This window comes from Triticum aestivum, chromosome 3B (genome assembly GCF_018294505.1).
Source record: "Triticum aestivum cultivar Chinese Spring chromosome 3B, IWGSC CS RefSeq v2.1, whole genome shotgun sequence".
In the NCBI taxonomy this organism is placed as follows: domain Eukaryota; kingdom Viridiplantae; phylum Streptophyta; class Magnoliopsida; order Poales; family Poaceae; genus Triticum; species Triticum aestivum.
In genome coordinates, this window is record NC_057801.1 from 23,171,440 (window position 1) to 23,243,528 (window position 72,089).

Below are 72,089 nucleotides of genomic sequence, written 5' to 3' on the forward strand. Positions count from 1 at the left end.
CCCTGTCTCCTGGACAGGGTGTGGGCCCCCTGGTGTATTTCTTTTGCTCAGAAATTCTTAATAATGCCAAAACGTTGTTTCGTGGAGTTTCAGGACTTTTCGGGTTTTGCAGAATAGGTTTCCAATGTTTGCTCCATTTCCAGCCAGAATTCCAGCTGTCGGCATTCCCCCTCTTCATGGTAAACCTTGTAAAATAAGAGAGAATAGCCGTAAGTATTGAGATATAACATGTAATAACAGCCCATAATGCAATAAATATTGATATAAAAGCATGATGCAAAATGGACGTATCACTTTGTTACAAAACATGATCATCTCATACAAGAATTTATATCACATCATGCCTTGACCATATCACATCACAGCAAGCCCTGCAAAAACAAGTTAGACGTCCTCTACTTTGTTGTTGCAAGTTTTACGTGGCTGCTACGGGCAGCTAGCAAGAACCGTTCTTACCTACGCATCACAACCACAACGATTTTTCGTCAAGTGTGCTGTTTTAACCTTCAACAAGGACCGGGCGTAGCCACACTCGATTCAACTAAAGTTGGAGAAACAGACACTCACCAGCCACCTATATGCAAAGCACGTCAGTAGAACCAGTCTCGCATAAGTGTACGCGTAATGTCGGTCCGAGCCGCTTCATCCAACAATACCATCGAATCAAAGCATGACATGCTAGTAAGCAGTATTACTATTATTGCCCACAACTCTTTGTGTTCTACTCGTGCATATAACATCTACGCATAGACCTGGCTTGGATGCCACTATTGGGGAACACGGTAATTTCAAAAAAATCAACGATCACGCAAGATCTGTCACTAGGTGATGCATAGCAACGAGAGGGGAGAGTGTTGTCTACGTACCCTCGTAGACCGAAAGCGGAAGCGTTATGACAACGCGGTTGATGTAGTCGTACATCTTCATGATCCGACTGATCCTAGGACGAAGGTACGGCACCTCCGCGATCTGCACACGTTCAGCTCGGTGACGTCCCGCGAACTCTAGATCTAGCTGAGGTTGAGGGAGAGTTTCTTCAGCACGACGCCGTGGTAAAGGTGATGATGAAGTTACCTGCACAGGGCTTCGCCTATGCACTACGACGATGTGACCGAGGTGTGTAACTGTGGAGGGGGGCACCGCACACGGCTAAAACAATTCTCAACTTGTGTGTCTTTGGGGTGCCCCCTTCCTCCGTATATAAAGGAGTGGAGGAGGGGGAGGGCCGGCCCTCTATGGCGCGCCCAAGGGGGGAGACCTACTCCGGGTAGGAGTAGGATTCCCCCTTCCCTAGTTGGAGAAGGAGAGGAAGGAAGGGGGAGAGAGAGGGCAGGAAAAGGGGGCCCCGCCCCCCACCCAATTCAGATTGGGCTTGGGGGGGGGTGCGCTCTCCACCTGGCTGCCTCCTCCTCTCTCCCACTAAGGCCCAATAAGGCCCAAACACTCCCCGGGGGGTTCTGGTAACCCCTAGTACTCCGGTAAATGCCCGAACTCACCCGAAACCATTCTGATGTCCAAACATAGTCTTCCAATATATCGATCTTTATGTCTTGACCATTTCGAGACTCCTCGTCATGTCTGTGATCATATCCGGGACTCCGAACTACCTTCGGTACATCAAAACACATAAACTCATAATATCGATTGTCATCGAATGATAAGCGTGCGGACCCTACGGGTTCGAGAACTATGTAGACATGACCGAGACACGTCTCCAGTCAATAACCAATAGCGGAACCTGGATGCTCATATTGGTTCCTACATATTCTACGAAGATCTTTATCGGTCAAACCGCATAAAAACGTAGGTTGTTCCCTTTGTCATCGGTATGTTACTTGCCCGAGATTCGATCGTCGGTATCTCAATACCTAGTTCAATCTCGTTACCGTCAAGTCTCTTTACTCGTTCCATAATGCATCATCCTGTAACTAACTCATTAATCACATTGCTTGCAAGGCTTATAGTGATGTGCATTACCGAGAGGGCCCAGAGATACCTCTCCGAAACATGGAGTGACAAATCCTAATCTCGATCTATGCCAACCCAACAAACACCTTCGGAGACACCAGTAGAGCACCTTTATAATCACCCATTTACGTTGTGACGTTTGGTAGCACACAAAGTGTTCCTTCGGTATTCGGGAGTTGCATAATCTCATAGCCTCAGGAACATGTATAAGTCATGAAGAAAGCAGTAGCAATGAAACCGTAACGATCATGATGCTAAGCTAACTAATGGGTCTTGTCCATCACATCATTCTCCTAATGATGTGATCTCGTTCGTCAAATGACAACACATGTCTATGGTTAGGAAACATAACCATCTTTGATTAATGAGCTAGTCAAGTAGAGGCATACTAGGGACTATATGTTTTGTCTATGTATTCACACATGTACTAAGTTTCTGGTTAATAGAATTCTAGCATGAATAATAAACATTTATCATGAATTAAGGAAATAAATAATAACTTTATTATTGCCTCTATGGCATATTTCCTTCACTCCCTTCCCTGGCATTTTGTTGTGACGAATTTGTTAATCTTTCTTCATGTGCAATGGTTTCTTTCGTAGGCACGAGATCCAAAATGTGCTACCTCATTTTTTCCCAGTGGAATGATTTTTTTCCCAAGCTACCAAATGGCACATTATCACATAAAAATCGCGAGGCACACAACTAATCCAAAGAAAATATTTTTTTGATCTCGAACCACGACGCGGATAGGTGAAAGTCACAAGATGCAATAGGAGTTTTTGTCAAGCATTTTGGTTATCATAGGGATATTCAATCAAGGGGTCACAAATTTCATAATAGTCTTTTCCCTTCCAACCTAGCCACTCACATACTAGCAGACAACACAAATATACCGTTTGATACACAAGCGGTTCAAGTTCTTGGCACATACTTAGGATCCCTGCAATACCAGATAATAAGCGGTAATGTCGGCAGCACTTGCTTGCAGAAGGCCAGCAAGAACCAACACATACTTAGGTTTTCCTTATAGTACCGAATATTATAGTTGGGGCGGGGTGTAAAGTCGCATAGCTGCAATGAAAACAAATCATCCACCGTTGATGACCCACTCCTTCCCCGGTGTTTTTTTCTAGCGAATTTTTGCATTGTTTTTGAAACACAAATGGTTCCTTTTTTGATGCAAAATTCAATATGTGCTACATCATTTTATCCCAGTGGAACGACCGTTTTCCCAAGCTACCAAAAGGCAATTTCTCACATAAAATTAATGACGTCACACAAATAATCCAAAAAAAATCTTTTCATGTGCCCGAATCCTGACGTGCATAGAGGAAATTCACAAGTTGCACTAGGAGTTTTCGACAAGCATTTTCGTTATCATAGGGGATATTTGATCATGGAGTCCCAAATTACATACCAGTTTTTTTCTGCCAACCATGCCACTCACATGCTAGCAGGTAGCACAAATATATCATTTGCTACGCAAGCGGTTCATGGGATTTGCAAAACTGCCGGCACCGCCTACCTAAGCCAAGGGCTTTTGCATCCCTTGGAAGCGCAGTCAAATATCATGTACTAAATGTGCCATCATTTTAGAATTATGTGAATCCTATCCCCCCCCCCCCCCGTGCCATTTATCTTGATGGAAAAAAAAATATTCGCCCACCGATCAATTATTTGTCACCAAAATTTTGTCATAACACCAACGATTGTTAGATGATCTCCCCACGGTGTTTTCTTGGGATGAATTTAGTTAATCTTTCTTGAAGTGCAATGTTTTCTTTTCTTAGCCTAGATAATCCAAAATGTGCTTCCTAATTTTCTCCTAGTGAAATGATTGTTTTCTCAAGATAACAAATGCCATATTGTAACATTAAAATCACGAGGCCATACAAATAATCCAAAGATTTTTTTTCATGATCTCGAACCGCGACGGAGATAGACGCATGTCACAAGTTGCAATAGGAGTTTTTGTCAAGCATTTTGTTATCATAGGGGATATTCAATCAAGGCGTCCCAAATTTCATAATATTACTTTTCCTTCCAACCAAGCCAGTCACATACTAGCAGATAACACAAATACACCGCTTGCTACACAAGCGGTTCAACTTCTTGACACATACTTAGGATCATTACAATACCAAATAATAAGGGGTAACGTCAGTAGTGCTTGATTGCAGAAGGCCAGCAACCACCAACACATACTTAGGTTTTCCTTACACTGCCGAATATTTTAGGGGGGGTAAAGCCGCATAGCTGCAATGAAAACAAATCAGCCACCGTTGACGACCCACTCTTTGCAGCCAAGGGAGTCTCAATTTCGGGCGGCTGATATGCAAATTACGTCGACCAAAATGCTTCTTACGACCATGGGCACTCTTCACCAAAACATGCTCGATGCGCCCACCTCATCGAGCACCATCACTTTTGCAGCTGGCTTGTGTGTTTAGTCATCCTTCTCCATGAAACCAGGGATCTCCCCAGTATTGCCCTTCATGGCCATGACTTCATAGAATAACTTCTTCCGGAGCATGACGAGTCCATCCTGAGTTGCATCAACAACAATACACAAGCGCGTTGCGCAATCAGTCATCAAGACCCATGATAGACATTTCTTTTTTTACAAAAGGCATGAGTGCATCAAACCATACCTCATCAATATCATCTGCGAGGTTGGCTCCAGTGAAGAACCTTGCATAGTGGAAGATGAATACACCAGAATCATTGCTGGCAAGATTTATAAAGGTGGCTTCCTATGTTAGTCACATGCCAACCACAACTAGAATTTTGGTGAGTGATCAAAACAAAGAGAAGGCAAGCTTACACAGAGCAAGGGTTGCTGATGCCCACGTTATACTCAATGTTCCACTCGTCCCTATTGATAGTCCACCATTCAGCTAGGGCAAGTCCAACCTCCCCCAAACCAGCAAGGAGGAGCTCTGCATGAGTAGCATGCAGCCCATCAAGCACTTCCTCATCCTGAAGTGTACTGACAGGGTCCAGTACGTTCAGCATCTTGGCGTGCATGTCAAATACATAGAGGCACCAAACCCTGGAGTCGTTGAGCTTGACAGAAGCCATGATCTGTTGTTTTGTTTTTTCAAAGTTAACACACAACTCGTCAGACACGAAGCAAACAAGTTTTTTCTTTCTTTTTGCGGGGAAATAAAAGTGCGCTGGACTAGATTTAAATCTCACCATTCGGCACTTTGATGGGGGAGAAACCAAGCCTATCTGGCAGGAACATGTTGATAACAGCGTCGAGATCACGCTCTCCAGGTTCTGAGATGAACTGAACCTGGCACACAAAGATCAGCACAATGAACAGAGGACACATTACATTATTTCTAACAAGGATGTGCAATGGATAGCAATCATCCTTACCGCAAAGTTAGCAAGCACCATGCAACGCCACAGATTGTATACAGTGTCGTGCATCGTGTCCATCTCCTTCTCATTGAACATGCAAACACCAGCGTCAACAGTGTAGTAGGCCATCTCACCATCTTCACGAAAACTATCCACCATCCTTGTTCTAGTGATAATTAGCTCCCAAGGCATGCCATGGATAAACCAGTCCCTGTTTAACAAACAAGGGAAAACAACAAGTCATCATTTTTTTGCGGCGCCATACAATGTTTTCTATCCCGTTCCTAGCAGAAATTTAACATGCATGTAAAGCTCGTCGTTCCAGCACTGCACCGCATTTTCGGAGAAAGGGATCCAATGAATTGGCACTGGAGCATGCGAAACACCAAGATGGAATGGCGACAAGCCAAACTTTCCATTGCCAATCACAAATGGTGCAAGATGTGTTGGAACAGCAGGAGCTGCAACAACTGGAGCAACAACAAAACATAAGAACAGCATCAACAACAGTTCTTCAATGCAACAAATGCCTTTTAAAATTCCCACCATTAGTTGAATCACCTGCACCATTCTCATGCGAAGTTGAACTGTCATAGAGTGGTTGTTGAGTGGATATGTTGTGGCGCGGAGTGTTGAAAGTTTGGCATCTTATCTGCCTAGGCGGCTCGTCATCAGTATAGCTAATTTCATAGTGTTCACCATCGCCTAAGAAGTCACTGCTTGGGGCATCACTGCCACTTGAAGGCTCATCTAAGCTTGAGTCCGATTTTGATTCTACACAAATCAAAAGGAAATAATGTCAACCCATTACTCTTTACCAAAAAGTGATGTTCACAAGCCATGATCATGTTGAAGTTTTTTTACCAGATGAGATGTCATTACTATCATTTCCACCAGCATGTGAGGGAGGCATACAAGCAAGTGGTGTTGCCACTTCCACTAGACGACCTGCATGCTCTGTACCTTCAGATTGTGTCGCACCATCAGATTGAACTAGTATGGCAGCAAGCGAACGCACAGCTGCAGGCACACGAAAGAAAAAATGTCAGTTCTACTGTCTAAACCATGTCATCGGAGGCGCAACTCGAACTGAGCACCTAAGGGAAACCAGGGAGGGGGATCATCATTAATGTTTCTCACCATTCATAGTTTCAGGGATGGAGGTGTCTACATCAACATCCATTGGTGTGCTAGATCCACCAGCATCCGCAGCTGATTAAGAAAAAAATATCACACAGCGCTAATGCATTAGGCATTTAATTGTAAAAATCATCATGAGCGAAGAAGCTGAAATATAGTTGTGGACTAACTCCAGAATTTGTAGTTGAACAACTAGATCATGATATAAATGTTGACACACATAGAAGCCAGAAACATGGTAAACGGATTTTCTGCGGCATTTTTTCTTTACCTGACTGATCATTGACACGAACGATGGCGGTCTTCTGAATTGCAGATGCAGTCCTCCTAGCTAGTGCAACCAAGGCTTCTCGACCTAAAAGCACAAACATATTTTTTCATGAGAAGCAAACATGGACACACCTAAAGTTGTGTTACACTTCACAATTCTTCTTTTTACACAACATATACATGTACTTTTTTCTGTTGATTTTTCAATCTCTAAATTAACTAGCATACAGGAAGCTAGGAGAAATCAGTCAACATTACATCATAAGTAATCAAATTAATCAATTAATGGTACCAGGCAGCAAAAGAAATGAAAGCAAGTGTAGAGTAACAGGTGAGCGCACCACGGTCGCCTTTAGGAAGCGAGTTGAAACAATCAGTAGCATTCTTCCACCAGTCAGAGCCAGCAGTATCAGGTTCATATGACAGGAGCTGCATCACCTCAGCAACAAACTTGTCCAACATGTCCTTCATCTCCTTTTGCTTCCTCTCACACCCAAGATTCATAATCTGCATGGTTTTGTTTTCTTTATCCAACTCAATGATTCTCATAGATTCTTGCCAGCACTCAAGATTCTTAGTGTCACCCAGCTTAGTCCTCTCTAGGCTGAGAGCCCGCACGGCAACCGCAGCTCTCTGTATCTGAAATACATTTTCAGTAGACATTGTCAGCAATGTGATTTACAAACTAAAAGGTTATACTGACTCGGTACTATGATCAGGCAAAACATTCTTTGTGCAGGGTATCAAACTAAAATTGTACTTCTTCTGACATTTTGTCTATACCTTTGCCTGGATGCTCTCAGGTGGGCCACTGTCATCACCTGAAGGAGCTTCATGAACTACAGATGGCCCAGCACCTCTGGTTCCGGTACTAGCAGCTTCAGGAATCACCGACGGCCCAACAGTGCTTCTGGTAGCACCAGCAGGACCCATTGGCATCCCAGCGGTACTTGCAGCTGGTGTGTCAAAGTTAGCAGCGGTTCCAGGATCGACGCTGCCGGGGGTTGCAGCAGTTGCATCACCGTCCAAAAACTGTAAGAAAGAGTCGCATATTAAATCAAAACCCTATCCCCTCGCTGAGCAACAATGACAGATGCATTTTTCTATCTTACATTGATCGAGCTGTCGATGAAAAGCTTGTGTGGGAAGTGGTCTTTCATCATATTTTGCATATGTGACTTGTTGTAGTCAGTGATGTGGGGAGACGGCAATCCATCCAAGGCATCAACTCCATATTCCTTAGCATCCAGAAAGAGTATCTGTACCAGCCACAAAAACAAGGACAACACAGGTTATGAATCAAATAAGAAATGAAAATCGCAAATGACAAACAAATAGGCTATCAATCTCGTACCAGCGGCACTAGCAGGAATCCCGGCAGTATCTTCTTGTTTGGCTAAAGCGGCAGCAAATCCCTTGCAGCAAGCGCTCCGTTACGCAATACATCCACTACTAGGCGGCAAATGTCGAACTCTGGTATGCGATCTGGATCTCGAATGACAGGAAGAAGCTCATCTTGTGCCTAGAAGTGCATGAACCCTAGACAAGATAGCTGCCTTGCCAGCCGGCCTACCCAAAGGGATGTGTATCCCACCTTCTTCCAACCCCAGTATCCTGGCGACAGCGCGAATGTCTACAGGAAAAGACACACCATTCCCTAGATCTAGGATCATAGTTTCAGGATCGATGCGCGTGAACAGCCATAGCGCACGCTGCCTATCAAACTGTCCTAGGTGCCTAAGATGCAGCAGTCCACCTAAACCAGTTCTAGTAAGGAGATTCATGCACTCAATGCTCCAGTTACCGGTTGCGCCGATGAGTGCAGTCGACGCGAAGGTGCTCTGAACGTGTGTCCGCGGCTGGTCATTCTTCACGTCGCACACCAGCAGAGCTTGCGGAGCGCCATCACTAGCAACAACAGGCGCATCAGTAGGGGGGTTCCCGCCACCACCATGGCCGCAGCTTCTCTGCGTGCCAGCACCCAAGCCCTTCGCGCACGCCTTCTTGGGCTAGCCATTGCAAACTGCGAGCGAAGAGTACTAAGAATCAATAAAGATCAAAAAGAAAGAGACTGCTCCATAATAGCAAATGGCATCTTGGAGAAGAGACGTAGATGACGTGTGCAAGAAGCAGAGCAATATGGAAGCTTACATGCTTGGCTCCTCGATCTTTCCCCACACCAGTGTTCCAATGGAGATGTAGTACTAGTTTGCAGAGGAGAGAGCCAGGAGGAGGAGGGGAAGGTGGGACGAGAACTGAATGCTCGTCTGCCCGACGCGCTGGCATTTTATGCAACCCAGGCGAAGCCCTCTGGAGAGCCACGTGATGTTGGTCCATTTGTTCAGTCTCACATTTTGCATCCACTCAAAACCCAGCCAGTGGTAGCGGTAATGTTTCTACCACAAATGAGGCAGTAAAAAAATGTTTGACCCTTGTTGTTGGTCTAGCAACCACGAGCACACTTAGCGCGGGGGGGGGGGGGGGGGGTAAATATATTGTAGCAGCAAAACGAGTGGAAAACAGAAGACCATTCATGCTAAAACAAAAGGATTATCCCGAAAACCACTGATGACAGTTATATTACGAAGATGGAAATATTATGTATTTTTAAGCTAGTAGCACATGTAATTATATGTCAGCCATTCTTGGGGGGAGGTGGCATCTAAGTTTACTCATGCCATCCAAGTGAAATAGGTTTGCAAAATTCTCAAGAACACACGCTCAAATACATATAGAGAGAGCTAGTGAGCCATTCACGTCGATCAACTGGTGTTTTTGCATGGGCATGCAGTTATAACAGCAGAATACATGGTTTTGGAGGCCGATAGAGTTGAGGAGACGATGCAAATTCATAACAGTAAAATGGATAATCTCGCTTTACACACGACATATGGTCCTTTGGATTGATAGATATGAACTCCAAACAGAGCGATTACTAACATCATACTTTGGCAGCACTAGAATATTACATCACCCTACACACAAGCTCGCGGTTCACAAGATGTGAAGAAAATACAGACAAGATAAGGGTATTCTTAAATTAATGACACGGGGGGCTCATCAGGCGGTTAAACAATTCTGGCCTTCTTGGTAGGTGGGCTAGTGACTTCTCCGTCTTCACACAGTGCAACATCAACCATAGCAGGGTGGTTGCTTATCCTCAAGCATGCATCAACCGTCTCGCAGCTAGCTTCATTGTTGTGCGTGGCCACTGCCACGCTTGGATCGAAATCACCATAACCTTCTTCAGCCTAACCACCCTACATGCAGAACAAAAGATGGATTAAGAGAAGCACACGCATATGGATTATGGGAATGGTCAAACCACCAATCTCTGATTACCATATCTATCAGGCCATCGTCGAGCTCGTCACCCGCAATGATATGTGCTGCATCCACATTGCCAACACCGTCTTCATCTGGCCCGACGCCTAGGTCAATGGACCCACGAGAGTCAATGGACCCTGCATTCGGCAACACAGTTTGTATAATTCAGATATAAAGCAGTGGGATCTCTGGTAGATTAAGAAGAAAATTGTTTCAAGTACTAACCGCTGGAGCACACAGGCTAACAAGAGAAACCACAGTCAAGCAAGTCGACTCAGATTGGTCTGCAGGCGGTGCCATCTCCTTATTTCCTTTGAAGAGGAAGATCAGCTTGGAAGAGAAGGAGGTTGTTTTCGAATGGGTCTGCAGCCCACGGTTAGCCATGGAAAGCTTTATGTAGGGAGATTTTTGAACGACAGTCAGTAATTATTTTCCCTCCAACCAATTTTGAACTTTTAAACAACGAGGAGTGTCCATGGTCTTTCAAATTTTGAAAAAAATTCTAGTTGTGCAGTTAATGCATTTTTAACAACCACGCCCAACCATCTATGCCCACGCATTTACATGTTGCTTGTGGATTAACACGCCTGCATCACATTAGTGCAAGAATTTTTTTTAACCACACATGTCCAGCAGGTGATGCACGTCATGCGCGGAGCTGCGTCGCCCATGTTCACGTGCTAGAGGGTCAAGCACCATGCCTTGTCAAATAAGCCTCCCAGCTAGTCACTTCGCAACACCAGGCTAAATTTCGTGTTTTGACCCTTTTGGAGAAGTTTACCGAGGTTTGACCCTCGTCTTAAAATATTTCAAAATTTGACCCTTTTCCTACCGCCAAGGTGGATGGAGGTAGGGTATAACTGCCTACCGCGACATACCTTGGCGGTAGGACCTGACTGTGCCGTTACACCTGTTTGAAATTTTAAAAACCCTACTGCCAAAGCCCTTGACGGTAGGTTGTGCAACCCTACGGCCAAAGAGCATGGCGGTAGGGCATGCAACATGCATCAAACCTGCAAGGTTTGCTCTTGTAATTTAGCAGGTGGTAGTACTGGTGCTCTAGTACTATATGCATGCATGCACTAGAGCCCGTCCTAGCTGTTGTTGCCAGTGTGCACGGTGCAGCCTTATGCCTCTTGGGGTTGGTAAAAAAAGAATAGCAAGAGGGCTAGAGCCTGCTACCTCACGCCCAACATGCATGCATGCATGCATGCATTGATATATATCTATGTACTAGATGCAGTACCACTACTACTACCTCCTAATACTTCACAGTGTAATTGTGGACGATTGGAGACTTGTGGCATGCCTACCACCGGGGGCTTTGGCGGTAGGGTTGCATAGCCTACCGCCAAAGGCCCTAGCGGTAGGGTATTTTTCACATTAAATAGCCCTAGCGGCGCAGTTAAGCCTTACCGCCAAGGTACATGGCGGTAGGCAGTTAGGGTATAACTGCCTACCGCCATGTACCTTGGCGGTAGGGAAAAAGGTTAGATCCTGAAATTTTTTGAGACCAGGGTCAAATCTCGATTAACTTCTGTAAAAGGGTCAAAACAAGAAATTTAGCCGCAGCACCGTAGCTAGTGCTCGAGTACAGCTGGGTACACCAAATGGAGATGTTCACATGGCAAGCACGGTGGCAGCATAGATACGCCCACTTGACAGGATCTCTCTGCCCAGAAATGAATTGATACAGACATGGTGGAATAATTATGCATTATTTTCTTCAAAACTTTCAACCACGGTAGTTATATGCTTGGATGGTTTTAATCCATTAGAGGAACTCAAAGGCAGCGAAGCAATTTGTCCGCGCGTGTCCATTTTTGTCAGGGTCGATAAACAAATACGGCACAACACATATTCCACTTTACAATTTTTTTCCGTTCATTTGCGAGCAATTCTAAATCGTATGTCCGGATAAAGCAAATTGTCTCGCCCCACTTGTGAGGTGGCACTGAACACGGGCGACTAGTAGTAACCTGGCACGCCCAGAATAATGTGCTTTTTGCGGTGCCCCATCATGTATTCTATTCTTTGTCCCGGCAAAATGCAACAAACTTGAGCGCGACTGAATCGGTGTCGCCGCAGTCCCGCGCCACGGGCGGTCTCCCTCGATGCAGCTCGGGTCAACCCTCGAATCAGCCTTCCATTATTATTTTACCCTAATGTTTTCAACATGGTGGTTATATGGTTGGATGGTTTTAATCCATTAGAGCAGCTCAAAGTAAGCGAAGCAATTTGTCCATGCGTGTCAGATTTAGTCGGGGTGGACAAATAAACACAACCCAGCACACAGCCCCGTTTCCATCTTATGTCTGATAATTTTCCATCTCAAATCTAAGACGAATGTTGAGATAAAGCAGACATATTTCGTGCCCCTCGGTAGTGGCACCGAACATGGCCCATCGGTACCTGCTGAGCGCCCCTAGAGTACTTTGCTGATGACCGCTGCCGGTGTGCGACTAGCTTTTTTGCGGCACACCACCATGTTATCGTATATCTGTTAGGCTAATTTAGCGCTTATCTCTCGTGCCTGATTTGGTGCCACCGGAGTCATTCATTCCCGTCGTGGCGCGCCGGGGCGATCTGCCTTGATGTTGCTCAGGGCAGCTCCTTGATCCGTCATTTTGTTGGAGGGGCACGACAGCATTATGCATTTTTTCTTAGCAGCGTTGGTTAACCCCGCCTGTTTGTTCATTTTTGGACATTTCTAGTAACCATTTTCTTGGGTCGTGACTTATGTTCGGTCGTTTCGAACCAAACGGATTTAGTCGGAAAGAACATAGAATCATTATTACTTCCTAATTTTCTCAATGATAGTGGTTCTATGGTTGGATGGTTTTAATCCATTAGAGCAGCTCAAAGTAAGCGAAGCAATTTGTCTGCGCTTGTCAGATTTAGCCAGGGTGGACAAACAAACATAGCCGAGCTCAGATCCCCCTTTCCATCTTTTGTCCGATCATTTTCCATCCCAAATCTAAGACGGATGTCAAGATAAAGTAGACCTTTTCCGTGTCACTCGCTAGTGCCACCGAACATGGACGACTGGTAGTAGCTGGGCACGCCTGGAGTCCTTTCCTGGTTAACGCTCCTGTGGTGAGACGACATTTTTTGCGGCGCACCACCATCCCTTCATATATCTCTTCGGCCAATGCAGCGCCACTCGCAAACGCCTGATTTGGCGCCACTGCAGTCCTCCATACCCGTTGTGGCACGCATCGGTCGATATGCCTAGATGCGGCTCAGGCACCCCCCTAATCCGTTATCTTTTGTTTGAGATGAATGTCTGTGTTGTGCATGTTTTTTGTTTGATTGGTAAAACCCGTTTGTTAGTTCATTCTTGTTTTTTTCTAGTTACCTGTTATCAACGGCGGGAATTATGTTTCGTCGTTTCGGTCCAAACGGTATAGGGCCGAACTAACTTACATATTGGTGGACATCGGTGTATCACTGGGAAATTCGTAGTTCAAAGCAAAATTACCAACTTATACCAAACATCACAAATCAAACCAATTTTTCTCACATGTTTCTTGCTTTTGTGAGATGTAAAAATAAGAGCGCCTCCCTCCGTTTTTTGTATTTATTTATTTTCTTCACCATTCTTCTTACCATTCATTTTAGTAATATTTTTTTACCTCACAAGCATCTAGATGTGCAGGCAGCAAAGACCTTTTTGCATGCATGTTCTCGGACTGGAGAGCATTTCCCCTCGCTGTCGCATCCGGCATTGAACTCATGCATCAGCTCCGACACACGCCGCACTTCATAGGCACCCCTCGCCCAGATGCATGCATTGTGCTGTCAACTGCGGCAGGTCGTCTGCAGCGAAGCCACATCAATGTGGTCTTTGTACGATTTCCATTCCAAAAGTTCAAGCTAGCCACAGTCCTTGTAAATTTCTCTGGATCGGCTACTAGGCTCGCATCGGGAAAGAGCTGCCTAACCGACCAGGAGATCTCACCGGTGCAGACCAAAGCACTCCATTTTTGACGAAACAGCCACCACCCGGATGCGCCATTCCTTTTTGCCTTGCCAAATAATAGAAATCTCCCAACTAGCACCAATCATTTTTTTGTCCTCTTTATCTACCCATTTTAATTTTTTTTGATATTCCATCCCCATGTTTTTATTTAGTAAGTATATTTATAGCGTCATCATCATCATTCATTTTTTCTATTAAGATGAGTCATGCTGTAAAATTAATAATATACAATAAGGTAAAAATCTTCATGTGCGCACCAGTTTTCATTGTTTGTTGTTATGTAGTTGGTTTTTTTTCTCCTCATCATAGCAAGCGGATCACAAACGGCTATGAAGATGGCAACCCAACCCCCCATCCTCACCACCTTCCCGACACATGAACAACATACATGTTAGACTCATTATGTTTCTGTTGTTGCCCCCCCCCCCCCCCCCCCCCCCGCCCCTGCGACGCCGATAATGTCCAAAAATACTTATCCTACACGGTAGGATCATCCTGTTTCTGTTGGTACCTTCTCGGCTATGCCAATGATGTTCGTCTGGGGAAGTGGCGCATCCATGACTGTTATACGGAATCAATCTTATCCACCATATTACTCCCCTGGCGATGCCAGTAATGTCCACACAGGGGGGGAGTGCCACATCCATGCATCTGACATATATACATAACATCATCCACTCGGTGCACCGACATCTCTGACATATATACATAACATCATCCACTCGGTGCACCGACATCATCCATAGAACAAGAGTAAGAAGACGCGTCAAGTACTTATCGTTAAGACCCCTTGTGACTGACATTTTTTTCTAGGTGGTGTTATTGCACAAACTAAACAGCACAAATGTCCATGTGAGGGTCCAACCCCCACATGTTTGCTACCAAAGGCTCATCCTGATTCTGTCGATAGTCTCCTACCGATGTCGATGATGTACACATAGGAGCTTATGGGGTGTAGGCCGGCCGGGGGCCGTATGGGCGGTAGATACGTCACTGCAGGACCCACACATGACCGCTCACACACAACTTTTCAGGTGTGGTTCCATTTGAAGAGGCAAGACCCACACGATCGCTCTAACCCAAAGATCATTATGTTTGTTTGTTGATACTCCACCAGTTATGCCCGTACTGTAAGTCTACTACGTGGTGTGATCGCACAATATAAACGGGACAAACGCCCATGTGAGGACCAACACCCAGATGTTCGATACTAGGAGCTCATTCTGATTCTATTGATACTGCCCTACCGCCGTCGATGATGTCCATACAGGAGCGCTAGGCACAAGTCATGGCTTCAGAAGAACGCGAATGGCTAGTGATGCCACGCCCTGCCATGTAAGTTGGAATCATCATTGGCCAAGTATGTCATATCAGTAGACAACATCATTGCCTCTTAAGTCAATAGATCAAAAAATGATGCTTGCAATTCGAAAGTTGGTACCTTATCTTCCTGGATGAGCCCATTCGGTTGATACTCTCTCAACGATGCTAACGGTGTCCAAAATCGATGCCAAATCATCTGTGATGAATACTTACCCTCTTTGAAGGAACACTCGAATGAGCCTAGATGGCAGCCTCATTGTGTTTCCGTCGATACTATCTCATCGATGGCAATGATGTACGACAGGGGGTAGTGGAACATCGATGGCTCTTCTACAGAATCACAGATTTTCACCCTTAAATTGTCATGCCGATGCCCCGTAAAGTCCACGCGGGGGAGCGCCACATCCATGTCTCATATATTTTAACTCTTGGCGATGCCAATGATCTCCGACAGGGGGAAGTGGCACATCCGTGACTCTTATATTGAATCGCGGCTGTTTGCCCTAATACTCTACAGGCGATGCCCGTGATGTCCACACAGCACGGGAGTGCCACACACACACACACTATATATATATATATATATATATATATATATATATATATATATATATATATATATATATATATATATGTATATGTATATATATATATATATATCCAATCGGTACATCGATATCATATATAGAACACGAACCAGTAGATGCGACAAGTACTGGTTGAAGGACCCCTCGTTATCGACAGTTCTACTAGGTTGTTTGATCGGATAAACTAAACGACACAAATGGACATGAGATGGACAAACAGCCACATGTTCGCTACAAAAACATCATTCTGCTCCGTCGATACTCTCTTACCGATGTCCACGATGTCCACAAAGGAGTTATTGGGGCTGGTCCGGCTGGGGCCGTATGGGGTGTAGATACGTCACTGAAGGACCCCACGGGACCCATTGCACCTACCTTTTAAGGCGTGGCAGCGTGTTAACACGCAACACATAGACGGTTGCTACGAGACGAAGATCATTATCTTTGTTCTTTATACCCCCGTCGATGTTCGCGAACGCATTTCGAGGGACGAGCTAGCTCTGGGTTCAAGTGTCATTTCAACCCTAAAGTCAACTCATCTGATGACTCTCTCAACATCAGTATGCTCAGACCTCTGATTAGTTTCATCCAAGATTCATCCTGGCCATGCATAGATCACAAAGGCTCGTGTCCATAAGCAGTGACAATCGCCCTATAAAGACTCCATTTCACTGTGGCTCCGGTGGGTTTCGTTCACTTAACTACCCCCCAGGAGTCATAGGCACTTATCTGCCTATGAGTCGCCGGCTCTTCAACAGGCACACGATCATAGATCGCTTCCCCCTCCCACTGCTTGGGAACTCAGCATGGTTTCACGTTCTATTTCGCTGCCCTCTGGGGGTATTTTCACCTTTCCCTAACGGTACTACTTTTCTATCGCTCACCCAGGAATTTTTAGACCTTTGCAAGGTGGTCCTTGCTGATTCACCCCCCCCCCCTCACTGACAGCCTACTAGGATGGTGTGATCGCACAATATATACGGCGCAAACGGCCATGTGAGGGGCCAACGACCACATGTTCGCTAATACGAGCACATTCTAATTGTGTTGATACTCTCTTACCGACGTTGGCGATGTCCACAGAGGACCGATAGGCACAAGTTATCTCTTCAGAACAAGCCAAAATGCTAGTGATGTTGCGGTTTATAAAGTATACTTGAATCATCATTGACCGAGTAAGGAGTATCAGTAGACAACATCAACGCCTCTGAAGTCACCAGGATGCACAGTGATGTCCAAAAGTTGGTACCTTACCTTCTGGGATGAGCCTACATGGTAGGCTCATTGTTTTTCTGTTGATACTCTCTCAACGATGGAATTGAGGCCAAAATTGTTACCATATTTTCTCATACAAATACTTACGCTCTTCGAACGGACTCTCATGTGAATCTACATGGTAGGCTCACTTGGTTTCTGTCGGTACTATCTCGGCGATGCCAATAATGCCTGTCAAGGGGTAGTGGCGCATGCATGGATCTTATACAAAATCACAGCTAATCACCGGGATACTCCCTAGCCGATCCCAATATACGAAACAAGTACATATCGAAAAGACACCTCGTCACCGCCAGTCTATTAGTGGGTGTGATCGCACAAGCTAACCGGCACAATTGGCCGCGTGAGGGACCAACACCCTCAAGATCACTATCAGAAGGTCATTATGATCATGTTGATACCGTCCTACGGATGCGATATGCACTGATTATCCAATCCAAAAAAGGCAAACGGCTAGTGATGCCATGGCCTATCAAGTACAAACGAAAAAATCGTTGACAGATTAAGGCTTATCAGTAGACAATATCATTACTAGGTATCCTTGGAAAAAAATTTGTCCTCATCGAAGGAAACAATCTAATGAGCACACATGGAAGTCTCATTTGCGTTTATGTTGGTACTCTGTCGGCGGTGCGAATGATGTCCCCCCCTCCCCCCCCCCCCCCCCCCCGAGAAAGGCCTATCATCACCGACCAAGAAGGGCCTATCATTATTTCATAACATACGATTGGTGATTTGAATTCGGTACTTTATATTATGGGACATACACTTACCCTCCTTGAAGACCCACTCGACGAGCCTACGTGACTTAATTGGTGTGGCATCACACTTCTGATTAATTGCCTTTTTCGATAATGACGATAGGTTTTTATTTTGAGGGTCCTAGAGAAACCTTTTTCCCGAGTGTGGATTTTATGCATTTTTTCCCTCAAAAGAAAAATGGTCCAGGAAATAGCGAGAGAGGTTTCAATTTTTTCTCACAAACATTATTTCTCAAATGTGCTCACCTGGCTCTATCGACCGCGATCCAGCAGCCCGGCTAGTCCGTCCCCGCCCCTCGCACCACGCACTGCAGTAAATGTCCGATCGCAGGGGATAGCTGCTCTCGTTCTAGCATGAGACAAAACATGTTTTACTAGCACAAAGGGAATAACCTGGATGACAGCGCTGCCCACACTGCTTCCAAACGCTGGCCCACAACCACCACCACCTCTCCTCTACGTGCGGTGGGCTATAGCCGTAATTATTCTGCCCCTTTTTTTCTTCTTCACCACATTGATTCTTTTTTCTTTACTTGCACTGCACGAACCAGGCGTCCCACTCGAGTGCAAAGCGAACACAACCCCGGCCCATCTTCGCGCCTGGGCGAGGCGCACTCTACGCAGCCCACAAAAACCCCTCAACTCCAGGATAGCCCACGCACCATCTTTCTTTCATGTTTTATCAAAATTATCAAAATGCTCCAGCCTTTGCCGTTTTTCTTTCCTGCAGTTATGCTACTCCATTTTTTTTGCGCACTTTGTTTCGGCGAAAAAAAATACACATTGATTGGCTTTTAGTAAGAAATCAATGTTATTTTCGATGTGTGTACAATTTTGGCTGAAAACAGAAAAGTATCACAAATTAGTTGAATCTTACTAAAAAATGGAAGCTACACATTTGTGGATGCAAGTTGTACATCAACCAAAGCAACACGTTCTTGGGCACTGACAGATTGAAAAGGGTCCAAGAAAGCGATTATCCACACTGAAAAACACATCATCCGCAAACAATTATCCGACAGCAAACAAAACTACAGACATAGAGGTCTCGATAGAGGTCCCGTAATATGTGGAGTGGTCACTAGCAGTCTGACATCAAGACATTCAAGGTTACACGAAACTTTCATACTTCAATCATAGAAAAACAGATAAAAATCAACCATAGAAATCTGCCTTGGGAGCGTTGGTGCAGGTGTTCCTTCTGTGGCCTGTCAGGCTGCACCTGGAGCAGCGAGGTGACTTCATTGATGCCTTTGGAAGATCACCCCGCTGCGAACATGTTGTGCTCTTGTGTCCTTGACCCCGGCAGATTGAACAGAACCTACTCCTCTTAGCTGGTGCTTTGTCACGGCTAGTCGTGGGGCGCCCCGCTGGTCTCTTCTTTGATGGCGTCGCAAAGCTATCTGAACAATGTGAGGCTCTTTGCACCTGATTTGTTGGGCCAAAGTGCTGCTTCTGTGATGTGGCTGAACCTGCAGAATCCCCTGCCACCTCTCTGTCTGATAACCCCATGCCATCACGTATAGCAGCCACCGGCTCCAGCAATGTTTTGACATTTCTTTGTTGCTCCATCGCAAGAGTATATGCATCCACATTGATGTCACCTAGCCTAACGATTTCAAGGCACAGCAGATGCAGATTATTATGTCGCCGCGAAGATTACTTGAGAGGACCCTGGTCCTTTTTGTAACGCAGAAACTCTGGAGGGAGTATATCCCTTGCATCCCTTGTCCAACGCTTCAATATGTGCCGCGCTGGAACCTCCTGCAGTCCAAGTTGTATCATTACCCGAGAACAAGAGAAAACGATCAGTGTCGAAACATATGCTTTTCGTGAGATCTCGGACATAATTTGTCTTGTATGTAGAACAGAGGAATCATGAGAGAAAAAAAGCACCTTCAGTGCATGACTGCATACCATGCCAAAATGCTCAAAAATTTCACATTCACACTTGAATTCGTCAGCATGCTCGTTGACCTGGATGCAGAATTCATTTTTACACCATTTGTCCCTCGAGTCCTTCTTTACATGCCTCCCTATATATTCACGGCAAGGCACAACTTCGACCAGAACATATGACTCACATTCATGTAGCACCTCGCCAAAACTTTCAAACATGGCCCTCGTATAAATTTTTGATGCATGTACCTCAATAGGTAGGTTCTGAGCCAGCACGACGCCACCCTGCATGTGGAGACATATCATTTTTCATGTGTTTTATTTTTTCGATACTTTGTCAAACAACAGGACATGATTCATGTCAACGTAACCTGATTGACAAAGGACATCTCACAAAACTTCGATTTCTTACCAGTTTGGTTTTGTTCTCTTGATAGCTCTCCTCTGAATCTCGGTCAAATTGCATCTTCTCATATTGCCTAACGAACAGGTGCATCGGGGATCCCGGTGGCACATATCCTTTCAGCAAATGGTTTGCACTTTCACTCCGTTGCGTGCTGGTCATTTGGCACAAAAAACATCCATGAAGTAAGGCTTAGCCCATTTCTTCCGGGTCTCATATATTTGTGTGATAAATACATTATTCTGTAGACCATGCTTCTCAACCATACATGCCCAACCATCCTCAAACTATTTCTCACTAACTATGTGATGCACCATCTTGTTGAACTCGTTCTTGAACTCACTACCCTTGCCGAGCAGAGGCCCAAGGCACTCTTTTGCTTTCTTCAACACATGGCATTTGCACCATCGATGTGTTGTATGTGGCATGCCATCTTCTATGGCAACCTCCATTGCATGAGCTTGGTCTGGAAACAACATTTTCCTGTCAGTATTTTCAAGGACGAAAACATTTTCCACAGATTGACTAAAATGAAAATATGAACATTCCTAAATAGTTGCGAACATTTTTTTCTTACCCGTGAGGATTGCGCGTGGCTGTGGTGCCCCTATCATCTGAAAGAACTCTGTGAATGTCTACTTGAAAGTGTCGATTTTCTCATCGCTCATCAGCACCCCTCCAAAAATAATGCTTTGGAAGTGATTGTTGACACCAACGAAGAGGCCAAATGGTATGTCGTATAGATTAGTTTTGTATGTCGTATCAAATGTGACAGCATCGCCAAAACACTTGAACTGCTCAACTATTTAGGCCAAATGGTTGTGTTCTGCTTTGTGTTCACATCTGTACCAACCTTTATCATCCAATCTAAGCACCCGCATCAACGCGGGGCAACCACACCTCGTTGAGAGGCTGTTTGATTGCAATGGCTTGCCCTGCATAGTTTTTTCATGAGGAACGAGAGCATAAAAATTCAACAAAGTAGATCCGGGAAAACATTGTTGCATTCTTTGAATTAATGAATCATCCTCACCGCACATGCGCACACAAACTCCTGCATGCATTTTTTCCGATGGACGTTCAGTTCAGCCTGCTTTTGGCATACCTAACGCCGAATCCCGTCTCCCATGAGTATAGGTTGTAAAACTCATATGCTTCTTCAACTGTGTCAAAGCTACTTCCGAGCGTTGGGTTCACAACCATGCAAACCTTGTTGTCTGCATAAGCCCTCATTAAAGCCTCGAGGGCAGGGACCTGCTTTGTACCGACGCACATAAACAGGGGATTATCTGGAAGCATTAATGTTGATCGTTTGATAAAGAATCAATAAAAAATGACATTCTGAACGAATACTGCATGTAACAATTATGGTTCCAAGCTAGCAAGGATGCTTATAAGAGGTAAAAAAATGGAATTGGTACTACATGGGGCTGAACTCCGTATATTCGTTTTTTCTTGTTATAGGCAAGTACATGGAGATTCAATATCTGCTCTTGCAGCAAAGGTCATTTCATGGATGTACAATCTTTGGTGTGGCAGCAACGGGACGACAGATGAGTGTGTATTTTCTTATCGTCGAGTCCAACAGGAGGCCTTCGATTTGTTGACGACTACCCCCTCTGCATCTCCCTCCTCTCCCATAGATGCAGTGGAAGTTCTCTGAGCCACCATATCGTTGGAGTCACCAACGACCTCACTGCCACCGTTGTTGTATGAGCCAAGATTCGCGTCCACCGCCCCGAACTGATCTTTGCCGCTGCTGTCGACCATCGGCCCCGAAGAAATCACATTAGGGGAGCGCCCGCGACGTTCATGGATGGAAGCAACCACAGACACGACAATATCAATTCCGCCACCCAAAATATCACCCGCATCAGCCTTAGGAACCAATCTGCAACACATACACAGTTTCATCTAGTCAGATCCAACCAAAATACGGTAGAAGAATAACTGAATAACGAACGGGGGCGAAATGAAAGTATGACAACACCGAAAAGAAAGAAAAATTCCCTTCTCGGGGGCAAGCAACAGCAGGAGGAGTAGGGTCGCGAGATTGGGTCTTACCCTGATTCTGCATCATCAAAGAAGAACTCGAGGCCGTCCATGGCGAAACGCTGCTCCGCACAGCCGCGAGCTGGAAGGGGATGAATGCACCGACGATGGCAAAAAGAAGCACCACTTCGGGCATTAAGGGTGTGTTTGTTTACGGTCATGGGTCAGAATGTCACGGGTCCAACCCATTCCTAGGCCTCGTTCAGTCTCACATTTTGCATCCACTAAAAACCCAGCCGGTGGTAGCGGTAATGTTTTTACCACAAATGAGGCAGTAAAAAAAATGTTTGACCCTTGTTGTTGGTCTGGCAACCACGAGCACGCTTAGCGCGGGGGGTGGGGTGGGGGTAAATATATTGTAGCAGCAAAACGAGTGGAAAACAGAAGACCATTCATGCTAAAACAAAAGGATTATCCCGAAAACCACTGATGACAGTTATATTACGAAGATGGAAATATTATGTATTTTTTAAGCTAGTAGCACATGTAATTATATGTCATCCATTCTTGGGGGAGGTGGCATCTAAGTTTACTCATGCCATCCAAGTGAAATAGGTTTGCAAAATTCTCAAGAACACACGCTCAAATACATATAGAGAGAGCTAGTGAGCCATTCACGTCGATCAACTGGTGTTTTTGCATGGGCATGCAGTTATAACAGCAGAATACATGGTTTTGGAGGCCGATAGAGTTGAGGAGACGATGCAAATTCATAACAGTAAAATGAATAATCTCGCTTTACACACGACACATGGTCCTTTGGATTGATAGATATGAACTCCAAACAGAGCGATTACTAACATCATACTTTGGCAGCACTAGAATATTACATCACCCTACACACAAGCTCGCGGTTCTCAAGATATGAAGAAAATACAGACAAGATAAGGGTATTCTTAAACTAATGACATGGTGGGCCCATCAGGCGGTTAAACAATTCTGGCCTTCTTGGTAGGTGCGCTAGTGACTTCACCGTCTTCACACAGTGCAACATCAACCATAGCAGGGTGGTTGCTTATCCTCAAGCATGCATCAACCGTCTTGCAGCTAGCTTCATTGTTGTGCGTGGCCACTGCCACGCTTGGATCGAAATCACCATAACCTTCTTCAGCCTAACCACCATGCATGCAAAACAAAAGATGGATTAAGAGAAGCACACGCCTATGGATTATGGGAATGGTCAAACCACCAATCTCTGATTACCACATCTGCCAGGCCATCGTCGAGCTCGTCACCCGCAACGATATGTGCTGCATCCACATTGCCAACGCCGTCTTCATCTGGCCCGACGCCTAGGTCAATGGACCCACGAGAGTCAACGGACCCTGCATTCGGCAACACAGTTTGTATAATTCAGATATAAAGCAGTGGGATCTCCGGTAGATTAAGAAGAAAATTGTTTCAAGTACTAACCGCTGGAGCACACATGCTAACAAGAGAAACCACAGTCAAGCAAGTCGACTCGGATTGGTCTGCAGGCGGTGCCATCTCCTTCTTTCGTTTGAAGAGGAAGATCAGCTTGGAAGAGAAGGAGGTTGTTTTCGAATGGGTCTGCAGCCCATAGTTAGCCATGGAAAGCTTTATGTAGGGAGATTTTTGAACGACAGTCAGTAATTATTTTCCCTCCAACCAATTTTGAACTTTTAAACAACGAGGAGTGTCCATGGTCTTTTCAAATTTTGAAAAAAAATTCTAGTTGTGCAGTTAATGCATTTTTAACAACCACGCCCAACCATCTATGCCCAGGCATTTACATGTTGCTTGTGGATTAACACGCCTGCATCACATTAGTGCAAGAATTTTTTTTAACCACACATGTCCAGCAGGTGATGCACGTCACGCGCGGAACTGCGTCGCCCATGTTCGCGTGCTAGAGGGTCAAGCACCATGCCTTGTCAAATCAGCCTCCCAACTAGTCACTGCGCAACACCAGGCTAAATTTCGTGTTTTGACCCTTTTGGAGAAGTTTACCGAGGTTTGACCCTCGTCTCAAAATATTTCAGAATTTGACCCTTTTCCTACCGCCAAGGTGGATGGCGGTAGGGTATAATTGCCTACCGCCACATACCTTGGCGGTAGGACCTGACTGTGTCGTTACACCTGTTTGAAATTTTAAAAACCCTACTGCCAAAGCCCTTGACGGTAGGTTGTGTAACCCTACGGCCAAAGAGCATGGCGGTAGGGCATGCAACATGCATCAAACCTGCAAGGTTTGCTCTATGTAATTTAGCAGGTGGTAGTACTGGTGCTCTAGTACTATATGCATGCATGCACTAGAGCCCGTCCTAGCTGTTGTTGCCACTGTGCACGGTGCAGCCTTATGCTTCTTGGGGTTGGTAAAAAAAAGAATAGCAAGAGGGCTAGAGCCTGCTACCTCACGCCCAACATGCATGCATGCATGCATGCATTGATATATATCTATGTACTAGATGCAGTACCACTACTACTACCTCCTAATACTTCACAGTGTAATTGTAGACGATTGGAGACTTGTGGCATGCCTACCGCCAGGGGCTTTGGCGGTAGGGTTGCATAGCCTACCGCCAAAGGCCCTAGCGGTAGGGTATTTTTCACATTAAATAGCCCTAGCGGCGCAGTTAAGCCCTACCGCCAAGGTACATGGCGGTAGGCAGTTATACCCTAACTGCCTACCGCCACGTACCTTGGCGGTAGGGAAGAGGGTTAGATCCCGAATTTTTTTGAGACCAGGGTCAAATCTCGATTAACTTCTGTAAAAGGGTCAAAGCAAGAAATTTAGCCGCAGCACCGTAGGATACGCATCACGTAGGTGCGCTCGCGAGATCTGGGGTGTTCCACTGGCCAAGCCGGTACTTCACACGATGCTTGGTAATCTATGCATGCATCATATTCCCCTTTCGTCTCACATCCCAAAATTTCGGTGCCATCTGTGACGGTGGCAATACTTAACAAGTTGGTAACAAAATGCATTATAAATTTTCTGATTGTTTTTTGCCATGACCACAAGTACAAACATGACATATTGAGTGCCACATATTTGGCAAAACAGATATTAATCAAAGTTTTATCAAAACATGGCACTCAGTTTGAATACCTAAATTTTTATTGTAGATGTACTAGACGAAAAACCACAATCTACAATCTATAAACCACAAACTAAAATCTATACTACACTTAACTAAAAATTACAAACTACACAAAATCTACAATCTACAAATTAAAAACTACAATCTAGAAACTAAAACTACACTAAATATAAAATGTACAAACTACAAAGTAAGAAGAAACTACAATCCAAAAACTACAAACTAAATTAAAAATATAATCTACAACCTAACGTTTTTATCTACAAACTAAAACTATACTACACTAGCTACACTAAAATTGCCAATAAAAAAATGACAACGACGGACAGGGCTCACCATTGGTGGATAGTGAGGCGATGGGCGCCTACCTTGGAGGACGTGAGTGGGGCACTCGACTTTGGGAATAAATCCTTGCAGCACCTGGCCAACCTCGATGTCGAGCTGCAAGAGGACTTGGCACGACACGTTGAGGAAACATCGATGACCACATCCAAAAGTGCAATTTCTAACGCCTTTTTTCGCAGAAAAAAAATCTACCGCCTTTCAATAGCACACGATTTCCCCCTCTGTTTTAGGGCCCCTTTCATTCGTTTTTTAGTACCTACTATATGTAATGGGATCCCTTAATAAAAAATTCTACAAAAATTTAGGGATCCCTTTGATTAAGTAGCTATATGTTAAAAACTACTTGATCAACTAAGCTGAAACATTCCTATTGCATGCAATATGTCTATGTAGAAATACCAGAATTTGTTAAATTTTAAGAGAAACTTCAGTTTTTTGACAATTTTACAAAATGATGTGATATGTAGGCCAGAGGGGGCCATTACTAAGTAAGTGGGGTTTTCAACTTCCACAAAATCCTGCGAGATTTCTATGACAAAGTAAAGTACAATATTAAGACCGCGTGCAAAGTTTGATTTTTTTTTTAGAATGTTTAGATATTATACAAATCTTTTCTAGTTAAATAGCTGTAAAAATGCTAAATATCAAACTTTTTCTAGTTAACTTTTTCTATTTAAATAGAATGTTAACATTTCTAAGTAAATAGAATGTTAACTTTTTCTAGTTAAATAGAATGCTTCGAATGATAAAGAATGATGTACGAAAATGGTGCTTTTAATTCGCATTGTTTATGGGAAACAAGCTTAAATGGTTACAACAAAAGGGTTGTGAGTATATTTGTATGGTAAATGATTTACTAGCTAATCAGTCATTTTCCCCTTCTGTGTATTTTTTCTCATAGCCTTTCATGCCAATACTAATACATCGTTTCAATTTTTGGTTAGTTTTACAATGTTTAGATATTCTAACATTTTCCCTCTTATATAGTAGCTGTAGAAAACCCTATATAAAAATTATTACAAAAATATGGTGATTTTAATTCATATTGGTTCTTAAAAGTGTTCAATAAATGTGTGATAAAAATATAAGTGAAACTAGCTGAAATGGTCAGACCTAAAGGGTTATACCCAAGTATCTATGTGATGTGGAAGATAGTACACTAGGTGTTGAATCATTATTTCTCTTATGTGTATTCTTCTCAGATTTTGGTCGTAGTATGTTGCACCAATAGATGGACTCACTGCCAAAATTTAGTTATTTTGGACAATGGTTAGATATCTTACCCTTTTTTACTCTTAAATAGTTGTTGAAAATGATTAGTTAATATTATTACATAAAACAGGTGGTTTTAATTTATATTCATTTTTACAAGTGTTTGGTATAGGCGTGGTAAAAAATCGAATTGAAAACGAGCTCAAATGGTCACATCAAAATGGGTGTGTTCTTATTTGTATGTCATGTTATAGGTGATGAATCACTATTTCTGTTATGTGTATTCTTCTGAGATTTTGGTTATAGTTTGGCCCGTCAATATTTGAACTCCCTGCCAAAATTTAGTTATTTTTACAATCTTTAGATACTTTACCTTTTCTCCTCTTAAATAGTGGTAGAAAATTGCAAATAAATATTATGACATAAAATATGGTGATTTTAATCCACATTCCTTCTCAGAAGTGTTTAATAAAGGTGTAGTAAAAATTTGAAGTAAACACGAGCTCAAATGGTCACAACAAAAGGGTCATGCATATTTGTATGTGATGTCATGGGAGATAGTTCACTAGGTTATGAATCAGTATTTCTTTTAGAGTAAGTGCATTTTTCGTCCTTCAACTAATTGTGAAGTGTGCTTTTCGTGCCTGAACTTTTTTTGGGTGTAAACTTCGTCCCTCAACACTTAATACCAGGTACAGTTAGTCCCTCGTAGTGGCATTCCTTGGTTAAACCTAGTTTTGAATTGATGTGTCATTGTTTTGACCAAATCTTGGTGCAACCTTTGTCCCTCAAATCTTAATATCATTCAGAACTATTCTAACATGAGTATTCCTCGGAAAAATCTAGTTTTGACTTCTCATGGCACGATTTTGATCACATCATCACTATAAGGGGAATGCCCCAAGGGTTTGGGATTGGTCCCTGGCGAATTGTGCTCCTTTCTCTCCTTCTTTCCCGTTTAGATCCGATCGGCCACCTGTTGTTCTATTCTCATCCCAACTATCATGTTGACTATCTAAAGTGATAGGAGTTGCTCCCATCCGAGCCTCCCTGAGTAGCATCGTATCCTTTCTATCTACATCGCAGTGGATATTTAAAGCGGGTGGAGATGCTCTTGTCACTGGAGCAGCGCCAACGGATCGGTGACATGAGAGAGAGAGAGAGAGAGAGAGAGTTTTCGCTCAGTGGCATGCGCCTCTATGCCACCTTACAGTCACGATGTGGCCAAAACCATAACACAAGGTCAAAACCTAGGTTTTACTGTTGAATACCACTGCGAGGGACTAACTATATCTGGTATTAAGAGCTGAGGGATGAAAGTGGCACCAAAAAAACTTCAGGGACCAAATCCACACTTCGCGATAAGTTGAGGGACGAAAAATGCACTTATCTCTTTCTTTTATGTGTATCCTACTCATATTTTTGTTATAGTATGTTGTTGTGCCAATATTTGGACTCGTTCATTCATAGTGTTCTTGAGAGTCTGATTTGTAGGGCAGACTTGTATGTTTTCTGCAACGTTTCCTAACAATAGCAATATAGGATCTAGTTTTGAAGAGCTTGTTAGGAGAACCTTGGTGATCATGGATCAAAATTTTGATTCCCCATTGAAATGTTATGGATTTTTAAATATTTAAGAATTAAAAATAAATTCATGGACAACACTTTTACTTGTCTTTCACATGCATTCATTTGCATGCGAGGTGAAATGAACCGGGGATTTTAGTATTGAGGGAACTTTTTTTTCTTGGCATGTGTGGGGATGTTTCCTTTTATGGATGTTCGCTATGAATTCTTATCAAGACAACATTTTCTCACTAGACATGTCCATAATGAAGATAAGAAGAGAACTCTTATAAAAAATCTAGTAGGAGTACACTCCTTTTAGCTATATTTACTAGTAAAGGGTAGATATCGGAACGAAGTGATAGGGTTGGCTCACCATGCAGTTCTAGCACTCTATCATTAAATTCTAGGAGAGAGCTAAGAACTTGTGTGATCACTCTACTTTGGAGTTTTTCCACAGTGGCTATTGATGTCTTGCTGACCACCGCTACCTTTGAAATCCGTCCCATCCATTTGCCTCTAGCCTCTCTCAGTTCCCCCTCCTTAGCTGAATGGTATCGTTTTTATGGTTTCCGAATAAACCATACTTATTCCACCTCCCCTTCTTCTTGTGATCTCAGCCCGACCATGGTGGTTGGAGCGACAATCACTAAAGGTGAACATTGGACAATTATGAGGCCCTTCTCATGGGCTCCCCCCTATGTGTGTGTCTCTAAGAAGGGGCTGTAGTGTGCTTTGTGTGGTTGCTTTTACGGGATTTCCCTTATCTCTTCGTTGCAATGTTTAGGTGTGAAGAAAGGCTTGGGAGGAAAATGAGTTCTACTAGATCTATTGGAGATATGGTTTTCCTACTATCGATCTTTAGCAAATGATGCCTCTCCTATACGAGGTCATCAACAAGAACGTACGTGTAAGGACTACAAAACCCATAGATGCCTTTTTCTTCTCTGGGAGGATTTGTTCTTAGTAGTGAAACATCGGTCTTTATCGCCCTGCTAAATCTTCTAACCGAAGAGTGGCTATCTGGGTCTCCTTTAGACATGTACATCTATCAGTCTTGGTGATGGTACACTACTTTGACACTCCTATCCTTTGCATCTCTAGCAAAGGATGAAGTGATCAACGTGAGAGCAAAGCTTGGAAGCGAAGGAAGATCAAGTTATGCTAAAGATGTATGTAAATGCATCACCGCCTTCAAGATTGAAGCTTACGGAAACAATGAAGGTAACTTGAAGCTCTTAACGACAATTTCATCAGAGAACAGTCCAATGATGTTGGCCTCAATCCTGGTACTATCGGCCACAATCGCAGTGCTACACACGATTCTGAAGAACTAGCAAGACCGAGCCTCAATGTTCTAGAGAGAAACCCTAGTGCTGCCGGCTTCAATCCCATTACTATCAGGATCAATCCTAGTGCTAGGCAGGATTATGAATCATCAACACACTAAAGAAACATCATGTTGAAACATCTGCATGCGTGTAGACTGAAGTTAGCACACGAGGTAGCTCCTAAGTGAGTTTGGCCCATCTAAACCTAGAGTTATGTATAGAACTATACCATTTCTTCACCTCTCATTAGTGTTACACATGAAAAACTAAAAATAGGATAATTGAGCATAGTCTCCTTCCCCACTCCAAGGCCTTCATATGTGGAGATGTATCCAAGGCCTCCCCTTGTCGACATGCATAATGCCTTCGAGGAGTTGAATAAACCACTATGTTCTTTCTTTCTTGTTGTGTGATTATTAGAATCCATGTACCTAGTGGAGTGGGAAACAATTTCAAGTTGATACTTGTTGAACGAACTAAACATAGCTCAATTGTTACATTACATGTGGTGGAATCTATCTATCCGGGTTCAAGTCCTAGACTTGTTGCGGGTGCTCAGTTTTCTAAATTTATTTTAGGCTTTTCAGCGATATGTTGGGAGTCTACGAACCGCTTTCCAGCGATCATAATAGTGCTCGCTAATGGCTAGATTCATGAATACAAAGCCATCTCAATGCTCCGCACTTACCGATCTAATTCCTAACCCTAAGCTCTTATCGAGTCCACAGGAGGGGCTTCTCCCCTTGATTTCATTTGATTTCTTATTTCCCTAGAGATTAGATGAGTACATAGATTTTGATCCCAAAGCTGGAAAGTGGCAGAAAAGTATGTGCCTTTTATTCACTACATGAATATGCAACTTATAAAGTTGTAAATGATATAAGACCTGTCTGTTGATTGTCAAAACTACATGGTTAATTATATTAATCAAGATCGAGAAAAAACTAAGTGACAGTTACCCATCATGTAGGAACAATAAAAAAAGTTCACAAATTAGCACATTCATGCCATATAAGCAGTAGTTTACATAGCAAATATATTGGATAAATGACTGGGTATATACACAAATCAACATATATATATTACCATCGGATAAATTATAGTGCTCATCGGTCTCACCAGTTTTGAATAGTAAGGAATGACCCAAGTCTCTAGAATTCAACATCACCCCCTTCCGAAGCCTGGCTTTGCGCTCCTCGGACAACATGTGTGCGAAATTGACCAACTCCTCCTCATTCGTGCCCCTGTTTTGGTCGGGCTTGTTCTTGCTCGTCTCGGCGTTCACCATGCACACCTGCCTCTTGAGCAGCGCCTTGCCAACATCGACGAGCCGGTTGAGGTTCTCCGGCGTTGACACGTCGACGGAGGCCGTCCTTCCCTTGAGCTCGTCGTCTTGAATCCAGAGGTAGCGCTTCTCGCAGTGAAGCACCTGAAAGAGCACAGAGGCGTGGATGTCGACAAGGTCGGCACTGGCCTGGCTGAAGCTGTCAATGATGGGTGTGGCGCCCCTGTTCTAGAGCCACCCAAGGAGGCCCCACTTGCTGCACTCGGCAACGTCGAACTTCTCTTCGATTTTGGCAGTACCGGTGCCCAGTGAAAGGATCATGAAGTTGCCATAGTCTGCAGGCTTGATGGGGAAGAAGTCCGGGTTTCCCATCAGGATCTGCTTGCTTACATCCGTCATTGCCAGCAGGGTCTGTAATGTATCCATGTTAGTTGTCAAACAAGGAATGTTGAAAAAAAATTCGTATGATAGTCTATTGTCTCGATACATCAACATCATAACCTAGTTAATTAATTGTTATACTACTAGATGATATAAGCTAATTAATTTAGGTGAATTAGCAAGTCTCGCTAATTGAGGTGGCTTGTCGTGTTAGCACGACGGACTCACCGGATTGTTTGCGGCGACGCCACCGTCGATGAGGTTGAAGTCCCGGTGCTTGCCGTCCTCGTGCTTTGTTTGGAAGTGGTGGCCGGGGAGGTAAGTCGGCGCAGCAGACGTGTTGATGCAGACGTCGGACAGAAGAGCGTTCTTGGAGACATCCTTCATGGCCTACATATACAAGTTTCATATACTGTACAATTCAGTAGGCGTGGTGCAACCGTGCAAGCAACACACCTGGATGCCTGTATCCATGAGTGACAAGCTATATATTCGCACATGACATACGTTGTAAGTGGAGAAGATTGTTGGCTGCAGGAGTTTGATGTCGAAGGTTGGGATGACGACGTTGTTGAGAGTGTCGCCGACCCGCGTGTCGCCGAGCAGTCCCTTGACGATGGAGTGAAGGTACTCGCCGTTGTACTTGGGTCCCATCATGCTGCTCATCAAGCCGAAATGCCCTTTGCTGCACCACACAACATACACAGAGACGTCAGGATGGTCGATCATGGATGCATAGGCTCGCTTGCAGGAGATTTGTGTACCTGGCTTGAGGGAAGATACTTGGGCAGTGGTCGAGGTAGAACTTGTTAATGTCCTTGGCGGCGAAGAGCGGGCGGCCTGCGTCATCGGGCGCGCTAAGCATGGCCGTGACCAGCCAGCCCGTGCTCGTCCCGGCGATCACGTCGAAGTAGTCTGAGATCCTCGCCTCCGATCCATCGAGATCCTAGAGCTTCTCCTCGAGGAAGGCGAGGATGGTGCCGGGGATGATCCCGCGCACGCCGCCGCCGTCGATGCTCAGCACGGTGACGATGCTCCCGTAGGAGGCCGGCAGCGACATGGGACTCCCGAGCGACATCGACGACGCGCGGCGGCTGAACGCCCGCTTCGCTGGGTTCATCAGGATTCGGGGTCTGTTGCTCCTCTGTCCCGCCCCCGCCTCCGCCTCTTGCTTGGACGGTATGGTTACGATGGACCTGAGAAACTTTAGTTGGCTTTACAAAATTGCTCGGCTGGTTCGCTTTTTGTGAGGATTGATCGATGTAGGATGGTGGTTCATGGTGCACGCCTGCAAGCCATATTTATATACCAGCGCGAGTAGGTCGATATTACGTACAAAATTGTATCGATCGGTCACTAGGAAAGAAAAGTAACCGTTCTCCGCAGGCTGCCTAGAGGAAACTATGATGATTGTTATAGCAAATTCGGAAACTATACATCCAAATGCATAAAAATCAAAAGTATGACCCCGTCGGCCTCCTGTTGGCCGAAAAGGGACTTTTCGGCCTAAGTTTGGCCGAAGAGGGACTTTTCGGCCAACGTTGGCCAAAAAGGACCGAAAAGTCCCTCTTCGGCCAAATGGTAGGCCGAAAAGTGGTCTTCGGCCAACACCTGCTCTCCTGTTTTAGAAAATTCATACCAATTAGGATTTTTAGTATTTTAATTTGATTCTTTTTGCATTAGATTAGAAATTTTATGAAGTTTCTGTAGATATCAAGGTTGACTAGATTTGAAAGTTTAAATTTGAATTTTCATGAATTTTCTCAAATCACTAGATTGCCTATAATTTGAGCTAGGAGTATTTTTTTAGATGATTCTTTTTGGGTTCTTTGTGACTTTGTTTATCTGTAGTAATTAATTGGTGAATTCAATGATTATTTAAAATTAGGTTTTTACGAAAACAGTTATGTTTTAGTGTTTTATAGGTTTTGTGCTATTTCTTTTAATTTTAATTGCTTTAAATTGTTTTCTTTATGATTTTGACATATTCTTTTAGTTTCTGTTAAGTTATCAGTAGATATTTTATTTGTAGTTTTTTTTGTATTTTATTTCTTTTACCCTTCATTTTCTTTCCCGCCGTTTTTTTCCTCCATTTTCTCCCACTATTTTCTTTGCCGCCATTTTCTCCCGCCATTCTGTGCGCCATTCTTTGCCGCCATTTTCTCCTAACATTTTCTTTCCCGTCATTTTATTTGCCGCCATTCTCTCCCTCCATTTTCTTTCCCACCATTCTCTCCCGACATTTTCTTTCCCGCCATTTTCTTTCCCGCCATTCTCTCCCGCCATCTTCTTGCCCACCATCTTCTTTCTCGCCATCTTCTCTTCTCAACTTATAAAACGGGCCTCATGGTGTCCACGACCGTAGATAACATGGCGGGAGAGAATGGCGGGAAAGAAAATGGCGGGAAAGAATGGCGGGAGAAAATGATGAAAAATAAAATGGAGGGAAAAAGATTGCGGGAAAGCGTATTTTTTTCATGTATAAAATGGCAATGGCTGTACAGGATTTATAAGGCACTTTTAAATATAAACTCCTATGAAGCTCAAAACAAGTTTTCTAGTAGGATAAAAGAAATAAAATACCAAAAATGCTACAAATAAAATAGCTACTGATAACTTAACAGAAACTAAAATAATATGTCAAAATCAAAAAGAAAAAAATTTAAAGCAATTAAAATTAAAAGAAAATAGCACGAAACCTATAAAACACTAAAACAGAACTATTTTTAAACCTAATTTTAAATAATCCTTAAACTCACCAATTAATTACTACATATAAACAAAGTCACAAAGAACCAGTAGCAAAAAGAATCATCTAAAAAATACTCCTAGCTCAAATTATAGTCAATCAAGTGATTTGAGAAAATTCATGAAAAGTCCCTCTTCGGCCAACCTTAGGCCAAAAAGTCTCTTTTCGGCCAACAAGAGGCCGAAGGGGTGATACTTTTGATTTCTATGCATTAGGGTGTATAGTTTCCGAATTTGCTATAAAAATCATCATAGTTTCAAAAAAAATTCTCTCCGCAGAGCGAGTCCACAACAATTTTGAAGTAGCAAACACGCGTGGACGGGGCCGTCGCCGGTGGGTCATGGCCGCGCGCGGAGGATGTGCACTGTGCACGTTCGCACGCGTTAAACATGATTCTAAATTCCTTTAAGTTTGTAGGGACCAGGCTGGCATGAACTCTTCATCCAATCGGGTGATGCCACTAGATTAGTTAATACATAAAGTTTGCGTATCATTTCATTGATAGAAGCAGTTAAAGTGAGTATAAGTGTGGTATAAGCCAAACTCGTCAACCCAGGAAGCAGCCCAAGCAACAACTAGACGACCAACATCTTCAAATCTAGCATCGAGGATACCGAGAGCAAACAAGACAACGCCTTCTCGATGAAGAACGACACCAAGACGCTATTACCGTCCGATCCAAAAACCTGTATGTAGAGTTTCTCGGATGCTCGAAGAGAGGCACGGATAATGCCATGGCATGGATAAGGCGCCAAAGACGCGGGGACATGCGCCGTGGATCGTAGCCGGTCATGGCCGTGGGCTGAAGATGTGCAGCGTGCACACGCTAGCATTGGAGGATAGTTTTCTAAATTCCATGAACCAGGCTGGCATGAACTCCTCATCCAATAGGGTGGTGCCACTCTATTTCGTGTGGCTAGTCCATCGTCCAGAGTGAGCGGTGGTGCTCCGCCCGCGGGACACGTACAGACAAGGTACTCATTCTTTGTTGTTTACCTGGTCCGTCTTACTCTCTGGAATGTTGGATGGGTAAACGTTCCTAAAGTGACAAGTTTCTCCTGCACCAAAATGTAAGGAAGGCTCCTGCAGCTTAGTCGTGCTTCCTCCTAGAGACGCCGCTTTGTCCTTCCCCACCGTTTTTATTCCACCAACACATTAAAATCGAATTTTACCCATGATCTATTTAAATCAATTTTTCTAATGCCCGAGTTGGTAGTCTCACCTCATTCTGATTAATCCTTTCCCACCGTTTTTTATCCCATCAACACATTTAAACCGGATTTTACCCATGATCTATTTAAACCGATTTTATTTGCCAATAAGATCAATTTTCGGTAATATATGGTAACTTTTATATGGAAAGTAATAAATCATGATCAATCTTTAATCAAGCATTATTTAAACCAATTTGATCTGCCAATAAGATCAATTTTTCGTACTATTTGATAACTTTTATATGAAAATAAATAAATCATGATCAATCTTTAATCAAGCATCTCTATCTCTACTCCTAATGAACGACTTGGTAGTCTCCGTTTCAATCTCCCACCTTTGTCTGTTTTTTTTCGTCTCCCCTCCCACCTCCTAAGTAACTATCCCCTCACGAAAAAAGGGTGATCCCATCATCACGAAGAAAAAACGGATGATCCCGTAGACGACCACGCAGCGAGGCCCCCTCTGTGCGAAAAAACCTGGACGACGACCATGTAGTCATGCCCCCTCGCACGAAAAAAGATCGGACGAACCAGGGAGCGAGGCTCCTCTCTCCATCCAACTCATCCCTCGATCTCTCCAGTCCTCCTGTCGCTCGACCATATTTTTTCTAGGGTTCCCACCTCCGCCGCCCACCGTCTTCGCCCGCCCGCTGCCGCCCCTCCGCTCGACCTAACCAAACCTTAAGGCCTTCCTCCGCTGCTGTCACGAGTGGTCAAGGTCGACAAGGAGGAGATGAATCTGCACGCCGGCCTTCTTCCACTCCCATCCTTATCTTGCCTCGCGATTCAATTTGGAACAACACTTGTGGAGTGCGGACGTGGCGTAGGGTACCTAGCGAGGTGTGCGTGTAAGAGCATGTATTACGCTCCAGCATGGACAGCTGCCCCATTATCCACATATGAGGAATGGATGATGTGGAGAAGAGAGATAAAAAAGATGGTTGCCTGCAGACCAACACGGGATCTTGCAGAGGAGCCGGTTGCTTGGGTGAAAAAGCTGAGAGAGAGAGGCAGGGACCGCAAGGAAAAGTGGAGCAGATGAAGAGAGAGAGATTGCATGGGGGGATTAACTGCATGTGCTGCCTCATTTCTATGCGCCTATGTGGATACTGAGACCACACCATACCAGTGCTTCCATAGCTCATGCCCTAAGAGGACCTGGTGTTCCCGGCTTCCCAGGCGGCATGGTCCATGGTAGGGCATGACCTGGTGGTGGACTTCTTCAGCGACTTCTTGGGCTCCGTCATCCCCGCCCCCCGATTTGTCATCGACGACAAGTACGGCCACGACCCCTCTGCCGTTAACGTCGCATGGCATCTCAAAACGCAAATTAAATTCATGTCATCTATTTGTCACCGTTGTACGTCAGGTAGAGCAGCTCCGCGGAAGCCGCTGGCCACCATGATTAGGTACGTGAACAACTGCATCCATCCATCTTGCGGATTAATTAACATAATTAAGTGCCCAACTGATTCCGTTACTTTGCAGATTCTGTAGTGCAGCCTTATGTGCGAAGCAAGAAAGTTAGGATCCGGTGGCAGAAGTCCTTTGAACGTGGACAAATCAGTACCAAAATTGATCTGGTTCTTCCAATCTGTGTGTACAATATTTTTTCTAAGGAGCAAGTAGGTGGAGCACACGAGTGACGTGATACCCCAAACTCTCACTAACTACTCCTGAGCATCTCATAATGTGATGTCTATAGGAGATGGAGCAGCAACTCGTTGATGCATGAACCGATGCGGTCTGAATCAAGCCTGTTTGCGTCTTGGTGAGAATCCTTGGTCTGGTTTGACCATATTTTTGGACTGCATTTTGTGGTTGTGTAGGAAATTGTGTGCAGCGTAGGATCTGTACTGTACGTGGATTGCAATTGCGGGACTGATGGTAAGGTTTGATCAATGAACATCGACATAATTTACAGTTTGATTCAGGACTATGCATCTGCTTGCACTGATTTAGGGCCGGGCCCTCAGAAAGAAAAAGGGAATTAAGTACAATCCACAAATCTGTAAATGTAATTGTTAAGTTCTTGCCCTGAATTTTTCCATAGTGAAATTGCCAGTGCAGTATGGTATTGACGCTTATTCCATCAGTCATGCTAACTATAGACCAACTACTTTTAATTCTTCTGAAAGACATATTGAAAACGGGTCACCTGTTTTTAGTAAACAAAGACAAGATGAAGCTTACGGAGAAATCATCTAACAGATATCCAACTCTTGTAGAACATTTAATAGACTCATCCACCTGCTGAAAACAGATTCGCAATCTGGGGTATCTCATTCATTGCTAGCATAAGAGAGCCATGTATTGCTGTCTTTTTACATTCTTTGCAAAATTCGGCATCATGTTCTAACATTAGTATTTTTTTTCTTTTACGGTTTTATTAGGGAGTAGAAGGAGTTTGTGCGAGGGTGCAGGGGCACCGGTGGTACTGGTTCAACCCATGAAAGTTCTTTCTCATAATTGCTACCAATTCTATAAATTTTTGTGATTTTGTTAACCTGACTAGAGCTTTCATGTCATGCCAGTCCTTTATTTAGATCTTGACCTGCCATTCCTTTCTAGATGATGACTTGTTGTTCTTTTACTAAGGCAGTGCATCTAAGGTTTCTTTACTTGCTCGCTGGCCATGATGGCCAATGCGGTAGAATCGAGGCTACAACTCTGGCACTTCAAAGAGGAAAGGAAAACATGACTACTTCATGCCGAGGTAAGGAGTGGCTTAACTGAGCCTGCTACATTATTGTGATTGTTACATTGAGATTACAATCTTACAAGGACTATTGTTGATTGTTCAATATGACTCTGATGTTAATTTCAATTTTAATTATACTGGTGAACAACTTAGAGATGTCGTAATATAGTTATAGCAAATATATTACGGTATATTTCCAAGGGAGATCAAGAAGAGCTGATCTACCGAATTAGATAACTATGTGAGATAGTGTGGAACTATCCGAAGTACAATTTTCTCTTATGAAACCAATGATGAGTGAGTCCATTAGGTTCTCTGTGATTAAAAAGGTTGTAGACAACTTCACAAGAGAAATCAGTGCAGCTTGGTCTTGACGATTACAGTTTCAGTTTGGTATTCCAGTCTAGCACACGTGTTTCATAGACTTTCTGAGATATTTATTCTTGAACCTTACTAAATTGGGCTTCCTTACGAGAACAATAGTCTATTAATGGATTATTTAGAAAGAAAAATATATGAACGAAAATACCGTTGCATGCAAGAATTCTCTTGGAAGTGATTAGTATCTTCTAGAAGGGAGATTAGTTTGTTGATGGTACAGGATGGTGTAATTTTTTTGATTGATTGCTTTATTGCTGCTGAATATTTGTTATGTTGGCATGTTTGGCGCTTGTTATTGTGAATCCTTATTTGCTCTGCCTTGCCTTCTGCTTTATCTCTTATTACGTGACAACTTTAGCTCTGATTTTCGTTTCTTTGGAGTTCCTGAAAGAATTACTTTGAGTAATGCTTATTTCCCCCCAAACTCTAAATTGTACCAATGCAAACTTATTACTTTGAGCGAACATGGGGATGGGTGGCTCTGGCGTTTCTCTTGCACGAGGATGGGGAACCTGGAGTAATCCAAGACCGGAAATGTCCCTGTTGCTCTTAGGAAGGATACTATATTTTTCAGTCATTTACTTTTTCCACTCCATCGCGGTTCGCTGTTACTCCAGGTAAGAACTGTGGAGGTTGGGGTTTGGGGCGGTTTGGGGATTCTGTAGTCTCTGGTTCCATATTATTTTACTGATGTCATTTATGGAGTTGTTGATTTTACCTCTGCTATGTGCCATGTTGTGGTTGTGGTCTGCTTCCATTAGTTGATTTAGGGTTTATTCAACTAGAACTGGAATCAAAGAAGTTTTTTTTTATTCAGACTGTTTCAATTTTCTGGACAAATTTGAGGCATGGATCCACTGGATTACGCACAAGAGCATAGTGATTGGGAGGATGCTTATGCACAAGAGCAACAACAACATTCATCCGGAGAAGAGCAGCAGCATCATTCAAAGGAGCAACAGGAAAATGTAGGTGCAAAGGAGCAGCATGCTACTGGAGCTTCCATCTCAACTTTAACACCTATGCTCTCTGTCCAACTGTGTAAGCACAAGCTTTTTCACTCTTCTTTCTTGTCCAAACATCATCATGTACGTCCTTAATTAACTATTGCTGGAGATGTGTGCCTGGTTTATCCAACCATTTCAAGAACAAGCATCCACCAACGCCTCGAATCTTGCAACAAACAAAAAGCAGAGTATATATCCATGTAACACCCGAACAGAAATCAAACAACTTCAGAGAACAGAAAACTACCAATAAATGGCTGCACTGATATCTCCATCCCTGAATTATCAACAAGTATGGTGATAGCCAACATTACCGTGATCTCCAAAGAACAATAACTATGCAACATAGTGCTGAACTTCGACATTTGCATTTTGCTCTAAGTTTCCTTTTAATATTGATTATTCTTTCTTTGAATATTTGGCGTTGTGAGAGTATATGGTTTCACTATAGGAAATTTATTTGAAGGTCTCCATGATGGCATAATTCTATGTAGACTGATGTGTCAATTATTTTGGCATGCATTTATTTGCCCAACATTGTCTAGATCCTTAGTGCCATTACAATGACATCATGTTTTATTTCAGAAAGTGATTGCTCCATCACATACACATTAAATGAAATTGCACAACTGCACCATGGCTATCCAGTGTATCAAGTAAGGTTAATCTAAACATGCCTTACAGTATCCCATTACTCGTGTCGAAGTAATCTAAACATGTTCTTGATGGCGACAAAAGCACAAGATATTCTTAATGGCGACAAGGAACTAATTCTTTTGTTTCTATGGAATATGTTCATTCATATGCAGGTAAGCAGGTTAATCTAAACATGCCTTACAATATCCCATTACTCCTGTCTAACTTTTATACTGTTAGCTTGATGTTCAGTTTTGTTTTTTCACTCACTTCATATGCAACATTACAGTGGCATGTGTTTTATAAATCTAAATAGTTACTCTTACCCGAGGACAGCTTGTCTTCCCAAACATGGGATTTTTGTTAACATGATTGGCAAGTGTTAGCAACTTCTCATGTTCACTTTTGGTTAGCAAGGATTTTAATTTAACAATCATATTTGGATGTTTGGGGTTAGCTCACAGGCAAGATTGTGGGTTCCCCTCCCCTCTATCGATCGCTCCAGCGGTGGGAGGGTGGGGGACCCCCGGTTCTCTGCTTTGGTGTGTATATAGGGTGTGGATGGGTTGGTTTCCAGCCGGCAACAGTCAGGTAGCGGAGGTGCTGCCAATGCGAATAAAGTTGTTGTCGTTCCTTCCCCTACGCGACATTGTCCTCTGGGCCTCAACGGGGTCCATGCATATTTGTGTGCTCAAGATCTGTTGAAACTACGAAGCTTTGGCATTTCTGGGTATGGCCATCACGGTGGAGAAGGTTGCCGTCATGTGGAGATTCCGTCTCCTGGCTTCGTCCCCCTGGCGGCTGGGCGTGCTCCGTCCTTGCTGTGGAGCCTAGGAGTCTTGTTCAGGAGTCGGAGCGGCGCCAGGTTTCCCCATATCTCGTCTCCAGTGGTTCTTTGTCCTTGTGTGCTGGTCCTATTGGACCGAGCTTGACAATTTCCCGGCCGCGAAGAACCCGTCCGCACTCTACAAGGTCATGTCGGCTCCACATTGCAGCGGTGGTGGTGCGCCTTCAGTCCGCATTGTAGTCCGTGGTGGGTCGAAGTCCCAAGGACCCGGTTGTAATTTGTGTTTTTTTGGAATGCTTGTACCACTGGTGTTTTTTTAATAAATGACCCGGGGTCGTCTTTTCCACAGAAAAGGGTGCTATCTATCATTTGTAATGAATTGCACACTACAAAGTGATAGTGTTTCTACTACTTTCTTTACTTTGTGCATCTGATATGAAAGTATACATCACTCGATTTCTACTTTTTTTAATTATTTGTTGTATATTATTGGCTATTTTTTTACACATGTGAAATTTGACATGCCTTATGCTTATATATGCAACCAGTAAATTTTTCAAAATGTCCGTCGCAACGCACAGGTAGTCTCCTAGTATCAGTTGTTCCCTTCCAGGTGAAACTAGCTACTGGCTTCGATCCTTTTCTCTTCGAGCACAAAATTCGTATGTAGACTAGTTCAAGCTGACACACATACAGGTTCTGTCTGGTACTCCCTCCGTCTGGATTTATTAGGCCTAAAGACAACTTCTCTTAGACCAACACACATAGTAATTTGCTCACATTAATTTTTTCATTCCACTTTCAGTGCACTCTCTCACATGCATGCAACCAATGAAAAAGCATGCATGAAGTGTATTAATTTTTCAGCCATGACACCAACAACAATGGTTTTCAATGCAACCAATGAAATGATTGCATGGATGCACCTTTCCAAAGAGAGGCCTTATAAAAAAGGACATGCTTGTGATGCTGAGAGACCTAATAAACCCGGATGGAGGGAGTACCTTCTCTTGATTTGCAACTATGGTTTGAATTTAGACCGCTGTTTTCTATCGCACCAACTATTATTGGTAAAAAAAAATCGAGTTGGACTATTAGTGGTATTTTGACATTATTTTGCTGGAGTTTTGTTTCGGTACATCCCTATAAAAGTTTGCACGAATACTAAAGTTACTTAAAAGGGGTATTCTCGTACACTCACGAATAACTCATTCAAATTCCTCTTCCCTCAATGGATCAAACAAGAGATCGGAACAATCTAAACTGTTTGACTGAAGGGATAACTTCTAATCTCAATTTTTAGTCTAAATCAAAATTTTGAATTTTCTTGAAGGGTGTACCAAAGCAAAACTAGCTACTAGGTGGAACTTCACGGATGGTCATTGAAAACAAAAATTAGAAAATAAGAAGTGACAACAGTACTGTTTTTGGTCGTGTTCTAGCTGTTTCAAGCAGCAACTTTGTAGACAAGTTCAAGTTGACACACAAAACAGAGACAGGTTCTGTCTGATACTTCTTCTGAGTTGCAGCTGACGGTTTTGAATTTGGACCACCGACTTTTTCCACAGCGGGTCATATCCCGGTCAAATGGGCCCGGCCCATGTACTATACAACACATGCTACTATTGTTTCACCTTGAAGGAACCATGACCGGCTACATACAAAATCTGGGCAGTCCCTATATCTGACACCCACTGCCTCAACTTGTCGAAAAAACGCACAGCGACAATACGCCATAAAATCATAGGACGTTGTCTCCGGACAGGTTTAGGGAGTGATCCTTTTAGATTCCTATTTATTTTCTGGTTTTTCTTTCCATTTTATTTGTTTTTGGGTTTCTTTTTATTTAAAATTCAGAAAGATTTTTAAAATTTTCAACACTGTATTCCAAATTTTTATATATTATCTTACATAAACTGGTTTGTTTTCAAAATTAGATAATATTTATTAAATACATGAACTTTTTCTAAATTAATGAACACTATTTGAAATCAGAGAATACTTTGTAAAATCAGAATGATTTTTAAAAATCCAGAAGATTTTTTTAAACCATGCAATGGCATATTTTTTTATCTATATATTGTTTGGAGAAAACTGGATAGAACACTGAAAGAGAGCAATTAGACGAAAGAAATTCAGGAGAAGCAGAGCCTTCTAAGAGCAACTTTAGCAGACCCCGCATTCGTCTGGCCCGCAAAACGTGTTTACAGTTCGCGGGAAAACGTCTTTGCGGGCCGGCGCGCACGGCCGCGGATGCAGACCCTGCAGAGCCGACCCGTAAAAAAGCATATTTCGCGAATATGCTTTTTTATGGGTCGGCTTTGCGGGGTCTGATCTGACGCAGTTCCTCCCGGCCCGAAAAACCTAAATTTGCACTTTGATTTGATCCAACATAATGCATTTCTTTGCTTTTTCAATAACATTGGATGCATAAAACATCACCAAATCTTTGCTAGAATAGCAAGGCCAAAGAAAACAAGAACCACAAGTATGCATTTTAGAAGATTTCCAACTTTCATAACTGCTCCCACTAGTTGAAGCAAAATCTTCTCCATGCACTCATTGTTGATCTGCGGATTCTTGATCTTGCATTCTTCATTCTTCATCTTTGGTTCGGAAGAAGTAGACGTTGATTCCACTCTAGTTGCACATGTAGCCACATCATTGTTTTCTATTCTACTAAGGAGTGCATCAACATCTATTAACTTTCTTTCTATCAATAAATCAATGTATTGGCCTTCCCAAAACCAAAATGAGCATCCATCTTCCTACACAAAAGAATGACCATGTTCGGAATGAGGATCCGCAATTGTACCGCAAAATGAGCTATCAAAATGAACCAAAGAATGAGCTATCAAGCCAAAGAACCGCAAGTGCACGTACCCCGTCGTTTTCGCATTTGAAGAACACCTATCTAGGGTGCTTCGGCGTGGCCGAAGTAAGCCGAAGCATTGTCTGCGTGCAGTCGTCGTACTGTATGAGCGGCAAAGGCGAGCCACAAAGCCGTTGCGCGAGCGCCGAGCCCGGTGGACGACCGGACGAATCCATGGCCGCAAATCGTCGGCGGCGCCGGGAGGGCGAACCCGTCCCTGGATGCGGTGATGCGCCCTTGCCGGGGCTGCGGGAGATGCTCCCGGACCAGTCCATCGCTGGGCGCAGCCACCGGCGGCCGGCAAAGCCAAATCCGGCGGCCACGCGATGAAGGTCCGCAGATCCGCAAATCCGGCGGCCCGCCGGCACAGGGGGTGGGGAGAGGGGAGGCCTCGTGCGTGCGGCGGCCTTTCGGCGAGCTCCGGGCGGCTGCTTTCGCCGGAACCTTGGGCTGCGGGGCGGCGGCGGCGCGAGGGGGAGAGGGGAGGTGGTTGGTGGGGGAAAGCGTGGGCTGAAATGTCCCCCACCAACCGCTTCCGCTTATATGCAGGGCACTGCAGCGGCGAGGGGGATACCCGCGAATACGCGGGTCGGGGCCGAGATTTTGCCGCGCCCCCTACATTTTTATGCAGGCCGAGGCGAGATGCGGGGTCTAGTCGAGCAGATTTTTCCGCACCGACCCGCATTTTGGCGGTTATTTTTCGGGTCGGGGCGGGATGCGGGGTCTGCTAGAGTTGCTCTAACTGGGCCACCTACCCAGTTGCTAGCTATGTACGTTTCCCCGACATTTCCTCAGAGAGAGCGTCATAATACCCCTTGAAAATATCTCTACACAAAAAGATTATCAAACATCCTGGCGACGTTGAGAACACAAGAAGTCCACACAGAATGGAAGCTTATATTTTTCTAAAAGGAGGGTTTAACATCCTACTAATGTATTATTAAGATGCGCAAACCACATAAAAACTACTAAGGAAAAAGCACAAATATATCTAGCCCCCCCCCCCCCCCCCCCCCCCCCCTCCATCACATCTAAATCGTGGCCTCATCCCTAGGCAAGCCTCATATGAAAGGAGGATTGTACTCGATACGTCATCTGCTACAAAGACCCCTTGGACCGTTGACCTTCCTACAATGACGAGACATGTTTACCCTCCAAGCAATGAGTATTCAGAATCGACTAAGATGGCCAATAACTATGTTAAATATTTTCATCTCCGTGTCTTCTCCGTGTCTTCTCATCTTTACTTGGGCAAGTGTGATACTTCTAAGGACGAAGAGAAAGAATCCACAAAATACACCTACAGATATCACAAAGGATCTATCATGTACGTGAAAGAACAATTCTAACAGAGTTTCCAAAATTACTGCTCTTCTATTTCTTCTCTTTTAGATGTTTTTGTTTGTTTTGTCACTACTAAATGCACGTGCTACTAAGAGATTATGCGTGAGATGTGATCGATCTTACCCGCATTTTTTTATCGATCAGGTGACTGCCTTATAAAATCTGAAAGCAAAAATGGAGCTACACACGTCCGCTCTTAGTTATGATTAAATTAACTTCAATATCTTGTACTCTAGAATTGTCTAAATGCTATTATTTTCATTCATACTCTAGACATTGCACCAACTTTTGGAGATATATTTAATAAACTACAGACTACACACATAACTGTGATAGGACACATTAGTGGACACAAATTAATCTGCAAGTAATGTGATATTTTTAGGTTGTTTAGATTAAAACTAGTTTTATTACAAAAAACATTCCTTTTACATCTCAAACTAAATTTTAAATAATTTCAGAAAAAATATTGTTCTTCTTTGAATAATATATTACTTTCATAGCGACTCTTACTAGAATCATAGGAAAAATATGTATGTGAATATACACGTGCATGATCCTTTTACTTAACTTGAGAATAAATTTGAAGTTAGTATATGCATCAAAGAGAAAGTTAAATTAGTTTACTCAAAAAATAAGTAATGATGAAGTAAAAAAGCTTATCATAAATGCATCTCAAGTTTATCAATAAAATTACAATAGAAAAAACAATTGGGTTGCCGGGTGAGTCTTACAAATGTCATCAGTGTTTTAAAATGCACTTTCTTACTTTGTAATGTTAAATTAGCAGCAATTCATGCTACAAACTACGATAGAATAGCAATAGCTCTATCACGAGAAACTAATTTTTCATAAAATATTTGAGTGATCACACTTTCTACCGAAGCTGATATTGATATGTTTTTGAAATTGTTTGAAAATTTATTAACACAAATTATTCAAATTTTATAACTATAATAACTTATTTTTGTCTTAATTGAAGTAATTTTTGACAGAAATGTTTGGACCACGTTCTAACATGATTCAGAAAATCTTTTAGTGAAAATAGAAATTTAATTCTTCGAAGTCTATCTATTTGTGAAATTGATATCAATATTATAAAATAGAAGGGCACAACAACGCGCTTCAATCATGTTATAGTAAAAACAAAAAATGTGAGAAATACCAAAACCCTTATTTCGAACGAAGATTGCTTTAGTAGGTCTCACCACTTGTATCGATAGAAAAGATACACCAATATGAACTTGACACGCGTAATAATTTGGGACGTGTCGTGGTAGGATCTAGTGTGCACGTAACGATTCCCGCAAAATTTTCTTAACGTGCCCTCGATCTCTGCGCGCAGTTCACGGATTGATCTTCTCTTCTCCTCTATGTTCACGGATTGGGAGAAATGCTTAGCTTTTGGGTTCAATCTTGCGGTGTCCTTTCCTAGTGACAGTAGGGACAGCAAGGCACGTATTGTATTGTTGCCATCAAGGATAAAAAGATGATTTTTTTTATCATATTGCTTGAGTTAATTCCTCTACATCATGTCTGGTAGACTAGCCCGAATAGTTCACTTTGTGGGCTTTGGGCTTCTAGCGTGTTCTGTTCGAAGTTGATGGGTTCAACTCTCTTTTTTTATTGGGTTCATGCAAGTATCAATACGTATACTCGGCCAAGAAAGTCATTGGGTTCAACTGAACCCAATGCTAATACGCTGGCTCCGCCCCTGGTGTGACGCCGCGTGTGTAGCGTCGCCGTGCTTTCGTTTCGTTTTTTTAATATATGTTCTGTGGCTACAAATGAAATAAGATGAAGGAAGGAGAAAACAGAAAAGCTGCGCAGGGGTGGCGCGCGTTGCCGCGCCCATTTATTTTGACAATAAAATGATAGGAATTTGTGTAAATATATATGCAAGATACATTGTCCGTTAAATTTACATATACTGGCATATATTTGTTGGCAATGGAAGAGGTGAAGTTTGACTATTTTTTGTATATATCCAGTTACCGGAGGCTGGAGGCTGGTTTACCATCCAAGCGTAGTACATAGTAATTCGCAACGATGCAAACATAAAAATTCATTTCAGTATCTGAATATGAACAGAGAAGTTGTCCCCCTTTATTCTGGTGAGTTGCTAAGATTACTGATGATATTTATTCAGTCATTGACCGTCCAGTAATTAGCATGTTTGATCAGTCAATGTAGCTTCCTGGGTTAGTGATCTAGCGATGATAAACAAATTACTTTAGCCTCCAAACATATCACAAAAAGACTAAAAAGGGAGGCAGGAAAGAGAGGATACATATCAGTACCACTACACAGCACAGTTATGGCAGGAAGTCTAAATGTGACGTTTAAATTAAAGACTGGAGATAAGACATCTTTCTTGGCCAGTATTTTGGCTATGCTTGATTTACAGATCACTTTAACCTCCAAGCTGACCTATAAAAGAGAAGGAATAAAAGAGCGATGATATATATTAGCATCCGTACACACCACAGCTATTGCAAGAAGTTTACATGTCAGTACAACATCCGAATTAAAGGCTAATGACGAGCACATGAAGAAAAATGCTAATTATGTTTTTAGTTCAACTTCATCAAACAGCCAAAAGAAAAAATTAATCTTGAATTGTGCATTGAACTATTTCTGAATACTTATGTACTAACTGAGCACAGGATATCATAGAACTGGAAGACTACATATATGGAGAACAGTTGGTAATTGACATTTTTGAAGCGACACAAGAATATTGATAACAAGAAACAACAAAAAGTAGTACTGACCTTGGCAGGGTAATCTGATTTGGAATCATAAAGTGGAAGATACACACAATATATGAGTGCTACTTCATGTCCTCCTACTCGCTCGTCCTTGAACCTAGAGAGGACGTCACGGCCAGCGGTGGTTAAAGGGCGGAACCATGGTCGCTATCTTGACGGCAGCGTGCCTGGGGTTGCCGCTTCAACTGGCCATTAGAGGGGCACCACCACTCGACGTGAAGGTCGAGGTTGGGGGAGCCCGAGAACATGCATGATGAGGTAGAAGAAACTGGATACTGGCAAGCCTCCACTCTCAAACTGTTCTGAACCTGACTATCTCGACCCAAAACCTTTGGCTATCAAGGTAGGGGAAACTCTAACTCAACCTGCAATAGATGTATTTGATGGAACCTTAGAGATGTAACTTCACAGAGAAATACATCTAAAGTGAACTACTGCGAAGCGATACCCTTAGCATACCTCAGAGATAACACTCTTAATAAGCTGCTCAGCCTTGTCAATACTCACATGACTTGCAAACAATTCCACCGGACGAGTCATGGCATCTGAAAGAAGATCTGCATCTTTTGTAAAAAAATTTTTTGCACTTGAGCTCATTTGCAGGTTGTCTCGGCGCATTTGCTCCGCAAACAAAAGTACGATCTCTACCTTGTAGGCTAGTGCCTAGAAGTATGCATTTTTTGTCCAATGGACATTTTCAGGTTCATTAGCATTCTTTTGGGTTTATTGATTTCTACCAAATTCGTCACTAAATAATCTGTTAAATTTAAGCAAAAATATAGGGACAGCCTCACTTCTTTTGGCGTTAGCTAGAAAATGTACTCCCTGGGTTCACTGGTTAATTGTTAGTTTTGGAACTCAGTGACATACACTGAAATGGATTGCATCTATTGTTCCAAAGTATCTGCAGATTATCAGCTGCTGCTTCTTCTCCTTTTCTGCACAATTTTTGCCATGATTTTGCAGCCAGAGCAAGGTCAGGCCTTGTGGTGCTGGTATGTCCTTGGTCGGTGTATCTGCAGCTTGTCGTATTAAGAAGAGTATCTATGCTTAGTCACAAATGTTGTATCTACTGATCAATGAGCATTCCAGTTCAAGCTCTGGTCAACTATAAGAGACGAACATATCAGCCGTTTTACATCACATAAGAACGAGAAATTTCGAGGGATGGTTGGTGTTGTTGTGACTACATATATAACATGGTGGCATTTGGGGGCAAACTATCTGAAGATTCAGATAAGATTATTGAAGAAATCTGGAATAGGGAGTGGGATTTGCTCCTTATGGATTCATACCGTATAAACCGAAGTATTAATACCATACAAACCGTAAAACCGTATAAACCGAACCATGCAAACCGAATAAACCAAACGCACAGAGTGACTTATGGATCAGGTGAGATCTCCATTCTTTGACAAATTAGGCTTGAAAATTTCGTTTGCACATGACAAATCATAATAGTGTACATGCCCATTTACTTATTTGGTATGGGAGGTTCAAGTTGTGGTTCAAAAAGGTCATCAGCATTACCAAGTCCGACTGCAGGCTTGGTCTTACTGGTTTGTGACACTAAACCCTAGGTACAAGACACACGTGGATAGAGAGGGGTGGGGTGTTGTAGAGATTAACCGATTAACCAGTGGTTTGCCTTCCATGTGCGGTCGGTTGGCGTCCTCCCAGGCGCCGTTCGCCTCCGTGACTGCGTCGGCCTCCTTGAGCTTTCTCTTGTGGCCACCTTCAGCCTTGGAAGCCTCTGAGGATCTTCCAGCGTGGGGGCGGCGGCGGCAGGCTCGGAAACAACATCTTCCTGCACGACAGCGACGCCCATACTCAGCCTCTCATGTCCTCTCCCATTCAACCATCTCGGAGACCAGATCTAGCAAGCGCCTCGTAGAAAATAGGAGATGCACAGAACGAGCAGATGTACACAGACCTAGAGGATGGAGGAAGTGACGCAGGCCGCCGCCATCGCCAAGATCCCCTTATTTTCGTGCGAGATTTGATGGTTCGGTGTAGAAGGGCAGCGATGCGAGCGGCACCACTCCGCATGATGTGCTTGGCGATCCGTTTGGCCCGCTGTTACCACTGTCATCACTCTCCTCCTCTCTCTGCGGCAACGACGACAGCGGTGGCGCACCGGGTCGGTGGTGTGGAGCGCGGCCTGGTGCAGTGAGGGGAGGGGAGGGGAAGTTAGTGGGGCTATGAAGACGCGGAGCAGACCCTGCAGTACAGAGAAACGTTGACTCATTGGGCCCAATTTAATACCAGAGGCCCAAAAATGCCACCAGAGCAGCGGCCCAGCAAAGGTGATCGCTCGTTGGTAGCGGTTAAAGCCAGCGAACGTGGGATCGAGGGACAATCGGACGGCCAACAAACTCCTCAAGTGATGATCGGACGGCTACGAGTGCTGATGGCTTGGGAGGGTTGGAAAAGTGCTAGGTTATAATGTTTTTAAATGTTCTGTGGCTACAAATGAAATAAGATGAAGGAAGGAAAAAACAGAAAAGTTGCGCAGGTTTGAGCAGCACCCAAACGAAAATGAAAATTCTTGTCACTTCGTAACTTGCAGGATGCATGCTCACTGTTCACATACGATGGTAAATAGCGTCGTTTTTTGTTTTTCATTTTGTCCGTTCGTCTATGAAATATATGGAAGTAACAATATGTGATATCACTACAAAAAACCCACAAGAACAAAAAAGATATCACTACAAAGCAAGTTATCAAGGTGGGGCTAAAAACCAGTCTTAGATTTTTATTTTTATTTTTAGGAATGTACTCCCTCCGTCTTTAAAAGAGTGTACTTCCAACTTTGTTGGAAAGTCAAATTTTTTTTATGTTTGACCGTAATTATACAATAATAGACCAACATTTATGCCATCAAATTAGTAGCATTAGATTCATGATAAAATATATTTTCGTCATATATCTATTTGGTTTCACAAGCATTGACATATTTTTGCATAAACTCGGTCAAACTTTGAGATAGTTGACCCTCCAACAAAGTTGGAAGTACACTCTTTCAAGGACGGAGGGAGTAATGACATTCGTGATGAGCCACATTTTTAGCACTCACAAAGAATTGGACGTAATGTCTACAGATAGCAGGTAGACATTCGAGACTTATCATTGTTCACGCCCACCTCGGAGCATAAACACAATATTGTTCTACACCCACTAGTAGAAAACAGGGATTTCGTTCGGGCCTGGCCAACCCATTGGTCCCGGTTCAGTCAAGAACCGGGACCCATGGGGGCATTAGACCCGGTTCATGAGCCCGGGAGGGCCGGCCGGGGCCTCGTGGGCATTGTTCCAGGTTCGTCTAGACCTATTTGTTCCGGTTCTAGGCACGAACTGGGACCAATGGGCCGAGCTCCTGGCCCACATCCATTGGTATCGGTTCGTGCATTGAACCGGTATAGAAGAGGGGGCTTTAGTCCCGGTTTATGCCACGAACCAGGACAAATAATTTGCCTATATATACCCATCGCCGCGGCAGAGCACTCTGTTTTTTCTGGCCGGCGAGGGGAGGGCATTTGGGTGCTCTAGCTCACCTCCTATGCACATGAGGTGTTCGATGAAATGTCCGAGCCACACTAGTTAATCTTTCTCCTCTCGAAACTCGACCTCCGAGCTCCATTTTCCCCGAGATTTGTCTAGATTTAGCGGTCCGTCACGCCCCGTCCCCATCTTCACCGCCGTCGATCGCCCGCGCTGATCTCGTCACCGGCACCACCGTGGTGAGCCTCTTGTTCTTATCTTCTTTATGAAAGAAAAAAAATTCTTACTTCAGATAGATACTTGTCTAATTTTCTTACTTTTATTATTCCTTGTTATTATGTAGTGCGATGGTTTTGGTATCCGCTCCCGTCGGCCCTCATCCTGTCTATGATTCAGATGTGGTATATATTATCTTTTGATAACTATTTGGTTCATTTATTGTTTATGACAATTATGCCGAACGTGACATGGATTTTATTTATCTAGGAGGTTGTTGAACCGGAAATTCCAACCGACCCTATTGTCGAGAGGTTAAATTTAGTTGAAGAAGAAAACAATTACTTGAAGGAAAAAATAAGAAAAATTGAGGAGGAGAAGATGATATTGGAGTTGCATGTTGCGGATGTCGTCGATGATCACAAGATCAAGATGGATGCAATACGGTTGAAGATTAAAAAGATTAGAAAATTTGCCATTCATACCGAGGCTTGGTATCATTATGCAGTTGGATCAGTTGTTACCTTGGTTGCGATTATGATCGCATTTGTTTTTGCATTGAAATGTTTTACATAATTTCAATGTATGGTTTAATTAGATGCATGCTCTGGAGAGCTATATGTTGTTCAATGAGAACTATGTATGTACTTTGGTTTTAATGTGATGATGAACTTCAATTAATTTGGTCACTCATCTATTCATGAGAGGGTTGTAAATTGATGGTGATGCTTTTAATGGTGCATTTTGAACACAGAAAAACTATGAAGTTCAAATAAGTTCAAAAAAATGAAATCCCTTTATACCAGACGAGTTTCCGTATGAAACCCTGATACTTCGAAAGAGATTGTCCGTTTTGTACATGAAGTGCATCCAGTTTTTGCCGTAACCCTCTCTACTTTCTCGCACATGCTATGTGGATAAAATGTTGATACCATGCCAAGTTGGAACCTTTTCAAAGTTCATTTCAAATGCTTTTCAATTTCATGGTCTTATAGCTCAAAATAATCAGTAAATGCATGAAAAATAACAAATGAAGTCAGAAAGGGTTGAAAATTGATGATGTGGCTTTGAATGGTGCATTTTGAACACAGAAAAACTATGCAGTTCAAATAAGTTCAAAAAATGGAACCCCTTTGTAACAGACGAGTTTCCGTATGAAACCCTAATACTTTGAAAGAGATTGTCCGTTTTGTACACAAAGTGCATCCAATTTTTACCGTAACCCTCTCTACTTTCTCGTACATGCTATGTGGGTGAAATGATGATACCATGCCAACTTGGAACCTTTTCAGAGTTCATTTCAAATGCTTTTCAATTTCATGGTCTTATAACTCAAAATAATCAGTAAATGCATGAAAAATAACAAATAAAGTCAGAAAGGGTTGAAAATTGATGATGTGGCTTTGAATGGTGCATTTTGAACATAGAAAAACTATGGAGTTCAAATAAGTTCAAAAAAATGAAATCCCTTTGTAACAGACGAGTTTCCGTATGAAACCCTGATACTTCGAAAGAGATTGTCCATTTTGTACACGAAGTGCATCCAGTTTTTTCCATAACCCTCTCTACTTTCTCGCACATGCTATGTGGGTGAAATGATGATACCATGCCAACTTGGAACCTTTTCAGAGTTCATTTCAAATGCTTTTCAATTTCATGGTCTTATAGCTCAAAATAATCAGTAAATGCATGAAAAATAACAAATGAAGTCAGAAAGGGTTGAAAACTGATGATGTGGCTTTGAATGGTGCATTTTGAACACAGAAAAACTATGGAGATCAAATAAGTTCAAAAAAATGAAATCCCTGTGTAACAGACGAGTTTTTGTATGAAACCCTGATACTTCGAAAGAGATTGTCCGTTTTGTACACGAAGGGGTTTTGAAAGGGTTGAAAAATAACAAATGAAGTCAAAAACAAAATAAAATATACTTTAATAACATAAATAAAATTTATGAAACTAAAATTATCAAAGTATTTTCTGTTCAAAACATTATAAGCAACCTCTAGTATTATTGAAACTTAAATTATATAAAATTGATGCAACTAAAATTATCAAAGTATTTTTTGTTCAAAATCATTAAAAGCAAAAAGAATTTTCATAAAGAACTTTTTTTGTTAGAAACTTTAATAGCAAAAAGAATTATCATAAAATAAAATAAATAAGTAATAATAAACAAAATTTAATAAAATATATAAGTATCTTGTTGTAAGTAGAAACAAAACAAAATAAATAAAGCAAAAAAGAAAACAAAAACTGGGAAAAAAGAAAATAAATTGCCACCTACTGGGCCACAACGGCCTAAATACGACAAGAAACCCATCCATGGGCGAGGATTCAGGCCCGCAGAAGGTCCAGTAGGCCCATCAGGCATAGTAGTCACAATTAGGCTCGTAAGCCTGCAATGGAGAGAAGCTCGAGAGGGGTGCGGCAGCGGGGCTTATAAACCACTGCGCGCCCCTCCCAACTAGCGAGGTGGGACTAAACTCCCACCACCACGCCGCTATGCAAGGCCTTTGGTCCCGGTTGGTGGCACCAACCGGGACTAAAGGGAGGCATTGGTACCGATATATGTTCTCTGATTTAGTACATTGTAGGTTAGTTTCATTTTTAGAAAAGTTTTATATATCTAACTAGGAAAGGAAGAAGAAGAAAAAAAATGAGAGGAAAAAGTAAAATAAGAAGAGGAAGAAAGGAGAAGAAGAGGAGAGGAAGAAGAGGAGAAATAAATAAGAAGAGGAAAAAAGAAGAAAAAGAAGAGGAGGAGAAGAAAGGAATAGAGGAGAAGAAGAGAAAATGGAATATTTTCTATCTTTTTTCTTCTTCTTCTCTATTCCTTTCTTCTTCTCCTTTTTTTCTTATTTTTTTTCTTCGATCGCTTCTCTTCTATTCCTTTCTTCTTCTCCTCTTTTTGTTTCTTCTTTTGTCTTCTTATTTTTTATCGTGTATATGTCATTGTCGATATACCCCCTCCCGATAACTTCAACACGAGGGGGGGGGTCGATATACCCCCTCCCCGATAACATTATTTTCCCATGTATGTATGTCATCATTGTCGATATAACCCCCTTCCGGATAACTTCGACATGAGGGGTGATCGATATATATATACCCCCTCTCGACCGTGATAACTTATACCACGGGAGCACCCCCCCCCCCCCCGGCCCTCTCGCTCGACCAGAACTCTCGAGGACACCCAAACCCTAGAAAAAAATGATGTCAGTCTCCTACCCCCTCCCGCCGCGCCCCTACCCGACAAACTCTCTCGAAGCCACCCAAATTTACCAAGTTAAAAGAGCGTTGTCGTCGAGGCCACCCCAAACCGTTGAAGCATTGTGTCGAGGCCACCCCAAACCCTTGAAGCGTTGTCGAGGCCACCCCAAACCCTAGAGAAGCAGCGTCGAGGCCACTAATATGATTCCTTATTGCGATTAGCTAGCTAGTTCTACGTTTGCCACTAATATATATCCATCTATCATGTTTGAATAATAATTGCCATGTTGTAAATATTTGCAGAAACTATGGAGCACCCCTGAGACGAAGCAACAGAAGCAATGTTGGGGGACATAATCGCAAAAGGATGTGATGTCGTTGCGTCGTTTCTCAACGACACTGATGGTCTGGAAGGACGGGGTAGTGAAGAAGAAGGCTATGATTATGATGGCTCCGGTGACACATTAATGCCGGTACAAGAAGAAGGCTATGATTATGATGGCTCCGGTGACCCAATGCCGGTACAAGAAGGAGACCGTGCACGTGATGACGGCTCCGGTGACCAAACAGAGTCCGGCCAGGTATATATATTAGTTAAGCCCGTGCTGACTAGCTAATTGATGCATTCATTGTTTTCATATGTACACATATTAATTAATTAACTCTCGTATTTCTTCTTTTCTCTATCCCTCCTGATCGAGCACAACTTCAGTAAAGAAATGAGGCCCGAAGAAAAAGTTGCGCTCGGATGAAAGGTTTGAGATCACAACAATCACGCGCAATGGCAAGCCGATTGAACCCATCTGGACAAGGGATGCATTTCGTGCTCAATGCGGGGTTCTTGTTAGGGACAAGATCCCGATCAGTATCCACCAATGGTTAATGTTGGAAATATGCCCTAGAGGCAATAATAAAAGGATTATTATTATATTTCCTTGTTCATGATAATTGTCTATTATTCATGCTATAATTGTGTTATCCGGAAATCGTAATACATGTGTGAATACATAAACCACAACATGTCCCTAGTAAGCCTCTAGTTGACTAGCTCATTGATCAACTGATAGTCATGGTTTCCTGCCTATGGACATTGGATGTCGTTGATAACGGGATCACATCATTAGGAGAATGATGTGATGGACAAGACCCAATCCTAAGCATAGCACAAGACGTGTAGTTCATTTGCTAGAGCTTTTCCAATGTCAAGTATCATTTCCTTAGACCATGATATCCTGTAACTCCCGGATACCGTAGGAGTGCTTTGGGTGTACCAAACGTCACAACGTAACTGGGTGACTATAAAGGTATACTACGGGTATCCCCAAAAGTATCTGTTGGGTTGACACAGATCGAGACTGGGATATGTCACTCTGTATGACAGAGAGGTATCTCTGGTCCCACTCGGTAATGCATCATCATAATGAGCTCAATGTGACCAAGTGTTTGGTCACGGTATCATGCATTACGGTACGAGTAAAATGACTTGCCGGTAACGAGATTGAACGAGGTATTGGGATACCGACGATCGAATCTTGGGCAAGTAACGTACCAATTGACAAAGGGAATTGTATACGGGATTACTTGAATCCTCGACATCGTGGTTCATCCGATGAGATCATCGAGGAGAATGTGGGAGCCAACATGGGTATAAAGATCCCACTGTTGGTTATTGACCGGAGAGTCGTCTCGGTCATGTCTGCATGTCTCCCGAACCCGTAGGGTCTACACACTTAAGGTTCGGTGACGCTAGGGTTGTAGAGATATTAGTATGCGGTAACCCGAAAGTTGTTCGGAGTCTCGGATGAGATCCTGGAAGTCACGAGGAGTTCCGGAATGGTCCGGAGGTAAAGAATTGTATATAGGAAGTCCAGTTTCGGCCATCGGGAAAGTTTCTGGGGTCACCGGTATTGTACCGAGACCACCGAAAGGGTCCCGGGGGTCCACCAGGTGGGGACACCTATCCCGGAGGGCCCCATGGGCTGAAGTGGGGAAGGGAACCAGCCCCTGGTGGGCTGGTGCGCCCCCCTTGGGCCTCCCCTGCGCCTAGGGTTGGAAACCCTAATGGTGGGGGGCGCCCCACTTGGCTTGGGGGGCAAGCCACCCCCTTGGCTGCCCCCCCTTGAGATCCAATCTCTAGGGGGCCGGCACCCCCCAGGGCCCCTATATAAAGAGGGGGGAGGGAGGGCTGCGCACCCCTACTCCTGGCGCCTCCCTCTCCCTCTGCACCACCTCTCCCTCTCGCTGAGCTTGGCGAAGCCCTGCCGAGATCACCGCTACTTCCACCACCACGCCGTTGTGCTGCTGGATCTCCATCAACCTCTCCCTCCCCCTTGCTGGATCAATAAGGAGGAGACGTCTTCCCAACCGTACGTGTGTTGAACGCCGAGGTGTCGTCTGTTCGGCGCTAGGATCTCCGGTGATTTGGATCATGACGAGTACGACTCCCTCAACCCCATTCTCTTGAACACTTCCGCTCGCGATCTACAAGGGTATGTAGATGCACTCCTCTCTTTCTTTGCTAGATGACTCCATAGATTGATCTTGGTGAAGCGTAGAAATTTTTTATTTTCTGCAAAATTCCCTAACAGTGGTATCAGAGCTAGGTCTATGCGTAGTTTCTTTGCACGAGTAGAACACAAATTTGTTATGGGCATAGATGTTGTCAATTTTCTTGCCACTACTAGTCTTATCTTGTTTCGGCGGCATCGTGGGATGAGCGGCCCGGACCGACCTTACACGTACGCTTACGTGAGACAGGTTCCACCGACTGACATGCACTAGTTGCATAAGGTGGCTAGCGGGTGTCTGTCTCTCCCACTTTAGTCGGATCGGATTTGATGAAAAGGGTCCTTATGAAGGGTAAATAGAAATTGGCATATCACGTTGTGGCTTTCACGTAGGTAAGAAATGTTCTTGCTAGAACCCTATTGCAGCCACGTAAAAACATGCAACAACAATTAGAGGACGTCTAACTTGTTTTTGCAACATATGCCTTGTGATGTGATATGGCCAAAAGTTGTGATGAATGATATATATGTGATGTATGAGATCATGTTCTTGTAATAGGAATCACGACTTGCATGTCGATGAGTATGACAACCGGCAGGAGCCATAGGAGTTGTCTTAATTATTGTATGACCTGCGTGTCAATGATTAAACGCCATGTAATTACTTTACTTTATTGCTAAACCGTTAGCCATAGTAGTAGAAGTAATAGTTGGCGAGCAACTTCATGGAGACACGATGATGGAGATCATGATGATGGAGATCATGGTGTCATGCCGGTGACGAAGATGATCATGGCGCCCCGAAGATGGAGATCAAAGGAGCTATATGATATTGGCCATATCATGTCACTATTTGATTGCATGTGATGTTTATCATGTTTTTGCATCTTATTTGCTTAGAACGACGGTAGTAAATAAGATGATCCCTCATAATAATTTCAAGAAAGTGTTCCCCCTAACTGTGCGCCGTTGCGAAAGTTCGTTGTTTCGAAGCACCACGTGATGATCGGGTGTGATAGATTCCAACGTCCACATACAACGGGTGTAAGACAGATTTACACATGCAAAACACTTAGGTTAACTTGACGAGCCTAGCATGTACAGACATGGCCTTGGAACACAAGAGACCGAAAGGTCGAACATGAGTCGTATGGAAGATACGATCAACATGGAGATGTTCACCGATGATGACTAGTCCGTCTCACGTGATGATCAGACACGACCTAGTTGACTCGGATCATGTATCACTTAGATGACTAGAGGGATGTCTAATCTGAGTGGGAGTTCATTAAATAATTTGATTAGATGAACTTAATTATCATGAACTTAGTCTAAAAACCTTTGCAAAAATGCCTTGTAGATCAAATGGCCAACGCTCATGTCAACCTCAACTTCAATGCGTTCCTAGAGAAAACCAAGCTGAAAGATGATGGCAGCAACTATTCGGACTTGGTCCGAAACCTGAGGATCATCCTCATAGCTGCCAAGAAAGCATATGTCCTAGAAGGACCGCTAGGTGAAGCACCCATCCCAGAGAACCAAGACGTTATGAACGCTTGCCAGTCACGTGCTGATGATTACTCCCTCATTCAGCGTGACATGCTTTATAGCTTAGAATCGGGCTCCAAAAGTGTTTTGAGCAACACGGAGCATATGAGATGTTCGAGGAGCTGAAAATGGTTTTCCAAGCTCATGCCCGGGTCGAGAGATATGAAGTCTCCGACAAGTTCTATAGTTGTAAGATGGAGGAAAATAGTTCTGTCAGTGAGCACATACTCAAAATGTCTGGGTTGCACAACCGCTTGTCCCAGCTGGACATTAACCTCCCGGACGAGGCGGTCATTGACAGAATCCTTCAGTCGCTCCCACCTAGCTACAAGAGCTTTGTGATGAACTACAATATGCAGGGGATGGTGAAAACTATTCCTGAAGTATTTTCAATGCTGAAATCAGCGGAGGTGGAAATCAAAAAGGAGCATCAAGTGTTGATGGTCAATAAAACCACTAGTTTCAAGAAAGGCAAGGGTAAGAAGAACTTCAAGAAGGATGGCAAGGGAGTTGCCGCGCTCGGTAAACCAGTTGCTGGGAAGAAGCCAAAGAATGGACCCAAACCTAAGACTAAGTGCTTTTATTGCAAGGGAAAGGGACACTGGAAGCGGAACTGCCCCAAATACTTGGCGGACAAGAAGACCGGCAACACTAAAGGTATATTTGATATACATGTAATTGATGTGTACCTTACCAGTACTCGTAGTAGCTCCTGGGTATTTGATATCGGTGTGGTTGCTCATATTTGTAACTCAAAGCAGGATCTGCGGAATAAGCGGAGACTGGCGAAGGACGAGGTGACGATGTGCGTCGGGAATGGTTCCAAGGTCGATGTGATCGCCGTCGGCATGCTACCTCTACATTTACCTACGGGATTAGTCTTAAACCTCAATAATTGTTATTTAGTGCCAGCTTTGAGCATGAACATTGTATCTGGATCTCGTTTAATACGAGATGGCTACTCATTTAAATCCGAGAATAATGGTTGTTCTATTTATATGAGAGATATGTTTTATGGTCATGCCCCGCTAGTCAATGGTTTATTCTTGATGAATCTCGAACGTGATGTTACACATATTCATAGTGTGAATACCAAAAGATGTAAGGTTGATAACGATAGTCCCACATACTTGTGGCACTACCGCCTTGGTCACATTGGTGTCAAGCGCATGAAGAAGCTCCATGCTGATGGACTTTTAGAGTCTCTCAATTATGAATCATTTGACACATGCGAACCATGCCTCATGGGCAAAATGACCAAGACTCCGTTCTCCGGAACAATGGAGCGAGCAACCAACTTATTGGAAATCATACATACTGATGTGTGCGGTCTAATGAGCGTTGAGGCTTGTGGAGGCTATCGTTATGTTCTCACTCTCACTGACGACTTAAGTAGATATGGGTATGTCTACTTGATGAAACACAAGTCTGAGACCTTTGAAAATTTCAAGGAATTTCAGAATGAGGTAGAGAATCAACGTGACCAAAAAATAAAGTTCTTACGATCAGATCGTGGAGGAGAATATTTAAGTCACAAATTTGGTACGCACTTAAGGAAATGTGGAATCATTTCACAACTCACACCGCCTGGAACACCTCAGCGTAACAGTGTGTCCGAACGTCGTAATCGCACTCTATTGGATATGGTGCGATCTATGATGTCACTCACCGATTTACCGCTATCATTTTCGGGATACGCTCTAGAGACAGCTACATTCACTTTAAATAGGGCACCATCTAAATCCGTTGAGACGACACCGTATGAATTATGGTTTGGGAAGAAACCTAAGCTGTCGTTTCTAAAAGTTTGGGGATGCGATGCTTATGTCAAGAAACTTCAACATGAAAATCTCGAACCCAAGTCGGAAAAATGCGTCTTCATAGGATACCCTAAGGAAACCATTGGGTATTCCTTCTACCTTAGATCCGAAGGCAAGATCTTTGTTTCCAAGAACGGGTCCTTTCCGGAGAAAGAGTTTCTCTTGAAAGAAGTAAGTGGGAGGAAGGTAGAACTCGATGAAGTACTACCTCTTGAACCGGAAAGTAGTGCAGCTCAGGAAAATGTTCCTGTGGTGCCTACACCAACTGGAGAGGAAATTAATGATGATGATCAAGGTACTTCGGATCAAGTTTCTACCGAAATTCGTAGGTCCACAAGGACACGTTCCACACCAGAGTGGTATGGCAACCCTGTCCTGGAAATCATGTTGTTAGACAACGGTGAACCTTCGAACTATGAAGAAGCGATGGCGGGCCCAGATTCCAACAAATGTCTTGAAGCCATGCAATCCGAGATAGGATCCATGTATGAAAACAAAGTATGGACTTTGACAGACTTGCTCGATGATCGGCGAGCGATAAAAAATAAATGGATCTTTAAGAAGAAGACGGACGCGGATGGTAATGTTACCATCTATAAAGCTCGACTTGTCGCTAAGGGTTATCGGCAAATTCAAGGCGTTAACTACGAGGACACTTTCTCTCCCATAGCGAAGCTGAAGTCCGTCCGAATCATGTTAGCAATTGCCGCATACTATGATTATGAGATATGGCAAATGGACGTCAAAACGGCATTCCTTAACGGCTATCTTAAGGAAGAACTGTATATGATGCAGCCGGAAGGTTTTGTCAATCCTGAGAATGCTAACAAGGTATGCAAGCTCCACCGATCCATTTATGGGCTGGTGCAAGCATCTCGGAGATGGAACATTCGCTTTGATGAGATGATCAAAGCGTTTGGGTTTATGCAGACTTATGGAGAAGCCTGCATTTACAAGAAAGTGAGTGGGAGCTTTGTAGCATTTCTCATATTATATGTGGATGACATACTTTTGATGGGAAATGATATAGAACTTTTGGACAGCATTAAGGCCTACTTGAATAAGTGTTTTTCGATGAAGGACCTTGGAGAAGCTGCTTACATATTAGGCATCAAGATCTATAGAGATAGATCGAGAGGCCTCATAGGTCTTTCACAAAGCACATACCTTGATAACATATTGAAGAAGTTCAATATGGATCAGTCCAAGAAGGGGTTCTTGCCTGTGTTGCAAGGTGTGAAATTGAGCTCGGCCCAATGTCCGACCATGGCAGAAGATAGAGAAAAGATGAGTGTCGTCCCCTATGCCTCAGCCATAGGGTCTATCATGTATGCCATGCTGTGTACCAGACCTGATGTAAACCTTGCTGTAAGTTTGGTAGGAAGGTACCAAAGTAATCCCGGCATGGAACACTGGACAGCGGTCAAGAATATCCTGAAGTACCTGAAAAGGACAAAGGACATGTTTCTCGTTTATGGAGGTGACGAAGAGCTCGTCGTAAAGGGTTACGTCGATGCTAGCTTCGACACAGATCTGGATGACTCTAAGTCACAAACCGGATACGTGTATATTTTGAATGGTGGGCAGTATGCTGGTGCAGTTGCAAGCAGAGCGTCGTGGCTGGATCTACATGTGAAGCGGAGTACATGGCAGCCTCGGAGGCAGCGCATGAAGCAATCTGGATGAAGGAGTTCATCACCGACCTAGGAGTCATACCCAATGCGTCGGGGCCCATCACTCTCTTCTGTGACAACACTGGAGCTATTGCCCTTGCCAAGGAGCCCAGGTTTCACAAGAAGACCAGGCACATCAACCGTCCCTTCAACTCCATTCGTGAAAATGTTCAAGATGGAGACATAGATATTTGAAAAGTACATACGGATCTGAATGTCGCAGATCCGTTGACTAAACCTCTTCCGCAAGCAAAACATGATCAACACCAGAACTCTATGGGTGTTCGATTCATCACAATGTAACTAGATTATTGACTCTAGTGCAAGTGGGAGACTGTTGGAAATATGCCCTAGAGGCAATAATAAAAGGATTATTATTATATTTCCTTGTTCATGATAGTTGTCTATTATTCATGCTATAATTGTGTTATCCAGAAATCGTAATACATGTGTGAATACATAGACCACAACATGTCCCTAGTAAGCCTCTAGTTGAGTAGCTCGTTGATCAACTGATAGTCATGGTTTCCTGACTATGGACATTCGATGTCGTTGATAACGGGATCACATCATTAGGAGAATGATGTGATGGGCAAGACCCAATCCTAAGCATAGCACAAGATCGTGTAGTTCGTTTGCTAGAGCTTTTCCAATGTCAAGTATCATTTCCTTAGATCATGAGATTGTGTAACTCCCGGATACCGTAGGAGTGCTTTGGGTGTACCAAACGTCACATCGTAACTGGGTGACTATAAAGGTATACTACGGGTATCCCTGAAAGTATCTGTTGGGTTGACACGGATCAAGACTGGGATTTATCACTCCGTATGACGGAGAAGTATCTCTGGGGCCACTCGGTAATGCATCATCATAATGAGCTCAATGTGACCAAGTGTTTGGTCACGGGATCATGCATTACGGTACGAATAAAGTGACTTGCCGGTAACGAGATTGAACGAAGTATTGGGATACTGATGATCGAATCTCGGGCAAGTAACATACCGATTGACAAAGGGAATTGTATACGGGATTACTTGAATCCTCGACATCGTGGTTCATCCGATGAGATCATCGAGGAGCATGTGGGGGCCAACATGGGTATCCAGATCCCGCTGTTGGTTATTGACCGGAGAGTCGTCTCGGTCATGTGTGCATGTCTCCCGAACCCGTAGGGTCTACACACTTAAGGTTCGGTGACGCTAGGGTTGTAGAGATATTAGTATGCAATAACCCGAAAGTTGTTCGGAGTCCAGGATGAGATCTCAGACATCACGAGGAGTTCCGGAATGGTCTGTAGGTAAAGAATTGTATATAGGAAGTCCAGTTTCGGCCATCGGGAAAGTTTCGGGGGGTCACCGGTATTGTACCGGGACCACCGGAAGGGTCCCCGGGGTCCACCGGGTGGGGCCACCTATCCCGGAGGGCCCCATGGGCTGAAGTGCGGAAGGTAACCAGCCCCTGGTGGGCTGGTGCACCCCCCTTGGGCCTCCCCCCCCCCCCCCCCCGCGCCTAGGGTTGGAAACCCTAGGGGTGGGGGGCGCCCCACTTGGCTTGGGGGGCAAGCCACCCCCTTGCCCCCCATGAGATCCAATCTCTAGGTGGCCGGCGCCCCCCAGGGCCCCTATATAAAGAGGGGGGAGGGAGGGCTGCGCACCCCTGCTCCTGGTGCCTCCCTCTCCCTCTGCACCACCTCTCCCTCTCGCTGAGCTTGGCGAAGCCCTGCCGAGATCACCGCTACTTCCACCACCACGCCGTTGTGCTGCTGGATCTCCATCAACCTCTCCCTCCCCCTTGCTGGATCAAGAAGGAGGAGACGTCTTCCCAACCGGACGTGTGTTGAACGCGGAGGTGCTGTCCGTTCGGCGCTAGGATCTCCGGTGATTTGGTTCACGATGAGTACGACTCCCTCAACCCCGTTCTCTTGAACACTTCCGCTCGTGATCTACAAGGGTATGTAGATGCACTCCTCTCTCTCGTTGCTAGATGACTCCATAGATTGATCTTGGTGAAGCGTAGAAATTTTTTATTTTCTGCAACGTTCCCCAACAGTTTAATCCTAAGAATGAAGACCCTGAGGTGTCTTATGTCTCCGATATGCAAAAAGAAGATCTTTGGACGACGCTTAAGGAAAATTTCACCCTACCACTAGAGGAGGATCCGGAGAAGCCAGTTAAAGAGAAATTGATAAAGTCTCATGCTCTTAAGAAGATGGCAGAACTATTCAGGAGGTGGAAGAATGAGCTGAAAACTGAGTTTGTCGACGAAGAACTGACACCAGAATTCACCAGAAAGTATATATGAGAAGATCAGAGATCACTGGCCCGCATTTGTGGCCCACAAGACATCAAAAAAGAGTAAGAAGATGTCAGCGACAAACAAGAAAAATGTTGCAAAGAAGAAGCATCACCATCGCACGGGGTCAAGTGGCTACCTCAAAGCCCGACCTTTGTGGGACAAGGCTGAGAATGACCTGATTGCTAAAGGGGTCGAACCAGAGACATTGAACTGGCCATACCGTTGCCGGACTTGGTTCTTCGGGGTTGGCGGAAACATGGACCCTGTATCAGGGAAGTGCGTTTGGACGGAAAAGCAACTTCGAATACCCGTCAGGAGGCTTCAGGAGTATATCAAGAAAGCGCAGCAAGGGATGTTCGTTCCAGACAGAGAGAAGGACGAGCTCACAATGGCCCTAGGGAATCCTGAGCACCCTGGACGGACACGAGGCACACCAGGGTTCGTTCCGTGGAAGGCTGGGTTTCCAGAGGAAGGGGGTTAAAAAAGCCAGGAGAGGAGGAAGAAAGTGGAGCATAGCCAACTGCAGGCGCTGCATGAAAGGGTACAAGGGCTAGAGGAACGAGAAGCAGATCGCAGCAAACGACCTGCCGAAGCTTCCCTTCAAGCTACCCCACCATCTCAGCGGAGAAGCAGCGTGGCTTCCACCGAGCAGACTCAGCAGCTGGATCCTGTCTTCACGGCTCCTGCTAGCTACCCCGTGGATGCTATCACGGAGTCTCAACATTTCCATCTTATGGCGCAATAGATGACATTGAAAGTCAAGGCGGCTGTTGGCTCTGTTTTACCTACTGAACCTGGCACAACCTACCACGGCCGGTCGATTCCAGAAGGATATGCTAGGGTCATGGTGGATCAAATAACGGACGAATTTGAGGACCTTGAGCTTGACCACCCTAGGGGTGAAGGGGAGATTCAGCTGGGTTCTTCTCTGAAGACTCCATGCCTATGGCGGAAGGAGCTCATCAACCTTCCGAACTGGACGCCTCCGCCTCCTCCTCCTCCTCCGGTGAGTCAGGGCACTCCGCCTCCTCCTCCGCCTCCTCCTCAGGCAAGTGATCAGGGCACTCAGCCTCCTTCTCCGGCGCGTTGCGGCTGATACGTCCATTTTGCATCATGCTTTTATATCAATATTTATTGCATTATGGGATGTTATTACACATTATATCCCAATACTTATGGCTATTCTCTCTTATTTTACAAGGTTTACCATGAAGAGGGAGAATGCCGGCAGGTGGAATTCTGGCTGGAAAAGGAGCAAACGTTGAAAACCTATTATGCACAACCCCAAAAGTCCTGAAACTCCACGAAACATCTTTTTGGATTTAACAAGAATTTCTGAGCGAAAGAAATACACCAGGGGGCCCACACCTTGTCCAGGAGACAGGGGGCGCGCCCCTCTATAGGGCGCGCCCCCTATCTCCTGGGCCCCCTTGTGGGCCTCCGGTGTCCATCTTCTGCTACATCATCGCTTTTACCCTGGAAAAAATCGTGGGCAAGCTTACGGGATGAAACTCCACCGCCACGAGGCGGAACCTTGGCGAAACCAATCTAGGGCTCTGGCGGAGCTATTCTTCCGGGGACACTTCCCTCCGGGAGGGGGAAATCATCACCAACGTAATCACCAACGATCCTCTCATCGGGAGAGGGTCAATCTTCATCAACATCTTCACCAGCACCATCTCCTCTCAAAACCCTAGTTCATCTCTTGTATCCAATCTTGTATCAAAAACCACAAATTGGTGCCTGTGGGTTGCTAGTAGTGTTGATTACTCCTTGTAGTTGATGCTAATTGGTTTACTTGGTGGAAGATCATATGTTCAGATCCTTTATGCATATTATTACTCCTCTGATTATGAACATGAATATGCTTTGTGAGTAGTTACGTTTGTTCATGAGGACATGGGTGAAGTATAGCTATTAGTAGTCATGTGAATTTGGTATTCGTTCGATATTTTGATGAGATGTATGTTGTCTTTTCCTCTAGTGGTGTTATGTGAACGTCGACTACATGACACTTCACCATTATTTGGTCCTAGAGGAAGGCATGGGGAAGTAATAAGTAGATGATGGGTTGCTAGAGTGACAGAAGCTTAAACCGTAGTTTATGCGTTGCTTCGTTAGGGGCTAATATGGATCCAGATGTTTAATCTTATGGTTAGGTTTACCTTAATACTTCTTTTGTAGTTGCGGATGCTTGCAATAGGGGTTAATCATAAGTGGGATGCTTGTCCAAGTAAGGGCAGTACCAAAGTACCAGTCCTCCCACATATCAAATTATCAAAGTACCGAACGTGAATCATATGAACGTGATGAAAACTAGCTTGACGATAATTCCCATGTGTCCTCGGGAGCTCCTTTCTCATTATTAGAAATTTTCCAGGCTTATCCTTTGCTACATAAAGGATTGGGCCACCTTGCTGCACTTTATTTACTTTATTTACTTATTGCTCCTTACTATTTATCTTATCACAAAACTATCTATCACCTACAATTTCAGTGCTTGTAGAGAAAACCTTACTGAAAACCGCTTATCATTTCCTTCTGCTCCTCGTTGGGTTTGACACTCTTACTTATCGAAAGGACTACGATTGATCCCCTACACTTGTGGGTCTTCAAGACTCTTTTCTGGCGCAGTTGCCGGGGAGTGTAGCGCTTTTGGTGAGTGGAACTTGGTAAGGAAACATTTATATAGTGTGCTGAAATTTTCTGTTACTTGTCGCTATGGAAACTAATCCTTTGAGGGGCTTGTTTGGGGTATCTTCACCCCAACTAGAAGAGCAGAGAGTTTCTCCTTAACCTACTGAACTATATGAAAATATTTACTTTGATATTCCTTCGGGTATGATAGAGAAACTGCTAGCTAATCCATTTGCAGAAGACGGAACATTGCATCCCGATTTACACCTTATCTTTGTGGATGAAGTTTTTGGATTATTTAAGCTTGAAGGTATTCCCGATGATGTTGTCAAAAGGAAGGTCTTCCCTTTATCTTTAAAGGGAGATGCATTGACATGGTATAGGCTATGTGATGATACGAGATCTTGGAATTATAAGCGACTGAAGTTGGATTTTTCACCAGAAGTTCTATCCTATGCATCTTGTTCATCGTGATCGTAATTACCTATATAATTCCTGGCCTCGCGTAGGAGAAAGCATCGCTCAAGCTTGGGGGAGGCTTAATTCAATGTTATATTCATGCCCCAATCATGAGCTCTCTCGGGAAATGATTATCCAGAATTTTTATGCTCGACTTTCTCTTGATAATCGCAACCTGCTCGATACTTCCTGTGCTGGTTCTTATATGCTGAAGACTATTGATTTCAAATGGGACTTATTGGAAAGAATGAAACACAACTTTGAAGATTGGGGTTCCGACGATGGTAAGGAGTCAGGTATGACACCTAAGTTCGATTGTGTTAAATCTTTTATGAATACCAATGCTTTTCATGGATTTAGCGCTAAGTATGGACTTGACTCTGAGATAGTAGCTACTTTCTATGAATCTTTTTCTACTCACGTTGATCTCCCTAAAGAGAAGTGGTTTAAATATAATCCTCCTGTTGAAGTGAAAGTAGTTGCACCTATTACAGTCGAAGAAAAGATTATTACCTATTGATGATGTCCTGGACTAGGGGTTACTCAACGCGTCATCTCCCAATCTGTTAGATTGGGCCGAGGATCCGCATGGCCGTATACTCATGGGCCAGTCCGGACAGCTGCCGCATACAAGGAAGATTCCACAAGACTTGGCGATCAAGACAAGGACTCCTCCCCCACCGGCGTATTCGGCTAGGACTCTTGTTATCCTAGGACTCTGGTGCATTATATAAACCGAGGCCAGGCTAGTCGATAGATATATACAACAATCATACCATAGGCTAGCTTCTAGGGTTTAGCCTCTCTGATCTCGTGGTAGATCAACTCTTGTACTACCCATATCATCAATATTAATCAAGCAGGAGTAGGGTTTTACCTCCATCGAGAGGGCCCGAACCTGGGTAAAAACATCGTGTCCCTTGTCTCCTATTACCATCCGCCTAGACGCATAGTTCGGGACCCCCTACCCGAGATCCGTCGGTTTTGACACCGACATTGGTGCTTTCATTGAGAGTTCCGCTGTGTGTTCGACAAAGGATCGATGGCTCGCCTGCAGATCAACTGCGACTTCGGCATCTTCGTCACCAGCTCGACTGGTCACCTTGGTTCGACCAAGGGCTGCGCCCTGCCTCCGACCGTCATGTTCGGATGAGGGCCTTCATCAACATCAACTCCAATCTCTATCAAGATCATGGAGGAATCATCCAGGGAGCCCGGGGGCTCGACGTCAACATTGCCCTTGGGCGACCATGCTGTTTTTCTAGACAGTGAACTTGTGTCCGCCGTCACCGCCTCCTCGAGCGTCGGTTCGACGATTGCTTCCGTGGAATAGTGCGAAATTGAATCTTCAAAAACCCTGGAAAATTTCATCGAGTTCCGATGGAGGAATCTCCAGCAATCTCTGATATACCGGAGCCGTGTTGAATCTGGACAAGAATCCGGACAAGTTTGGAGCAGGGTTTCCAGAATCTAGCTCGGACGTCCTTTGGAAGATCCAACCGTTGATCGGCTGCGGAATTCCCATATCTACCACCTGCCAAAAATTCAGCTCGATCCGACCGTCCGAACTCCGGGAACCTTCCAATTAATGCATCACTTTTCGGATCTGTTTTCTGCACGAGAACGAATCCGACTCAAGTTCATCTTCTTTACGAACGGGATTTTGGACATCCTTTTTGAAGGACGTTTTTGTATGGGATATTGTGTTTTATTCTCAAACACATCCCACTATTGTTAAAAGTATTCTTACAATATGAACTTCACCGTCGCGCCGGTGTCAAACCAGCCCGACAACATCACTCCACGGCGGCCGACCTGCGTTAGACACGTCGTCGCTTTGTTGAGCCGAGCTCAATTTCTTCAGATCATCATCTCGGCCAGCCGAACAATAGTTCATCATCGCGAAGGATAAATCGTCACCAACATCTCGGCCCCACGGGTTACACGGAGCGGGCACACCGGCATCGCCGCACGGCCACTTCATCAAGCCAGCATTGATCACGTCACGAGCTACGACCTGCATCGGCATGGCCGAACTATTGCTTCATCGAGCCGATGTCCATCACGCCGAACTACTTCAACACATCGGCTGACACGGCAGCTGCAACGTCTCCTTATCGACCTGCTCCGTCACCTCGACTAAACCAAGGACTTCGCCATCTCTTCATCAACTTACTTCGGAGAATTCGACGTCACCAGCCGACCAGCTTCATCACGTTAGCTGGACCGAGGGCTTTGCCTCGGCGAGCCAACCTTTGCCAGCATCGTCATGCCGTTGCTTTATCGCCCATCAGACGATAGGTGCGCGGATCGAGTCCCAATATTGGGAATCACCTTTCTTCGGATTGCTACAACAAATAAGCCAGGTGCTATTAATCCTAGTATTTTTTGCTTGTTTGGGTTCATTTTTCCCAACGAATTATTACTCTGGTTTGTCCATCATATGTATGCAGATCTATCAAATGGTGGCCACATTAACAGCGGTCGCATGGTGGTTCAGTCAGTTTCCGTACATAGTCCGGCGAGCGCCGCATCCGGAACTCGAACCGACCTGTGAATTCAGGCCTTGCCATGCCTTTACCGCATCACGCCGCCACCCTGCATCGACATTGACTTCGGCACCAGGCCATATTTCTTTTATTACTCACTTTGCATAAATTATTCATTATGCAACGATTTTTTTAATTATCATTATTACTATTATCTCCGGTTTGCACTATTTTTTGTGCACAGGAAAATGATCCAGCCAGACTATATCCTTTGGCATCACCTCGGCTGGACGGGGGGCTTCATCAACACTTTATTACCCCATACCGGGGACTTCGGCATCACCCTGCCGTCTAGCATTGACCGTGCTATGTCACCACTCCGGAGTGCCGAGCTCTTTGCTCTGCCACCTCGGGACCGGCTTGGGGGATGGAACCTTGTCCCGTATCAAGCTCGGACCGCGTCATCAATACCGAACACATTAACCAGCTAAGTTGCCTTCATGCTCAAAGTTTTAAGTTTTTAACTTGTGTTCGGCTCGACCAAGCATTATACTTTTTTTGGAAAAAAGTTGCTTGTAAAAAATTCCTTGTCCAAACTTTGTTTGTGACGCGCAAATTCAAATACCCCGTTTACTTGGGGGCTTCCTTCATGAAGCTTTTTTCTCTTGCATATGATTATACTTGTACAGCTTCGTTCCTTATTCATGTATTATGCCACAATATGCACCATATTGACTTAAGCGATTTGCAAGCTGGGTTGCCTTGCTCCTGTGTTTACCCCTACGTTCCCGTTTGTTCGGCTAGGGAGTAAAGGGAGCACCTCTGCGATTGTCACGATCGGGTCATCCGAGCTGGACCTCAGACTGGGTGAAGCCGAAAGCTAGCGCTCTTATAGTTTTCAATGATGGTCGGCACACAATGGAACTCATGAGTACAAAAAATCTATTGCACAAGTCTCATAATAACAATGAGCACCGAAGAAAGGTATCGGTGGGGGTACTATTTTCTTCGAAGATGCTTCTTACACTTTGCAGTAATATAGCATAAGTTCCCTGAGCGCGCTTTGTCTGTTACAACCTTATGGCCTGATTGCCTGGTTATTGGAAACACCATCGATATTCTCGACAGATGGAGTACATAACACTTTTCGGTCCTTGACCGAAGAGGGAGAAGCCGACGGTCGGTTAAGACGCGTTTAAAGTTCGGTTGAACATAGATATGATACAAGTACTTCGGTACATACAATCATTCTTTTACCCAAGTCACTTGGGGGCTCTTATGTTTATTTGAGCCGTTTTATAATAAGTGTTTTTCTTCTTAGTCGTTGCAAAGTTTTTATTATTATTTATCACTCCTTTTTTCGACACAAGTGTGCAATCACTAGCCGGGGAGCCTAATTTCTCTCTCAAAACCGCTAGAGCTTAGTTTGCTAAACTGGCCTAGTAAGAAGTACTCCGCCTTCGGGATAGGAGGTTGAAGCCGTAGGCTGACCCGCTTGAAGTTTTGAGATAGGATGTGTCATGTTAAAGCATAGCAGAAGCACCTTTTTTTTCTAAAGTCCAATTTTTGGATTGGCACCGAACACTTGATCTAGTTTGGACATTAACCTTTGGAATAAGTTTTTTGGCGTTTTGAGCCCATGGCACTTTTAAACTATTGTGTGTTTTCAGCACAAGTCTCGCAGTGCAATGCCGGACACCTTTAGAGATTCGGCAAAAACATTAT

The 72,089-nt window shown here is 43.9% G+C and overlaps 2 pseudogenes; both read right to left on the bottom strand.

Moving 5' to 3' along the window:
- Positions 1-19,160: 19,160 nt before the first annotated feature.
- On the bottom strand, positions 19,161-22,412 carry LOC123067190 (protein FAR1-RELATED SEQUENCE 5-like; annotated as a pseudogene).
- An 876-nt stretch (positions 22,413-23,288) lies between these two features.
- LOC123067191 (patatin-like protein 2) lies at positions 23,289-32,664 on the bottom strand (annotated as a pseudogene).
- Between the last annotated feature and the right edge of the window lie 39,425 nt (positions 32,665-72,089).